The sequence below is a fragment of the Pelecanus crispus genome, chromosome 9 (assembly GCF_030463565.1).
Source record: "Pelecanus crispus isolate bPelCri1 chromosome 9, bPelCri1.pri, whole genome shotgun sequence".
Taxonomy (NCBI): Eukaryota; Metazoa; Chordata; class Aves; order Pelecaniformes; family Pelecanidae; genus Pelecanus; species Pelecanus crispus.
The window spans coordinates 42,601,761-42,673,357 of record NC_134651.1 but is presented as its reverse complement, the minus strand read 5'-3'; the positions used below and the strand labels follow the sequence as shown (position 1 = coordinate 42,673,357).

Genomic DNA, 71,597 nt, shown 5'->3' with positions numbered 1-71,597 from the left:
CGGGGCGGCAGGCAGCTCTCCCTCCGCGCCCCTGAGGGGGGAGGCGGGCGCCGGGCACCGCTCCTCCCACTGCACCGGGCACTGCGGGCAGGAGGCAAGGGCAGGACACGGCGCGGGGGGCGGCGCGGGGGGATGGGAGGCGGTGCGGGGAGCGCTGCTGCGCGCGCGGAGGGGCGCGGCGGGGGGGGGGGGGGGGGCTCCGCGCCTTGAGGGGCCGCGGGCGGGGCGGGGAGAGATGGGGGCTCGGCGGTGCTGAGGGGGCTCGGAGGCCGTGAGGGGCTCGGGGCGCTGACGGGGCTCGGAGGCCGTGAGGGGCTCGGCGGTGCTGAGGGGTCTGGGGTCTCGGCGGTGCTGAGGGGGCTCGGCGGTGCCGAGGGGGCTCGGAGGCCGTGAGGGGCTCGGCGGTGCTGAGGGGTCTCGGAGGCCGTGAGGGGCTCGGCGGTGCTGAGGGGGCTCGGAGGCCGTGAGGGGCTCGGCGGTGCTGAGGGGTCTCGGAGGCCGTGAGGGGCTCGGCGGTGCTGAGGGGGCTCGGCGGCCGTGAGGGGCTCGGCGGTGCTGAGGGGGCTCGGCGGCCGTGAGGGGCTCGGGGCTCTGAGAGGGTCTGGGGGCTCAGAGGCTGTGAGGGGCTCGGCGGTGCTGAGGGGGCTTGGAGGCCGTGAGGGGGCTCGGGGCGCTGAGGGGTCTGGGGGCTCAGAGGCCGTGAGGGGCTCGGGGCTCTGAGAGGGTCTGGGGGCTCAGAGGCCCTGAGGGGGCTCGGGGCGCTGAGGGGGCTCGGAGGCCGTGGGGAGCTCTGGGCGCTGAGGGGTCTGGGGGCTCGGCGGCCGTTAGGGGGCTCTGAGAGGGTCTGGGGGCTCGGCGGCCGTGAGGGGTCTCGGGGCGCTGAGGGGGCTCGGGGCGCTGAGGGGTCAGGGGTCTCGGCGGCCGTGAGGGGCTCGGGGCGCTGAGGGGGCTCGGGTCTCGGCGGCCGTGAGGGGCTCGGGGCGCTGAGGGGGCTCGGGTCTCGGCGGCCGTGAGGGGCCGTGCGCCGCGGTCCGCGCAGGTGTCCCCCTTCCGCCGGCTGCGCGGCGCGTACCTGGCCGCGGGCGCGCAGGTGCCTGCGGGCGGGTCAGGACGGCGCGGCCGCGGCCCCGGGAGGGGGGGGACGGGACGGGACTTGGCCGGTGTGCGCGGCTGGGCCCCCGGCCGGGCAGGGCGAGAGGGCCGGTGCCTGACAGGCGGCCATCGCCCGCCCGCGGCCAGGTGCCGGCGGCGGGGAGGGAGGCGTGGGGCCGGGCCGCGGCTCCTCGGCGGGCGGGCTGCGCGGCGGCCACGGCTCGCCATCAGAAGTTTGCTCCGGCTCGGTCGTGGCAGCGCAGCGCGCCGTCCGCTCCCCCGACCCGCTGTGGGAAGCAGCCGTGCGCCCGGCAGCTCCTGCGCGGGAGACCCGTGTCCCTCTGCGAACCCTTACATCCTGGCTTTGAGGAAAATACCGTCAGTGTTTTGGTTCAGGTTCCCCCCCGCCCCATTCTGGATTTGCTTTGCACCGGATTTTGTTAATCATTAACCCACCAATTTTTCTGCAAGCGAGAACTTAAAAGGGATAGCTGGGTAGTCGTCGCAATGCAGGCTGCTGAGTGGCGTAAAACTTGGGTTTTGAATCAAAAGAGAAATATGCATTATGTAGCTAACTGTCTTATTATTTATTTACATGGCTCTGAAAATGTTGCTGTGTGATTTACAGAAAATAAGAAGAAAATGTCCTGCTCCGGAGAGCGTGCATTCCAAATAGCTCGTGCACAGAATATGGCAGTACAAAAAATTTGTAAAATGGGGGGCCCTGGTAATGTCTGATTTTTTTTTTTTTTTTTCTTTAGCTGTGTACTCTAGTTTGTTAACATTTTTTAAAAGTTTTATCGTGCTTTGTCCTGAAAACTTAGAAATTCTAAATGTGGTTGACGTGAAGAAAGACTTAAGTGAGCATTGTTGTCAGGAACATAAGGTATTTCAAATCTCCAGTTCCAAAAAAATGTTTGCACAACTTTAACTTAAGTTAAATAGCCCAGCTATTTTGATTTAAATTAAAATAGCTGTGTGTTCTAGTGAGTGTTTGAAACCTGGCCTTCTAGGGTAAAGACAGAAAACGAGACTAATTTCCTTCATTCATGCAGAATAATTTAACATCCTTGGAAAGAATGGAGAAGGAAGGACCGTTTGCAAAACTTGGCCTTATTTTATTTTATTTTTAAAGATATGGTAACCATTTTTTGAGAGACCCAAAGGAAGCAACTGTGGAGGCCGGGAGGGCCTAATGTTTGCAGGAAGGAAGGAAGGAAGATAGAAAAGTGCTGTCTATACTTGGAGGGGAGACCTTAAAACTTTTGGAACAGGAGGGGAGGAAGGCCTGACAGTGTCTCTGTGGAGGATGTATTGCTGTATTCCTTTATCTGCGCAAGGTGGTTGCTTGTAGCCTCTGAAAAACAAAAATGTTTTCCAAGAATTTAAATAGTCCACCTCTTAGATGGGCCATCAAAAATTTGTAGAAGATTGGCAGGAAATAACTACAACCTATGTAGAAAGGAAGAAGAAATCCGAGTCGGCAGACTGCGGCGGCTGCTTCTGCTAAATTCCTGGTCATTTTTAGGAAGTTGGACTTGCTGCTGGAAGTTCTTGGCATGTGTCATTTTCTTCTCTCTGGAACTTTCCAGTCGTTTTCCTCTGCTTCATGTTGGTGTAGAATGGAGAGATGGGGAAAAGAGGGGGTAAGGATTGCTAGTAGCAACGTTTTAATATTTTCAGTTTTCTGTTTCTCAGAATCTTGTCATTGACAGTGCAAGTCTAGCGCGGCTTTGGCATTCCTGGTAGAATCTTTAGTCCTTGCTAATTTTCTTATTCCTGTTTTTGTAAAGGGGTTTTATTTGCATAGGCTGTTCATCCAAAAGCATCATTACTATTGAACTATTGACAATACTGTCCTCTCTCCACAAAGAAGATGCTGATGAAGTGCCAATTTTGCCCCAGGTGGTTCGCAGGCTAAATGCAAGGTAGAAATCTAGGACTTAATTTCTTGGGGAACTGGAGGAAGGTTCTATCTAGAAATACTTGTATGTTGGCAGCTGGGGGAAGCCCCAGGTGGTAACTGGTATGAGTGTTGGTGAAGGAGTGACCGAATCCAGCCTTGTGGTTTGTCCTAGAAGAAGGAATTTCAGACGTGATTGATTTCATACCAAAGGTTCAGAAGCAAATGAGAAGAAGGAGTAAGCAAATGGAAAGACATAACAGAAGATGGCAAAAGGCATGCTGTGCCTAAACATTAGAGAACTAGTTTAAACTCTGGTGGATATGCAGGGTTTGGCAACCCTTGTTTCTGACTTGTAAGCAGTTTTTTCCATGGATGTTCATTCAGTAACATGATGCTTAATGTTGCAGAGCTCTCTTCTTTTGAAGCCCCTCAGTTAATGTTCCTCAAAGGCCTGTGGGTGGACTGAGATTTTTTTTTTTTTTTTTTTTTAAACTGTGAAATCCTGTTTGGAAATAAAAAAAAAAGTCTAAGAAGCTGCTTCATGTTGTGAAAAACCTCACTGTAGAATCATAAAAGCTGCACTTTTTCCATGTTGCTTTGGAAGCGGCTGAACTTTGTAACTTGGCATGTAAATAGAGCTCTTTGAAGAGCAGGTCCATGGCTGGAAAGAGGGGAGAAGGAAATGCCCTGGCTGGCTAACAAGCTTTTGAGTGTGTAAAAAGCCACTGTGAGCATGCTTGTTGAAGTATCTCGTAAAACATAGAAGTTTGTGGAGTCTTGTCCATGGTTGTGGTGATGTACGTACACCTAGAAGTGGCCAACATGTCTAAGTGTAAATATGAAACAGTAAAAAAGTGTCAGTTTGTCTATTTCTATAGACTGGGCTGGGTGAGGGGGAGTACTTGGGGCAGTTGAGGAGAAGGTACCCGGGAACGTGTTGGTCATCTGAGGGAGATGCTGGGCGAGTGAGAATGCAGAGGCTCAATCTACACCTCACGAGGCTAACTTTCAGCTCTGGGTGAGGTAGGATTTATGCTAAGTCTAGCCGTGCCTACACAGGGCTTGAGCATCGCATTTTGATTTCCGTAACTTGCTTTGTGCCGAGGTTGGGGGAGGGAGGACATTTCTGTTGTAACAACATACTCATGAGGAGCACTTGGCTGATGTAGTGTCCTGGATTTGCTATAAACTGAGCAATATTGGCAAGTAAAGAGTGTTTTACTGCTGTATATGCTGCAGTGATGAAATCAGAAGGAAAATTCGTGTTTAAAGCAACATGAAAAACAGTTACAGATTTAAATAGCAGGAGAACGCAAGTCTCAAACATTGCTCTAGAAATCATAGTTTGAGTACATTTGTTGTACTTGCAGTGTGATTTGACAAATAGAAACTTTGCACTTCATATTTAAGGAAACAGAAGCCTAAGGTGCCCTACCTGAAAATATTTGCTTATATTTTTTTATTAAAAGCGATAATTAATAAAAGCTACAAGGCCAGAGACAGTATTTTTTTCAGTTGTACTTCTGCATTTCTTGGCACTTGTATAGTTTTTCCTTCTTATGTGCAAGTCTTCCACCGAGCAACGATGACAGAAAACATAGATAGCAGCACACACACTGCGTCAACTCGCAAAGGGATGGTGTTGCTATTTAACTTTTTTGAAAAACCTTAATTCATGTCCCTTTAAGAAAAAGCATGCGTAGGAATTCTTACAAATTATATGAGCGAGTTAGCATAAAGTTCTTGCACTTTGGAGTTTTGGACTTTATTTTGTAGCTAAGTTACCTTACGTTTCTGGACCTCTCACTCTAAATGTCATCGAATGGAAGAGGACTGAGAATTCTTGGACCCCACTCCATGTTGGTCTGTTGCCTAGTGTTCGTGCTTTTGCTTTGTAGTGCATATACCAACCTTTCTGTTCATTTTCTATGCGGTATAGGAATGTAGACAAGGCGCTGGTTATAGGAGAAGCGTAAGAAAAAATTCAGGGTATGTCATTTGTTCTGCTGTTACTGAAAGGTATGTAAAGCATGGTACTGGGCTGCTCTGTCCCTCCTTCTCTGCTGGCTAAAACCACGGGCTCTGGGACTAATCCAACGTGTGGATTTTCCATGCAGCTGAGCGGGGCCACTGTATTACCGGGCCACCTGCACATTTGCTGATTGGCTTCTCAAGTAGTAAAGGCCATGGATTATTAAAACCCATGCCCTTGTTGTTTTACTTCATTGATTTTTCTATAACTATGCAAAACTTTATAGCTCTTTTGTAGTAAAATATTTTCATAACATGCTTGTAAATTAAAGGTGTAAATGGATGTGGAAGAGGAATAATCTTGTGAAATCCAGTTGCTAACTCATTTTGGGGGATCTCTTGGATTGTGGAAACTTAAGCGATCCTGCCGCATGCGTTGATTTAAATCGAGTTCTCTTATGTTGTGGTTTGGCATGCTATTTAAGAGCCTCAAGATGCTACTTGTGATTGACATAACAAAATGTAAATTATATGCTGTTTTACTAGGCTCTAATTTATCTGTCTTAAGGTTTGTGTACCAATAGTACTAAGCTCTTCTTACAGTAATGTTTCTCTTTCATGTAATATCTACATAGGGGAATTTAATTACTCTTAATTGTATGCTTAAAAATCAAATAAAATTGGGGTGTGTCTGGCTATCACAGGAAATTAAGTTTTGCTGCTTCTTTTTCTGCATTTACTTTAAATTGACTTTATTGAAAAATTAAATGTTTGAATATCTGGTTGGGAAGAACACTCTTACTAGTGGGTAATCATGAGATGTCACAGAACTTGAAGAAATCTTAGCAAACATAATCGATTAAGATTTTAGACCTTAAACTTTGATGTAGTGAGTGCTGAAGAAGTGAAACAATGATTGAAGCAGAACTTGGCATTTGGCTTGACTGTAAATGAACTCAATGGTGAGAAACTGATGTTGCCTCTTAGAAGTTGCCCCCTAGTAGGAGCAGAGAAGGGCAAGTTGATTTTAGAGGCCTTTACTTCTCTATTCCCTCTGATTCTTGGGGGAGAGATGCTTTTGTTAAAACACGTTTCTTCTTTGACTTGTAGTACAGCAAACTTGAGTGTTAGCATAGTGTTTCAAGTATTGGGCCCTAAAGTGTCTTTGGTATTCTCTGAGACACAGGTATGATGTGGCACATGGAAATGTTTTTCCCAAGCTACTGGATTAATTCAGTTGATTATGACCCTAAACAGAATCTTCCCCTAATCGTATTTCTCAGCTGGCAGTACCTGCCTGTCTGGAAAAGCATAAACAGGCTACAGATGTGTGTGAAGCCCTGATGCACAAGCTCTTTGAAGCTGGGTTGGAAACAAGTGTTCCGTGTTTGTAGAAATGAGCTTTGGCAAAGTGATCGCCATGGAGGCTGGGGAGACCTGAGGTTTGGGAGCAGGATCCTCTCAGGCACAAAGCACTGCTGATTTTGCCACAAAATGGTTTATCCTAGTGCCAATGATAGTGGGAAATTGATATACCTTTTTTAGTCTGTATTTTAAAGGGGGTAGGTCCTGTGACAGTGGATTGTGATAAGTCATGGATAAGTCATTAATCTTGGAGGATGCATAAAATTTTTCGTTACTTGTTGTAGGGCATTGTGTGGCTTTGTTTTTTGTTATGGTGTAGCAGTCAAAGCATTGTTACCACGAGCTTATTTAACCCAACCCTTTCTATAAACATGATACCTCTCTTGAATGTCCTCATCCTTGCTCTTTTTTTAAAGAGCATACAAAACTCAGCAAGGAAACAAGCCAGCATGCTGCGCCCCACTGAATTTAGTTGCCATTGTTGAAATAGGTGATGGTGTTAAAATTGCTAGCTGGTATATACCTGGATAAAGAAGGTATTTAACTTAAATGGGCTTTTTACAACCTGCTTAGCGAGACATTGAATGGTTGTACTAATCATATCTCCTGGAGACTTGAGTGAAGGTGTACAGTTAAGATTGTACAAATCAGTCCATTTAAAAAAAGAGATTACAGCTTGTATTTAAAAGGGTGGGAAGAAAAAAAAGGCATTTGAGTTCTCTGTCCTATTGGAGTCAGCTATCAAGAGCGAAACCAGCACTGTGTTTCTGTTATAGTATGTAGCATGATCATAAAGGGTCCAACGGTGTAATCTTACGTAGATAAGATGAATGGGATTGGGTTGCGGATGTTTTTATTAACCATAGAAACAAGTAACACGTTATTGGTGGATCTGAAAGTGCTGACTAGTGTGTGTTAACATTTAATCAATTTTGGAGTTGAATTTAAATAACAGCTGTTTATGTGGTGTTAATTATCCGGTCCTGGGCATGGTGAGGGACTGGTGAGAAGTGCAGCCTGGCTGTGGTGCTTCTGCAGCTCTGAGCCCGTGGGGAGTGGTAGCAGTCAGCACAACCTGCGTGGCTGGTTTTTCCAGCTATGCTGTGAGGAAGCTGTGTGATGTTCTGATAGGTGTGTAACTGATGCTGAATCGGGTGAAGACATCAATTTTCCAGTATGAAGACAAAGAGGAAAATTAGTCATTTATTCCTATATTTTGATACTTCAGTGCTGAAGGGGCAGCTCTTCACGTATGGAAACTTGCTCTTTTTCTCCGGTTATGGGGTGCTGTAGTTTGCTCTCTGACCCTCCTAGTACTTTTCTACTTTCCTTATCTAGTTTGCTTGCTTTCCGTATGTCTAATACGACAATTTTTGAATGTTTGCTTTAATGGAAAAGACTCTGCAATAGAAGGGGGAGCTAGGTGTACAGCGTGTCTTCAGGGAGTGAAGTACCCGAGGATACATGCAGCCACTGGCAAGCTGAGGAATGATGGGACAAGTAGGGAACATGGAGCTCCAAGTAAGATAGTTGAAAGGAAGGGGTTGCAAGGAATCCATAAAGGATGATATGGAAGACTGTAACGTGCTTGTAGAGAAAATTGAGGATTGGAAGGTACCTGTAAAAATCGGGGAAGTGTTTAGCCCTGTAATATCATATATCGTCGTAGCTGTGCACCCCAGAGCCAAGCCTGGACTGACTTTAGCGTAGTAAGAGAAATTTCAGGTTGGGTTGTACTTTACTATGCAGGTGGATTCCAGATACCTGGCTGGCTAATTTTTTTTTCCTTTTTATATAGAGACATAAGTGTGCCTAGGTGGGGTCTTCTGTTAATGTAAAGTAGCAATACTTTAGGTGAATGTTAGTTATAGAATAGAATCATTTAAGCTTGGAAGAGACGTCTAAGATCATCAGTCCAACCGTCAACCCAACCCCACCATGCCCACTAAACCATGTCCCAAACTGCCACATCTACGTGGTTTTTGAACCCCTCTAGGGATGGTGACTCCACCACCTCTTTGGGCAGCCTGTTCCAATGCTTGACCACTCTTTCCATAAAGAAATTTTTCCAAATACCCAATCTAAACCTCCCCTGATGCAAATTGAGGATGTTTCCTCTCATCCTATCGCTGGTTACTTGGGAGAAGAGACCAACACCCCACTCCCTGCCCCCTCCTGTCAGGTAGTTGCAGAGAGCAATAAGGTCTCCCCTCAGCCTCCTCTTCTCCAGGCTGAACACCCCCAGTTCCCTCAGCCGCTCCCCATCAGCCCTGTGCTCCAGACCCTTCCCCAGCTTTGCTGCCCTTGTCTGGGCACGCTCCAGCACCTCAGTGTTGTTCTTGTATCGAGGTGCCCAAAACTGGACACAGCATTCCAGGTGCAGCCTCACCAGCGCCGAGTACAGAGGGACAATTGCCTCCCTGCTCCTGCTGGCCACACCATTCCTGATACAAGCCAGGATGCTGTTGGCCGTCTTGGCCACCCGGGCACACTGCTGGCTCTTGTTCATGTTACATGTTACGTAAGTCCTCACCCTGAAACAAAGAGAAAGAAAAATCTTTATGGCCTCAGTTCTTGGCTTCTGCAGTTTCTTTCCTGAACAATAAGTACAGTGAGAACTGGAGATTATTTTTTTTTTCCTTAAGTAAACTAGACTGAAATCCTACCCAAGAACCTGTTGGAGCTGACGGCTGGGCTCTAACTAAAGTGAAGGAGCTTGGGCTCATCTTATTTGCCTCACAAAGACTTTTGACATTGCTAGACTGAGAAATGAGATCTCAGATGTAATCTCAGATATCTGCTCAAATTATTTTGTAAATGCATATGGTACAGAGACTTAGAACATTTGGATTTCTACTTCTCTTCCACTTCCAATCCTTACCTCTTTCCCTTTACTCTGATAGCTGGTTTAGCTCTACAGAAGATGAAAGGAAAACATAAATGCCCAAGAGCTGATTTCTCCCCATCTCTGCTTTGAAGACAGCCTTTTCCATGTCATAGATTCTTAGTGATTGTCATCTTTTCAGAGAGCTGAAAGTGTTTAGTAAGCAACTATTCAATGTCCTAATGCTTTATGATCTCTTGATTTGATGTCTAGATAATTGGACTTAACAAATAGATTAGGGCTTCTGTGGTTACCCGGTCATGCTGTCCAAGTCTTTAATCATATAGAGACTTAATTTGTTTCTTTACAGTAATCAACTGTGCTATTTGCATGACCTTAAAGAGGGGTGGGTGTATCACTGGGCCTCTGTAGACTTGAAGTGTAGTGTTTCTTATGCATGGTAACCGGGGATGTTTTGTTGTGTGCATCACAGTCAAGCCCAGAATAATTGTGAGCATTCCTTCTAAAACTGGAAACTGGTTAAAAAGCGCAGTGAGTAAACTCTTCAATGCCAGGCACAGAGCAACACTGTGATCCAGCAAAGGAGGTCTGGTGATCAAGCTGAAAATACCCATTAGGGGAGCATTTGGCCCCTTTTCAGGTGCTGCCACTGATTTGCCACACAATTTCATTTCTTTGTGTCTGAAGTTCCCCTAAAAAGACCTGAAATGTTTCCCTCTCTTAACAAAAACTGTTATTTTAAAACTAGTAATAAATGTGCTTTGGTAGATACGGTGACAAGTGTTCTAGAAAAGTCAGGAAGAAAGGCAAATACTGGGAAGGTGGGGGGGAGACAAGGCTGATAACTTCTTTGCTTCTGGTGGGTGAGGGTGAAATTGGTGACTGCCAAAAATACGAGCTCAGAGAAGTAGCTTGTTCTGCTCTGAACCCACATCTGTATACACCTCCTCATCTCTACAGATGGCCAGGAGGCTGAAGAGAGAACACAGTTGTCTAAATTTGTGTAAGAGAAAAGAATCATGACTCCCACCTTGGAGGCGAACAAGAACCTCCTGTAACTGGGGTATTTTTGACAATTTAAAAAATTTGGTTGAATTTTCAGTCTTAGCAAATTAATGTGAAACCTGACACTGTAGTTGCTAAGTAAATAATTTTTTCTAATATTACTTTGTATTAAAAGATGGTTGGCTGGAACTGCACTCTATTCCTTCAAAACTAGCCTGCTAAGGAATAAATTTGATCTAGAATTCTTTTTTGCATGCTTATGCTTTAACAACTTATAAGATACTTTCCCACTTTAGATTTCATAGTGCTTCACATTTTAGAAAACACAACTGTCACCGTCTAAATAGCGATGGTACTATTTGAATCAAATCATGATAAAAGGCACAAAAATAGAAACAAAATATTTTCGTCTTTATGTTTCTTTTCTACTAACAATAGTGTGGGAATAAGATTGTCTTTTGTGGGTTGATTATTTCCATACGGTCTGCTTTATCTTTTGGGGGAATTCAGTAACTTTTCCTTTTGTCAGCCCATGAGATAAAGGATATTGTTTCAAGCAGGTAGCGGGGAGTCAGCATTATGTAAGTAGTGAACTCTTGACCAAAAATCTGGTTTTGTGCATGTGGCCTCATGTAAACCAAAAATAAGAGCAGTTTACAAAGTACATCTTTGACAGTTCTCTGATTAACCCCTGTTCTTTGCAGATGGGGGTTGAATACTGGGTGTTCCTGAATTGTGACTGTATATATTGCTCCTTTCTACCCTGAACACTGAAGAACCTGAAACTGGAGACTTCCTGACCCTCTTAAAAACAAACGAGCAATGTTGTTTAACTTCTTGCTGTGGGTCAGGAGCCTGAGCTTCATGCCAAGTTTCAGCATGAAACCAAAGTCAGACTGCAGAGTTAAGAAAAAGTTCTTGCAAAGAGCGCTTATATGGAACCTCTGATAAAGCTGCAACTGTTGCGGCACTCTGACTTACTAAAGCAGATTCTTAAAAGGGAAATGAGATACCGCCTGCCCTAGACATTCTTCAGTAAATTACAGTTCTTAGTTGAAAAACTTACCAAGTGCATAGGTGCAATATTTTGTGTTCCTTAATATGGATTCTCCGTTACTGTTAAAATAACCTCATGTTATAAATGGGTCTGCTTTTTCTGTGTAGTTGGGTAGTTACATACCTCTGTTTTGTTTCCCGTTGAGATGCTTCCAAGTGTGCTTTCAGTAATGCAACATAAGCATTGTGTCATTGTCATAACAGCATTCCACCCTCGGTGAGAAGTTGCAGCAGCACCCTACAAAGATGCAGTTGGTCTCTTCCTTACAGGATGAGGTCAGTCATCCTTCCAGCACCACGTCTACAAAACTTTCTCTGATGGCTGTGTCGAGTTCCATGAAATTTTGTAGGGGGACAAGTGTACTGAAAGAATATTAAGGGTAAAGAGGATTCAGAAGAGTTTGCAGAGAAACAGGCAAATACAGAGTTGAGCAAAGCTGATTAGGATCAATGAATTGCCCAGTGAGGTAGAGGGAGTCCTGCTGGAACTGTCAAGTGTTCCTTCAGTATTTGGAGTATCCATTTACTGATGCTTCTGCAGTTACTGCAGGGTTTGAATATCATTGTACTGGTGCTTCTGCAGTTGCTGTAGAAACTGTTGGCTCAGGCTGTCCTTGCAGTTCTCCTTCAGAGGAAGAACTGCTCCAGGAGAGCTTGTCTGGGCATGGGACTCAGTGGTATGTTTATTGTTTTCTTTCACACTGCGATCTGTAATCTTCATTTTAATATAAATCCCTTGGCTAGCTTCTTTTCTTTTGCTTGTAAATGTTTCATCTGTATGTGGTACTCGCAGTAAAGGAGTTCTCTTGTGCCAGAAGAACAAAGACTTGCTTTCTGTTTGCACTGGGCACGACTGATTTGCAGTAGTCGGCTGGTTTTACTGCCAGTTTTAGCAGGTGCACCTTGTCTCAATGAGTTCTCTTTACCCTCATCACACAGTACAGTAGCAAGTCTCATGCACAGTACATAGAAGATTGAGTTTTGGCTGAGAGCTGGGGAGTACAGGGATTTGCTGTACTTCCCCTCTCTTTCCTTTTCCTTGCTCTGCTTCCATTGTTTTTGCTCCTCTTGTGTGGCAGTTGGACTAGATGACCGTCATAGGTCCCTTCCAACTGAAAACACTCTAACAAAGTTTGGAACGTCTCCTGAAAAGACTTTTTGTGTGCATGTGTAGCATTTGTGTCGATAGATTAGATAGTAGTTCGATAATACACATACACAGAATATAGTCTTAAGCTTTCTTTGTATTTCAGAATGTTGGAACAGATCAGAAAACTTGACAGTCTTCCTACTGTAAAAGGACTCTGTAGCGTTCGTTCATAGAAGTGTGTAGAGAGAGAAGGTTGTTGGTGTGGAAAAGATTGAAAAATGTGTTTTGGCTGCTCATGTTGAGAAAGAAAAATATCTTCTAAGTTTATCATGAGGTTGCAAAAACCTTGCTGTTCTCTTCCTGATACGTAAAGAATGGGGAGGTTGGAGGGAAGGGGGAGAGCAGGCAAAACTCGTGCAGGGTTGGGCGATAGGGCCTTCTGTGCTGTGCTTCCATGTTGCAGTGCTTCCAGTCTGCAGTAGCGCAAAACTGGGTTTCCTCTTGCCAGTCTCTCTGTAGCAGTTGAGCGCTGCAACACAAGAACAGCTTGCAGATATTCCAGCACAGAGGCGATTAAACAAGGTAGCTGTTAAGACTAGTATGGGGGGAAGGAGAAGAGCCAGGCCTCTCTGTGTTTGCTGTACAGGAGACAAAATTGCTTGCGCAGAGATCCAAATATCCAGAATGCATGAAGCCCAAGGGAAGCAGTACATGTTTGTTACATGTGTGCATTTGTTTTTCTTTTGTTCATTTCTTAGGAGCCTAAAAGAAGATGGGGTTAGAAGGAGGAAAAAGCATCAGTAGGGATGAAAAGCAGCCTTTTGGCAGAGTTGGGTTTGTTGTAGGGATCATCATATTGAAGTACACACTCTGGAGTCTCCTTGTCAACGGATCTAGGATCAAAGTAGCCACCCTGAGTGAACTCACAGAAATGATAAACTGCTATTAGATGACTGGAGCTTAGTGTGGAGAAGATTGAAGAGATACTGTTTGAGGTGTGTGATTTGGGTACAGGCAGGGGAAGTGATGACATACGCACTCCTCCTCATCCAGGAGTTGCCAATTTCTTTTCTGATTTGCAAGAGAGATACTGTCACCCTCCATCCTTTTCATTTGTTTTGGGGTGGTTTAGATGGTTACCTAATATCTAGTGTGAAGGCTGTTTTTTGATTGGTTGATTGGTTTTGAATGTATGTTTGTTTTTTAAGAGAGAGAGAAGAATGAACTCCCTTATCCTCCATAGCCTGCTCCTGTGCCACCTAGAGCTCTAGAAATGCCAAGTGGCAGACACAATTGCCTTAGTGGGTTTTTTTCTTGAAAACCAAACGATATGCTAGAATTTGGTGTCCAGAGCTCGATGCTGAGGAACGGGCTGCTTTATAGAGTGGGGCCACAAAGCTTCCCCTTATCTTGCAGAATGGCTCGGGTCCCTTGCTAGTGTCCTGAAATGTTCTCATTCTTCTGGCTCCTGTTCTTCCTGAGAACAGACTATGTGTGTCCTGCTGCCTAACAAAAGAGGGACTCCATTGTCCTCTTTTAAAGACACATAAGGTTCCTGACTTCATGTCAGTTTGATGTTCAAAAGAGTGGAGTGCTCAAAAAATTTGATGCCTGAAAATAGGACATCTAATTCTGAATTAGATTCCTGAGTTTGATCACACCGTATTCAGATATTGAATTGCTAATTTGAATCTCATGAATTTACAGGTAATTGTTGTCAAGCATTTACTATGACAGTCTGCCAGGCTGGCCTGCGAAGGGTGGCTGTGGTCCTATGAGGGAGAGATTGAATAGCAAAAGCAGCCAGCAATGCAGCATCTGTTCAAATTAAATTAAAGAAGCCTAAGTAAAGGCTGGAAAGGTAGAAAGGTGGGGAGAGAGCATGTTTCATGCTTGGTGTGTATAGTAAACAAAAAAGTAACTTTTCCAAGTCCTACCACTGATTTACTATGGCATTGGGCAAGTCACTTAAGTCGTTGGGTGATGGGGTCTCTTCTAAATGCAAACAGCATAACATTCACACCTATTACAGCAAATGGAGAAGTAATGCTTACAAAGTGTTGTGAAATTCTTGTGTGTGTAGCTGAGGTTTGTTTTTTTTTTTTTTTGCTAATGAAGGCACATGGGAGCTTGATAGTGCAATCAAAATGGAAGAGACTGAGTAACGTTTTTTTAGTCTCTGCTGTTAAGTCCAGCCTGAAGATTGCTGTCTCCCACAGGTTAGCAATGGCATGCTGGGTAGTACTGTCTGTTTACCGGTAGATGGAGAAGTAGTTTCCCAGATTTCTTTGGTTTGTAACCTCTGAGCTGTTTCATGCAATTTATTGTTTATGGTGCTGCAAAAACCCTTAAGCTCCTGATCTGTTGCAGAGACAGTGCTAGTGAACTTGCAGTAATTGCCAGTTGCTTCCACAAAACAGCTTGGTGACACCTGCATACTTTGGAGAGTATCTAGTTGCAGTATTTAAGAATGAGATCAGAGAGTCTAGAAATGCGATATACTCTCCCCATGGTAAATGGAAAAAAAATTACCACAACCACTTTGAATTAATACATTTATGCAAGTACTGTTATTCAGCAAACTGTGCTTATTCTCCAATGGAGATAACTTTGATTCATCTATTAGCTTTTAATTTTCATGGCAATATTCCAAGAGGAAAAAAAACACTAATTAAGTTTTGTTCTTAGCACAGAGATAAATGGAATGTCTCTGTCACTTGTCTGAAACCATGCGTTGAAAGGCATGGCTTTTTTTTTTCCCCCCCTAACAGTTTTGCAGAGTAATAGGACAGAATATTATTTGGATTACAGAAGACACATGCTGGGTCAGTTTAAAGTCTGCCAAGTTCTAATTTGCAATTTTGAGAAAATTTAGAAGAGAAACATCTGAGTGCCTGCAGAAATCATCATTCTAAATTTAACTTGTGGATTTTGTCTCAGTAAAGCATGAAACTGTCTGGTAGTATTTGTCCACTGAATTTCAGGGACAGCCTTTTCCTGTGTTGAGAATTCTGCACTGGCGTTCTTTTCCTGGTCCTGCAGTGAATGAGTTCTAAATGCTTTAGAGCAAAATGCTAAGTGAAAAAGTGTTAGCTAGGTTTAATTACTTTTTTTTTTTTCTCAAAACAAGCAAAAAGCCTTTGGAAGAATGTTCTTTCACCTTGTTATTGTTTTCTTTAATGTATTTTTGCAGTTAATTAATGATGAACTAACTTTTAAAAATGGTTCTTATTGTCCTCTGAACACTCTGTTGCAGTAAATGTAGGCGTTTCCAAATATCACTGGGAAAGCCCAATACAGAGACTTTTGTTTCCACAATAGAGGAGCCATGCAAAGTGAATAGATCTCATAAAACAGTAGAAGCAAGTGCTCTTTCAGTGCACAAATCAACACATCTATGTAGGTTTGTTTTTTTTTTTTAAAGGATTTTTTTCATTAACAGAAGTTTCAGGTTTTGGAGTTGAATTTTTTTTGAACTGTGGAATAAGCTAGATTGACGGAATTATAATCTGACATTCTTTTACCACTAAAAGCATAGTTTTAGACTGTGAAAAGCAAGCAGGTTTTTTGTGTTGACAAGAGATGAGTTCAATGTTCATGTCCCTTTGGTTCTTGTTCTCCTTGCTGTGGTATCCTGTAATAATGATGGTGGTGTGACATGGACACAGATTTACATAGGTGGCTAAGCAGGCAATAAAAACGTTAAGACTCTAATCTAGCTTCCTCATAACTTCTCACTGAGGGATGAGAGGTTTTACATCCTATTGCCAAGCTTAGGAGAATACTGTCAATGGGTGCAGTAGCTCTTTTTTAATTCTGGTTTTGATCCTGCCCTCTGCATCTTGAACTGTGCAGTCTCCTACCCTGACACATTGTGGCTTTCCAAGTGCACCTTCTTTTGAAAAATAAAATAAAATAAATCCCATCAATGTTGCTTTTAGGAACAGCAGGTTTCCTGTTATCGGGGGAACTGAAGTGGCTAGACACAAAACGCAGTTAATGGCCCAAAATAAACTAACTTAGATTGTTTTTCTCTAGTCTTTCCCCTGATAGTAATTTCAAGTGTTACTTTTAGCAACTATAGCGTATGAAGCGAGCTTTGGGGAGAAAGTGCGATTTTTGTTGTTGTAAATCGATCTCCCTGCAAAGCCGAGAGCATTTTGAATGCTGCTATTGATCGCATGGCCTGTTTGCTTCCCTTGGAGAAAAATGGGTGTGCGCCCTCTTTAACGCTGGCATTGCAACAGCTTGCTATCACACACTTCTGTTTCCTAACCTGGATGTCATGTTATTAACCTCCACAAACTCACTAAAAAGTGGGTTCCTGTGGCTTGTGGCAAGCATGTGGCCTCCAAGATGCTGATGTTGGTCATAGGCTTATATTTTGCTGTTCAGAGGTCTGTTGCTTAATGTTGACAAGGAGAACAAGGTGTGATGTTGATTGCTGGATCTAAAGACAACAGTGGTGAATGGCAAAGACTGAGGAAGCCTTCTATTAACAAATGAAGAACTAAAAGTGTCTTTCATGCTGTTGTGAGTCAAGTGGCACACTAGAGATGACATTGTTATCTAGGAAGAGGGATTAAACTAATTCATAGTCCTACATGAAATTTAAAGAAAAGAGACCAAGCCAACAAAATTGTGTCCATGTTCTTAAAAATGGCATCCAGGTGGGATTGGCAGATTAATACTGATAGCTTCTTTTTTCTTCTCCTGGATTTTTTTTTTAAATTCAAAAGATTAAAAAAAAAGGAATGTAACTTCTCAAGTTCAAGATCAATTACTTACACAGCTGTGTTCTCCAAAGACATTGGAGAACATAGTGCTACAGACACCTAAACATAATTTTGCTAACTTTTTAAATTTTAATACCATGTTAAAAATAAGCAAACAAAAAAGGCTATGGAATTCATTACTCATCTCAGGAAGTTCCTAAGGATGAGACTGACAGATAAAACTTACACTGAGAAATTAATTTTGCAACCTAGCTTGTGGTCTTCAAACTGAGCATTGCCACCACTGATGGTCCCTGCTAAAGTTGTCTTTTTTTCCTTTTACATAGCTGTGCTGGGCTGTGCTAACTGGAGAGAAGAACAGATGAGTGTTGCAACTGAAGTTGGCAGATCTGACAGCACATGCATGCAGGGTAGATCTGCTGAGGCAAGAAGATGCTGGATTAAGCCAATTTAAAATATTTTTAGACTGTTATGGTTTTCCAGGGAAATAGGATTTTTTTTTTTATTAGTTTTGTAAATCTCCAAATATGTTGGTGCCTTTTTTCTTCCTGTTAGCCAAGCTAGACTTTCTACTACAAAATCTTGTTCAAGACACAAATACTGGACTTAAGTCACTAATGTCAGACGGACAGTTCTTTCTCTACCATCTGACATGTTGGTGTGATGTTGGTTTTTACTTTCATTATGGATATCGTTGCTAGCTTTCACACCTAAATGAACTAATTCAAATCTCTTGGCAGGGTTATTGTGCATTTGAAGTAAATAATTGTGTTCTGAGGCTGAAAATTGATGGCAGCCAGGGTACTCTTCCCTAGAGAGATATCTCCATTGCTTCCATTGTAGGGGTTCTTGCACTATATTCTGAATGAAATTTGGTAACTTCTGACTGGCAGATAGCATTTCTACCATTCTTCTTGGTCTGAATGCTTCTGTTACTAGCACTGATTCATTGGCTTTGTTTTTTTGGAACACGTGCTTTTTAGAAACAAATCTACTAAAAATCCCCCTTTCTCCTCTTTTTAGTGTGAATGACTTATAAAATCAATTTCAAGTCAGTCATGTGGAAGAAATTAATTTATTAAACCGCAGGTTCCGTTTTGTTGTAGCTGAGGGTGCTGTGCCTGCTGAGGCAGTGAGCCCTTGCAGGTGGGACTGAAGACCCGAGCAGTGCAGCAGCTAACAGGCAGGATTCTGCTCCTCTGGGCTGGTGAGACTGTCTGGGTCATATCTGCAGCATTGTGAAGGAAGAGTGTTTCTAAAGAGGAAGACTTTGTTTCCGAAACAGCCTAAGATCATAGTTACAGATTTTCTTTCAGATGCTTTTGTGGCATTACATGTTGTGACACTGAGCTTCAGAGTTCCCTGGAAATAATAATCTAAGACACGGGGGAACAAGAGGGAAACAAACTGAAAATAACAGGCTTGGATGGATGAGAGATGGCAAGAAAAACCCCTTAAAGAAGCTTTTAGTAACCTAGACCCTTTGACAAGATGTTCTTTGTCAAAATAGCCAATTAGGCAGAAAGTAAAAAAATTAACCTGAATTTGTTCAGTAGTCATGGTGGAGCTAAAACATGGTAGAAGTCTGATGGAGGATGTGTATTGGCTGAGAGCACAAGAGCTCTTTGCACAATACTTGCAGAGTCTAGAGGTCTTCTCTTCAAATACTTTTAAATCTTCTCTCTTTTAAAAAAAAAAAAAGTCACTGAAGCAGCAAGACTGACATACTAGAAAATGCATTTAAGTGGAAAGTCATGAATGTTTAAACTGGCTGAAAGGCAGATGTGTGCAGTAGCCAGTGTGGATTTGCAATATTGAAAACGCCAGCTTCTTTACATATTGACAGCAGGGAAGAAATTCTAGGGGAGAAACTGTTGCTTAAATTTCTCCATTACGGGTTGCTGAAATTTTAGTCAGAAGGATAGCATTTATTCTTAAAAACTTCTTAATACTTTGAAATTGCGACTTTATGTAACCATTAGAAAAATGTGAATCTCAAATATAGCATTTACATTGTATTACTTGTGAGAAAGAATTACTAAATTTGTTTTATTTACAACACAGAGGTTTAGGATGCATGTTGCTTTTCTCTTTCATCTTACTAATTACCAAGATATGTATTAGCTTGAGATGCAGAACAGGGAACAGCTAGTAGAGCAAACATGTTTTGCTGTTGCCTCGTGGAATTGATGAAAAGTGCAAACCACCAATACAAGCAGATCTAGTTTCACTGTAGGACAGTTTGTTCTCCAGTCTCTCTTTTTTGTAAATTTTATTTTATGTACTACCAACACAGGGAAGGGAATGCCATGATTTCAAGCCTTTTCCATGTGTATGCCTTTAGCCTCACAGTTCTGTAGAAGACGCGTTCCTCTTGGTGGCAGAGTGACATCTTGGTGGCCTTTTCCCCATCCTGGTTGTGTGTGTCAAATGTAAGCTTAGGTCAGCCTGCAGTCTACGGGATATGAATTGGAGCAGGAAAGAAACTGGGGCACTGCAGCTATTTCAGTTAAGCTGAAGGGTGCTAGGGAAGGAATGTGCCTGTTCTTTATCTCTTAAACATTGTGGCTGCTTCCCACTATGGTTCTGGAGCAAAGAAAGCCTCACAGGTAAGGAAGTGGACACAAACCATGTGGACAAGGAAAGTATCTAGGACTTTGAAGGTCTATAGAGCTTTAGTGTTGGGAAGCAAGTGCAGGACAAGGCTTGGGTGGTGAGAACAGCATGGCACTAAACTGCACTGTGTGGTTGAGGAGGTAGAACTGTGATTCTCTTCTGGAGAATGTGATGTAATTTCAGGCATAGATCCAGAATTTTGCTTAAACCAGCTCTGTCTCTGGAAAAATGACATTGCAGATGGTGAGTGTCGTTTCAGTGTAATGTAATCCTTTTTATTAATTTAGTTAATTCTTCAACTGTAATTGAATGTAGTCCGTGTTATGAGTTTCAGATGATTTTGAATGTGGATGTCGAATCATGACTCCTTCACAAATGGGTGTGCAATGCAAAGTAGCATCAGGTTTCCATCGTCCAGTTTAGCCAGAAGAGCAGGAGTGCCTACATTAGGCTGATGGAAGTCAGAAATCACTTTAACATTTCACAGACACTGAGAATCCAGTGGTGGCTTCTGCCTTGTCTCACATGAATACTTCACTATTAATTATTTATGTACTGTCTAATCTGTGATTTTTTTTTAATTTTTTTTTTTTAAGATGCCTGCCAAGAAGTGCTCCCTTTAAGACGTTTTGTTTTCTGTAGTGCTCAGTTTTACAGGCAGTTGTTTTGGATGTTTCTGACTGTTTGAGCAGGATACATTAACCTGTTAATGTTCATGTGTCGATTTGTTATTTAAGAGTCAACAGCCAGTTTTTAATTTTTTTGCACTTGGTCTGTACTCAATCGTGCATCTTGACACTCATACCAAAAGATGAAGGCATTTTCAAAATTATTTCATTAGAGACCCTTTGTAGCACTAGCTGTGACTGGTGTGCTGGGTATTGTGCAGGTGCCAGGGAACATGAGGCCATGTAAAAATCTTGAGATACACACATGTAAAAAATACCTTGAGGACTGCAACTGGTGTGCTGCTCTGAAGACCACTTTGTGAGTTTGGTGGTACATCTTCCTGTCTGCAGTAGTGAATAGTAGCTTAAATCCTAAAGAAGAAGGATTTATATTCTTTCCAAAACTATTTTTCTTTGTTATACATTATAATTTGATATCTGTAGTTATTTCTACTATTGTATATTTCTTTCTGAGATTGGATGGTGTGGTTCTATATAAAATACAGCATTTTCTTCTTCAAATGATTGTATGCATGCTCACACTGTGCCTCTGATCCTTTTTTAACCTTCCTGTTAGGCTAGTGATGATTTCCCCTTAGACCATCTTTTCTTCACCCTCTTTCCAGGAGCTAAAAATAGGAGCTATGCTCTGCACATTCCTGTTTCCTTTTACCTTAATACATGGATCTAGATTAACTGATTCTTTGGCTTTAATTCTTCATCTTCTTTAATTCCTTTACCAGTGTGACTTATTTTGGCTGTTTTCTCATTCCTTGCCCTACAATCTGGAGGGGAATCCATGTGTTCACCCATTTTCAGTTGCAAGTGCTTTGTTGCATCTTTGAACCAAGGGTCCCCAAGTTCTCTGTCCGTGCCTGTCGTCCTTGGCACAGCCAAATTCTCTCTAGGAGCGCTTTCAGTAGCTTCCTCCACGCTGACAAGCGAGCAGCTGCTTTCCTTGTGCTGTGAGCCTTGTCAGACCTCTAGACCCTGGAAGATGCCTTTGATTCCTCCATTGTGGTGGTCACAGGTGCCATGATTCCAGGACTATTTATCAAGTATGTGCCTACCCTCTCTTTGGCCCTTGTTAAAGCTGGGTGTTGGGGCTGCCTGACAGAGGCTACTCCTGTGAGACTTCTGAGCACGGCAGCCTTTTCACGCAAACGTTGTGAGAACTGAACAGGCAGGAGTAATACTAGACTCAATTCTGTTGTATGAAGTGTAAGAATTTGCCAGAGGAAGTACCTTTCCAGCTTTTAACTGTAGTGTTGTTTTGTAATTATTCATTTGGCTGGAAAGTTCCAGCCTTCTAAAGGCTAACCCAGATGCAACCTTGCCAGGAATTGCATTACTTGGAAAATAATAAAACTCCTATGAATATACAGTCTCCAGGTGAAACTGAACGCTGAGCATATTGTTGGAAGCAGTCTGAGTCTTATTAAATATGTATCCCAGCATTACAATTGCACTTCCTTACAGAATGCTTATATGGTTGTGAGTGGCAAGCATTTCTCTTCATATGGTGGTGAAGAATGAAGAAACCAGTTCTGTACAGCGTACAGGGAGTTTGGATTTAAAATAGCAAATATCTGCACAAGTAGAAGGTCAGTCATACTTTGCAGATTTCTCTGCTCCGTGCTCCTCGCTGAATCTTCATGAATTGTATTTCTTATCTGTTCTCCTCAGTTTGTTGATACTTTTAACATGAGGGAAAACTATTTTGATATTTCTCTGTCAGTTATTTTGACATTAATCAACATTGCAGATCTTGTTTTGTTTGGCGTCTGGGTACATCATAAAAAGAGTTGCTGAAAGAGTTCAATTATAATATCAGCATCTCTGCCAAATGTATTGAGCTGTTCTGAAAAGCGGCTTGTCTTTTCTGACCCAGATACACAGTTTCCAACTGTGGGAGATGCTGCCAGAAAGGCTCTTGGCAGGAGGCCAGCAATAAAATTATACTGCAGAAAAACACAACGTATTTTCAGCAGCACTTTATACCGTGTGACGAAAAATTACCTGTCTCCTGAATGCAAAGCAGAAGTTAAAATAAACTTGCAATTTGAAGTTGCAGGCCTCTTATTCTGACTTTTAAAAGCAACAAAAAAGGATACAAATTGCAGCTCTCTTCTATTACTGTCTGATACACCTCAGGCTGTGTTAGATACTCGCTGGTTTGTTATTGGCAACCTTAGTTGTCCTTGCTGCTCTGTTAACATAAACTTTGAGTGATCTTAGGGTGGTATATGCTGTAAACTGCAGCTCTCACACGCAGATACTGGTATAAGGGTAGATTAGGAGAGTGGAGGGTGTTTTTAATGCTTCAGCTGAATATTGTTGGCATGCGCCTTCTTGATGTAACATGTAAAACCAATTTTCATGGTATTCTACTTGGCCTGGCCAGGTGCCTAAAGAGCAGCTCTCTGAAGGGAGAGTTTGGAGGGCTGGAGCCCAGTGACCCCGCTTTCCTCTTCTCTGTTGCACCAGTAACGCTCCCGTACAAGGTACCACTCCGTGGTGCGAGGGGATACCAGGATGCCAAACATAGTTCCTGTCTCCTTTCTAGAAGCTTATAGCTCCCCGATTCTGACATTACGTTTCAGTCCCCATGGAGTGCAAGTACCTGTTTCTCCTGCTTTTTTCCTTTTCTGTTCACAAGCACGCAAAGGTAGCTAAGCATATTCATTACTTCTGGCTGTTTAAATGTCTGTCTCTTGGGAACACAACTGCCAGATGCAGGAATATACCCTACTACAAAGGCCTCATCTGAAATTCTTTTCCTTGTTTGTCTTGTGCCAAAGCATAAACTTCCTCTGTGAAGGATGGGATGTTTAATGGAAACATTGTTAGACTGTCACGATGTTTTAATAACGTTTCTAATGTGTCAAATCCCCAGTGACTTTGAACCACACTGCAGACTCTACTCAGCTCCTCTGTGACCTGGTTTGGAGACAGTATTTGGTCTTGTTTTACACTTTAGGGCCACATGATGCAGAGGTAAAGTGACTTTGTCAAGGTCGCGAAGGTCTTGGTAGTGCTAGTAGCTTTTCCTAGAAATTTTCTTGCAAGTGTGGGTGGCAGCCCCTGGGTAAGAGAACCGTGCATTTTAATGTTGTGCTTTTTAGTCTGGGCATCAGCTGTTGCTTCCCTGAGGATGCAGGGAGAAATACCTTGCTATACCCTCGTAGTAAAATGAGGCTGTGGGATTTATGGAATTGCTGCTCACTTCACATAATGCTTTCTGATGTGTTTGGTGCTGAGCTATGTTCTGCTGCCTTAGTCCATATGGTTGGAGCAGATTTGATTTTAGTTTTCCTTAATTTAATTCTGCATGCTGTCAAATGTACTTTGTTCTGTATATTGTGTCTGCACTTTTATAGTAAACTCCCTCCTGTTTAGTGCTTTTATTGAAAATTTTCTCTCAAAGTCTGAACTCTATTAGGTTTTCACTCCTGTGTGCATTTCTGTGAAATATTCTTAGGATGTTAATGACTTGAGAGACATTGTGTATCAGCTTCAACTCAACCTTCAGGACTTATTTTTTCCAGCTTTCTGAGTTTTATAATAAAGAACCCTTCATAATTCAGCTGTATATGCTCTGACCTCAGCCATTCACTGCCGAGAAACAGGGCAGGTAGAATCAAACTCGTAAATACCTTTGTCCGACAACTTTTACTTGTCACTGAAACTTGAACCTGTCTTGAAAACAAGATGGTTACTACCCGCTTAAGGCAGAGTATTGAGAGGTGTTGGTGGGTTTGCTTCATCTGTCCAGTAGAAGATTAACCCTCATCATAGCTGTGAAACATTTATTTTCGGTCTGTTTCAGATTTTGAAAGACCACTGACAAGCACTCAGCACACCCAGAATTGCACTCTGAGGTATGCCTGTTTCCAGAGCTGGTGAGGTAGTTTGCAGGCTTGCCCTCTAGACAACAGTCTGCTCAGCAATTCAGTGAAGCACCAGAATTTGCTCAGCCAGCTATCTTTGTCCATCTGCTTTCAGTACCCTGTACAAGCTGATAAGCAACAGCTTGCAGTAGTCTTCGGAGGGAGGCCAGGCTGGAGTGTTGCTTGGAGTCTAGAGACATTGTACTGGGCATATGCTGAAGTCAGCAACACATTCCAGTGCCCTTCTCTCTGCCTGGAATTGCCAAGTTACAGTTACCAGAGAAGACAGCAAACTGAAAATGTGAAATGTAGGAGTCGCAGGGAAGAAGAGTATGTGAAGATAGCTGGAATTTAGTTTAAAGAGAGAACTAATTTGAAATAGATGATCTGGAAACATGTCTCATAAAAGTCTCTCTAGCTTGCCATCTGCTGACTCAAAAAACGTATTATTATTATTATAGAAAAGCAAAACAAAAAGACCTCCTGAAGAGTCTGGCTGCTTCTGGAGATGGTGAAAGGCTATTAAGTGTGGAAGAGCTTAGGACTAGCTCATAGAATAAATAGTGCCAAAGCAGTAATCTTTGCTTATTTTTCCTCTCAGCTGCCCCTGCTTGGCTTTGAGGATCTCTTAAGAGAAGAATGGTCCTATGAAAGAACATCGCCTGCCTTGATTGCTTCTGGGAAGCAATTTGGAAGAGTGTTAGTACACTGTGGTAGGGTATATAGCCTTAGTGACAAGAGTGAGGTCCTTCAGGGTTTTCAGTAGCTTGCTTTTCCCAAGTATTTTTAGTATGACTGCGTTTAACTCTCTTGGGGTTTCTTCCTTGGCAGCCTTTAGCTGCGGGAGCAGACAGGCCCCTGCACAGTATTCTTGTGTGGCTGCTTTTTGTTTTGCCCAGTTCTACATCCTAAATTCAGTGGTGTGAGATACAAACAAACAACTATTAGGCACTTGCTGCCAAAGCTATTGGTCCTGTAAATGTGCTTCATTTCTTCTTAAGTAGGAAAATAGTGAAGCAGGATTTGTTGTTGCCTTTCCCCTGGCACGTTCAAATCTCTATGGGATGCAACATTTTAATTACTCCCTGTCACACCCCTGAGGTTTAAGCATCTACAAGGCTTTCAAGCCATCTCATCTATCCTGCTGCTGTTGCCAAACGTGCTTTTAATCTCTAACAATGTCAGGATTCTCTGACAGGCAATATGCAACATATTGCTAGAGAAGGAGGATCGACATATAGGAGAAAAGGAAAACATTTGAGTGTGTGTGTCAGTCTGCAGAAATTTACTGACTGGGTTTCCCATTGCTTCAAAACGTTGCTGAAAAGCTGATGCAACAATATGTGCAGTGAAAGGAAAACAGGAATTTTCTGCAAGGACTACCGTGTCTTGCTATGCAATGAGCTTATGCTTTCCTCTCTCACATTACCTGCTCTGTTACTCTGCTCATCTCTTGTCTTGCAGAGCGTTTATTTGCAGTTCCTTATGCTGCCAGTGCTGGTGTTTGTTTCCTAGTTTAGTACAAGGGGGCTGCTCTTGCAGGATCTTCTAAATGTTGTGTGCTGTGAAAAGCAGTGCAAGGGCAGAAAAGGCGGTGTGGATGATTTCAGCTGAATGTTCTCATAAGTCTTACATCTTCAGTTTCTTATAACGTGCTTGCCTGTTTTTAAATAACAACTTACAATTAGTGCCACCTGAAGTCTTAGTTCTCGTACAGCATGACACATTCAGGATCAAGGGCTGCGCTGGGGATTTCAACAGATAATTACTTTTTGATAATTAAATATAGTGTCTTTGATTCCTAATGCGCATGTGACATAAAAATAGAGACTTCTTGAGCTGGTTTCATGTAGAGTGTATTTGAGATGCTGGATTTCCCGTCTTCCTCGTATCAGAAACTTAGATTGCCAGGTGGCTGACAAACCACACTGAGATAAGCTCTAACTGGCATGGGAAAGTCGTTACATATGTGTGGGCACATTACACAAAGTTGCTTTCCACAGTGACATCTGCTTGTTGTTCAGGAATAAATGGTTCGGTGACTGCCTCCCCATCTTGAACGCGGCTTGCTTTAATCGGTGGTTTGACTTAATGTGCTGCATTGAACACTTACTGGAGTTAACGTGCCATTTCTTCTGGTTTCAAGTTGTTTCTCTCTTTTTGCAGGTGAATTACAGAAAGTGACTCCCAGAGCATCTTGGCTGTATGAACTCTTAAGCTGTCAAGGGACTGAGAGGCTTATGAAGAGGTTCTGTCAGGCAAAACAGTGCTTAGCAAAGACACCGAGGAGGAGGGAAAAGGAGAAAGGGAGGGAGAGAGCTGAAACACTAACAAACCATGGTAGGTATTTGTCATCTTTCATAGGGTTGCATTAAAAATATTCTCTGCTGACAGTCTTGCATGGGGCCTGATAAAACCAGAGTAAGGGGATTTTCTGACCTTGCGCTGAATTCGAGATGGTGCTGCATGCCTTGAGCAGAGCAAATGAGGTTTGATGTATTGTCAGCCTCTTAAAACCAGAGGGTTGTCTTGTGAGCCTGCATTACATGAATTATTAAATATGAATGAAGGGGATGCTCATAAGGTATTCTAATAAAACTGGCATTAGCAAGCTGTAGCAAACAGCATGGGTGACCTTGAACTTGCAGATTGCATAACCAAATGCTGATATTCCCCTTCCACCTCTTCCTCACAAAAGCAAGTGTTGATTTTTCATATTTGTGTGTGTGTGATTGAATGTGGTTCTATGCACACTTTGTTAATAGTGTAGATGAAACATGTATAGCCAAATATACTTGGTGTACATTGTTTATGTGAGGAGTTATTTCTAATCTGCCCTGGTATTGGTTGCAAATTGGGAACACCTGAGATGCGAATTGCTAAAGCTGTGCAAGTGTGAAGTATTGTGATGGTAAGAGTCTGAAGATGTGTTCACAACAAGGCAATAAACCTACCCAGTTCCCGAAAAATACCTGTGGAGAGCAGTTTAAGCGTATTTGTATATTTTTTGTATATTTTTAAGTCCTCTAAGGTTATTACTGAGAGAATGGAAATGAAAATAAATGCAATAAATTTTAAATACAGTTCTCTAGCATTTGTGTAGCTGATTGCTGCTGATAGGCCTAAGATGAGACTTTTACATGTTACAGAGCACAAAGGGAGGAAGAACACTTGACAAAGCAGAGTCGTCAATATATTGTATTTTAAATAGTGTCCCATTTTTCTATTATTTTTGGCCTAAATTGTAACGAAGAATTGATCTTGTCGGTCCCTCTTCATTAGAAAAGAAAACAAATGTCTTCTTATTTAGGATTCATTTGTTCCTGTTTGACTGTTTTTTCCCAATTGATATTTCATGAGATAAGAGCTGGTGGGGGTGAATTAATAAATCCAGCTTGTCAGTTTTCACTGCTGAACTGCAGCTTCTTTCTGTATCCATGTTGCGGATAAGCCACAAGAGGGACCTCCTGGAAGTATTTTGCAACCTATGGAAGTACTGGGGATAATACCAGACCCCGACTGATGGGTTTCTTTGACTATGTGAATTGTCCATCTGGGTAGGAGCACAAAAGTTAGGAAAGGAATGATGTCACATCTGCCTTTGATGGAAGGGACCTGGTGAATGCAATGAGCTGGGAAATCACGACCAGTTCCTTAACAAGGATTCAACCCAGAGGCCTTTTAGGTCCTTCAAAGGGCCTTGTCCCTAAGAGTGCGTACTGTTACAAACCCATGAAGTAGGGGTGAAAATGAAACCTACTTAAGGTATTTAATGTGTAGGAGGAACAGAGATTTTTGGTTGATGATTCCAAGTTCTGGGAGGCTTTCAGCAGCAATTGATGTGTCTGCAGAGAGCAAGACTTAGAGCTGCTCTTGCCAGAGGTCTGTGCTGTGATCGCAGCTGGTCTGGGTCACTGTTTAGCTCAAGTCTCATCTGGGTAGCGTGTGACAAACCATAGCTTCCTAGCACAACTTACCCAACCACTTAATTTTACCTCCCTCAACAGTATCACTCAAGACTTTGAGTTTCACTGCCAACTCTTTTAATTACCACGCTAATCTTTTCCTATTCTTTCAATTTTTAAGAACTTATTTCGGTCTTTTCTTGCCAGCTTATCTCTATCCTCATCTTCATTCATGCCTTTGTTAATCCCTGTGCGGTTTGCTAAGCCTCTCGTGGCAATAAGTATTGCCTGCGACTTCATCTGTAGCAGTAACAAAACCATAAGGGAATGGCTATTTAATCGTCTTGTTCTAAGGTGTGTTGCCATTGCCTCTAGCATAAATTGAGGAGAGAGGGCTGCGCTCAGTTCTTCCAGAATGTACAAAGTTGTATTTAGAGAGTATAAATGCCTTTTACAAAGCAGGAATTTTCTCCATGTTCTCCTTGTCTGCCCTCCTTTCCACATGCTTTACTCAGTCTGCTTTCATCCTGGAATACTTAGGTTCTAAATTTCCCTACTTTGAAATGAGGTTACCTTTTGGGATAAGGACCCTGGCTTGTCTCTTTGCTCTGAGCTATCCAGCTGCTGAAGGTTGACGCAAGTCAACAGAGATTGCTGAAATTCAGGAACTCCTTAATTCTTGCAAGTATTCCAGGGTAGGGAAGCCCCTCTTTCTTTCAGTACTGTTGCTCTCAGCTTGTATCTTCATGAGATGTAGGTTCTTCAGGCAAGGTCAGCACCTAAGTGATTTCTCACTGGCTTTGAAAGCTTAATCTAAATAAACAAGCTAGTCAAAGGATGAGGGAGGTCAGAGACACTTAATAGTGAAACGAGTTGCCCAAGATCCTAGATTGTCTGTTGCAAAGCTGGGAATGAAACTTGGGTTCTTTTAGTCCCCTGCTTCAGCACTCTAACCTTATACTTAGCCAGCCAGACCATGCCCTCTTCTCAAAGAGAAGGCTGGGGGGAGGGTGGGGAGAACTGAGAAAACCAATGAAAATGAGAAGGAAGATGAGGGGGGAAAGTCATGAAAGGGCAAGATGTAGAAACTCCATTTCTAGCTATTGCAAACAGAGCAATGCGTACTACAGGTCTTGACCCTGTTTTGTATCCACCCTAGTGTATACGGGAGTATGGAGACTTGTCTAGCCCTAGACCAAAGCTTTCCCTTTTCCTGATTTCTGACTAGCGCACACAGTGTCACAGCTTCCACTTACGATGGACATACCGGGCAAAAGATGAAATTCAGCTTGCTTAATTTTTATATGTCTGTAGCAGCTAATCTGATTTAGTAGTCTAGGCTTCATATAGTCAGGTGTGGGTGCATGGGGAAGTGTACCTCTAAAGCACAGTTTATCTTATCCTAAAGTAGACATAAACATAAACTCTGCTCCAGATGTGCCTGGAGGATAGAAACATGAGCTGTGCTCCACATATGCCTATTCTTCCAAGTAGCCAATAAAAGGATTCTAGAAGAGTTTAATTTAGGCATCAAATATTAGGTGCCATAAAACCCACCCAATGTTTTACCAGCTTAATGCTGGTTTTGCACTGGTATTTGGTTTCTTTCTTTTTTCTTTTTAAAATTTGAATAAAGGTAAGAAATCACTCCTGCATGATTATAAGCAGTGGTCATCATAAAACACTTTCCTACATCTGTCGGGGAGGATTCCCATTCAGGCAATGTCCTTCTATTGATAATCCAATAACTTTGTTCTTTTTTCCCCCCCTGTTTCCCACTTCATAACAGAGATCTATCCGATCTTTTGCTAATGATGACCGCCATGTTATGGTGAAACATTCAACCATTTATCCATCTCCAGAGGAACTTGAAGCTGTCCAGAACATGGTATCAACAGTAGAATGTGCCCTTAAACATGTCTCTGACTGGATGGATGAAAAGAACAAGTCTACGAAATGTGAGGGTGATGTGGAAGCAAAGGAGGAAGCTGCAGAAAGCAATGCCAAGTGAGTGAGTTGAGCCTCATAATGTGTTAGTGTACTGCTCTGAATGGGCTCCTTTCCCTCTAAATAAGAGTCCTAGTGTTGCTTGATCCTGTTGCACATGAATGTTCATAGGAGGAAGGGGTTATATTTGGACTTTCTGAGGTGGGAGAACGTAGGGCGAGTGCAGGGAATAGTGCAGGGAACAGTAATAAGCCCAATGTGGGCAGCAGTTGCTCTCTCTTTCATTATTTATTTTACTGTGATGTTGTGAAGTTGCATTTAGCAGACAAACTTTTCAGCAATTGTAATTAGATTTATGTCCCTGTAACACAGGCATGCAAATCCGCAGCCATGTAGCTTAGGGGCTCCTTCAGTTTAAGACACACAAAAAAAGATTTTTATAAACTTCTGTTGTTTATCCAGCAAACTAACTTTTCTAAGGATAGATTACCTTCTATTATGGTTGTGGTTTAACAGCACTAGGCAGCTAAGCCCCACACAGCTGCTCACTCACTCCCATCACAGTGGGATGGGGGAGAGAATCAGAAGGGTAAAAGTGAGAGAACTCGTGGGTTGAGATAAAGGCAGTTTAATAGGTAAAGCAAAAGCTGTGCACGGAAGCAAGGGAAAGCAAGGAATTCCTTCACCGCTCCCCATGGGCAGGCAGCACTCAGCCATCCCCAGGGAAGCAGGGCTCCATCCCGCGTAACGGTGCCTTGGGCAGCCAAACGCCATCGCTCCCAACGTCCCCCCCGGCCTCCTCCTTCCCCCAGCTCTGTGTGCTGGGCCTGACGCCGTACGGTGTGGGACATCCCTTGGTCAGGGGGGGTCAGCTGTCCCGGCCGTGTCCCCCCCAGCTCCCGGTGCCCCCCAGCCTGCTCGCTGCTGGGGTAGGGCGAGAGGCAGAAACGGCCTTGGCTTGGTGTCAGCGCTGCTCAGCAGGAACGAAACATCCCTGGGTTATCAACACTCTTTCCAGCACAGATCCGAAACACGGCCCCATACGAGCTACTATGGAGAAAATTAACCCTATCCCAGCCAAAACCAGTACAATTTTGTAGTTCTCTGAGTGAAACATCTGTCTGCTGTATGTCCCAGTCTAGTCCCTGACATGGTGCCAGGTTTTGTTGTTCTAGCATAACTCTACTAGTAGAGGAAGAAGCAGGCACAACTGGCTTTTTTGTTGTTGGTTTTTTTCATCATTGAATCGTTGAGGTTGGAAAAGACCTTTAAGATCATCCAGTCCAACCATTTTGTTTCTTAGTATAAGCTTTTTTAACTTGAGCACTTCTGGCTTTTCAGTGCTTTCTTGGATAAACTGTTTCACGTGCTCTCCAATTCAGGTAAGTATCTATCCAGGCTACAGATGAGGAGGTGAAGCACCAGGAGACCAACAGCCAATTTGTCATGACTTGAAAAACCTGACTTCTCTGCTCTTCCTGTGATATAATACTTCTCCACTGAATTTCTTGGGACTTAACCTGGTTACATCTGTAGCATAACCTGCACTAGAGAGGTAGTCAAAGGACTCTTCCCATTTCCTTTCCGATGATGCATGGAATATTAAGAAAGTCTGCTGCTACATGGGTTTTGCCCAGGAAGTTCTGATATTAAAAATGATAAAGTGTAGTCTTTTTCATATATATTTGTTATATTTTTTGACACCTTTTATGGCAATGAAAGGTTTATTGTGAGGCCTTTTTAAATTTTTGGTGTCCTAATATGTATGTTAAATTGTTTACTTTTTGGGATGGTGAAAGTATAGCCTACTCTAGCAGTAATAGATGGAAATACAGAGGCTGTGTATGGTATACTTCTGGAATAAGATACAGTTCAGTGCAGGTAATGGAGAAAGATCTAACTGAATCGGGAAGACTGTATCAGTTTTTAAACTGAAAATACAGTTTACTGGCTTACTATGAACGAGACAGTGATTACCATTGTATTTATCAGTTGTTGCTAAATGCATGATGACATATGTCTGAAAATTCAAAAGTGAAATACTGCTTCCTATTTTATCATAACAACATGGTGGTTAGTTACTTCCAAGTCTCTCATAAATTTTTAGAGTAGCATTCAGAAAACAAGGTATGAAGCCCTGCCATACCTCACTGTCTGGATGTACTTCAATGTAGAAACCAGCAATGTGCTGTATTAACCGAGGAAGTTCGTATGGCTGGGAGGAGCAGAAAGCATTCATGACTTGATTTGGTTTCCCAACAATGTTGCAGATTCTACAGAAAATTCCTCGAGTATTAGTAGTGTTTTTTCTGCTGGTTTCTTTCTTAATATTTAAGCTTGCATTTTATTATCTCTGAGATAAGGTTGTGGGCTTGGGAGCTATTGAAAGAAACCACTCGCTCTGCGTGAAGTTTAAATGCAGCAGCACCTACTCGGAATACGCTGATCCACATAGGAAATGTTCAGCAGCATGAAGACCGTTGTGTGATAGCCTTGGAAAAGTAAATACACAAGTGGTCCCTCATTTTGATGCCTGTGGCTTTCTGTGTTCCCTAATAAATATGTAACACTCAAGTCTGATCACTGGCATTTTTGTGTAAGGCTGAGCTGTGATATGTCACTTTTTTTGGTGTGAAACGTATTCAAATAGAAATAGCAAAACACTTGAAACCATGAATATTTTTACATAAATTATCATATAAATTGGTTTAAGACAGCATGATTGTATTGACACCAGAGAATAATTGTAGTGGATTGATAGGCTGCTTCTCCACAGATGGACAATTAAGTTTTGTCATCTTCTCAAGGAAGGTATTTAAGCTTGGTGTTTCGCTGAAGAACAGTCGTTCTTGATATGCAGTGTGCTGTATGTTTTCTTGGTGACGTCCTAGCATTACTGATGACGTTTTTAGGTGTCTTCTGATGTGGGTAAAATAGGCACAGAATGGATTCTTTAAAAAAAAAAAATATTTTTTTTTTTTTCCCCAAAATCCAAGCCTGCAGTAAATGCATGTGGATAATTGTAAATGCAGTTGGATAGCCTTGCTTTCACACGTGTGTGTGCAGGGTTTTTCATGCTTGTGCTCTGTTATAAATTTAGAGTGCAGTGTTTGTAAACATCAGTGTATTATTTACACATGTAAAATAGTTTGTGTACTTAAACATTTGTTTGGGACAAATTATTTTACTAATCACTTTACAAGCTAAAAGGGGCTTACATTGTAGAAAAATATATAACTTTTAAAATATCTTTATGCTAGTTACAAATCATATCTAAAGGAGTTCTGTGTTTTCTCACGTGTTTGCATCCAGATACTGTTAAAGTAGCATAGTTCCAGGGTGGGAGTTGAGATGTTTACTTTTGTAACAGTTTTTGTTAAGTTTGCTTTTGGCTATTCCCAGGACAGTAACTAGTTTGAGATTGCCACTTTGTTTTCTGTGTCATTCTTTCTTTTCTTCTGTCTATTGTTTAAGCACCTGTTCCTGCCTTTCCATTTAAAATACATAGGTAAAGACAGTGCAATTACCAGATGAAGATGCCTCTGAATGAAGCTTAGGATCTGTGTGATGACCTTCGATTGCAGTGTGATTGGTTTTTGGGGTTGTTTTTTTGCTTGTTTGGGTTTGGGGTTTTTTGTTGTTTTATATCCAGCCCATCCCTCTGGATGGTAAGAATGCTGTGAGCAGGGATGCTGCCGTTCTGGCTGAGGTGGTTTACCACCTTTACTGATTACGTGCTTTCTGTGGGTTTTATAATGGTGATGTCCAGTAGTGAGATGTATCGTGTGGCAATAGCTGGTGTTGGACTGTCAAAGATGCATTTCTTGCATTTTTCTTGATGTTTTCAAGCAATCGTAGACTACTAGACTGTTTCTTGTGGCAGTCTTTCTCTCAGTCCTCAAAACTAAAGTGTTCTTATGTTGCTTTGAAAGTTATGTCTACTGTGGCTCTTAAATGTTCCCCTGAACTTCAGCAGGAGAGTAAAAACTAGTAGTCGGACCTCTGTTCCTGTAGGTTTCAGTGCTAAGACTTGTTGAAGGAATTGTGCCTGGAAGACTTTCTGAAATGAGAAGCTTTCCTGAAATGTCAGTTTGTGGTATGGGCTAAAACTTTAGAAGTTGGTTGTATAATTTGAAACATAAAGGTTTGAATGTATGGATCAACTAAAAGAAACGTTGAAAAGGTGTGTGGCCGTGTTTAAAGTCGGAGTGTCACTAAAAGACAACTCGGATCACTTCTGAAAACAAGATTTCTGTCAGAGCGCTCCTCTCGATTAATTATTCTACTCTTCTTGTAGATCTGCAGATAGCAAATTTGAGCTTTTTTGAGCTTTGTGAAGCTTTGTGACTTGAGCTAGGCAGTGTCTGCGTTGTGTGAATTGCAAATCAGTGCTTTGATTAATTAATTTTTCCATAGGAGCTACTTGTATAAAAGGAGTTTACGCTTTTCATTTTCTGATCAGTGATACGCCACTTCAGCAGAGTCATTGGTCCCATCCATTTATCTCCTCACTGTGATAGGATAATTCAAGTATTTTGAATGTGTGAAAATACCGTTTTAATTACTCCCAATTGTTTCGTTTCCAGGGATCAAGGTGGTCGGACGTTGTGTGGTGTTATGAGAATTGGCTTGGTTGCAAAGGGCTTGCTGATAAAAGATGATATGGATCTGGAGCTGGTTCTCATGTGCAAAGAAAAACCCACAAAGACCTTGTTATGTATAGTTAAAGACAATCTCCCAGCTCAAATTCAGGTGAGTTAATTTAGGGTAGTCCTCTAACAGTGGCTGATAGCACTGCACGGCATACTTGGGTAAAGGCTGGAATTTGTTCCAGGAAAAAAGACAAGTGATATAAAGGAATATACTTTGAATGTAGGACGACATCTAGGGCGTGTGACATGTTTAATGTGGTGACATGAAGCAGCTCTTCACAAAATGTAACATCTTATTCCTGTTGTAGCCTAATCCCTATTTGTGATGTCAGTTTTCCTATGACAGCAGCTAACCTTTCTGTTTGGTAACTAACCCAGCTGATTTTTGCTCTCTGGTCCAACCACTAACGTGAGCTAAATTGCAGTCCCAGAAACCTTCCCTGCTCGAGCACGCGAATCGGTCTGTATTGTTGTCCCCTGTCCGAACCTTAAGTTCTCCATTGCAGCTGCTTTGCTTCGCTCGGGCTGTTCCAAGATAAATGCCTCTGTACTTCTGAAGTGAGAACAAGTTGTTTTAGGTGGTCACTCATTTTAGCTCGTGTTAATCATGAGCTCGTAATTCTTTTTATTTATGCCTATTTAATTCTGATGTCAGCAGCCAGTAGGCAACACTTACGGCTAATATGGGTCTCTTTAAAGCAACTAGGGATAACGCCTTTTTGACAGAGTCTGAATAATCAGTCCGGCTTCCGGACTGACATACACTGTTGCCAAGAAACTGTGCCCTAAAGTATTCCACTGCAAGTGCCTCTCTCCAGGCTGCATCCAAACTTGATCTGCTTTTCTCCTGATCTGCTTTGCTGACGTGTGTTTATTTCCACATAGACAGTGTGTGTTCTACCATTCTTGACAGCTGTTTGTTCTCACTGCTCATTTGTTCACATAAAGGGCTTCCTTTAATGAGATAATGTGCCTGCAGATGTGGCCCTATCCATAGCTGAAAATGCTGAGGAACTATTGAGGAACTGTTGAGTAGTAAAGAGCAAATTTTACTTGTTTGAAAATGATAGGGATGTGTTGAGTAGTAAACAGTAAATTTTACTTGTTTGTAGTGAGGCGTGAGATGAGAAGGGTTGAAAGTGATAAGAAAAGTTAGCATATGCTTCAAAAACAGTGAGAACGGCAGAACAGACGTAATTCAAAGATGTGAAGACTGCAGTAAATTCAAGGGACAAGTAGGTAAGATCCTATGGGGAAGCATTGTGAGGGAAAGGATTATGGAAAACAGGAGGTAGAGGAACCCGACTCATGAAACAAGCCACAACTATCACGGGCATAAAAGGCAATGAGAGGTTCTGCAGACGCATCAGACACAGGAGAGAGGTGTAGGCCCGTTAGTGGACAAAAAGAGCAAATGAGGTACAGAGATGTTAACAGCTTCTGCTTTGCTGCTTTGAAGGCTATTAGGGAGGGGATGCTTAAATGTTTTCATCCCAACAATAAAGGAGCTGGAGGAGTGCAGAGCGCAACAAGGGAAGAAGTTAGAATATACGTTAGATCGTTCTAACTGAGTGGTCTCGCTGAAATGAACTCACAAACACAAGGAATGGTTTCAGGACTTGGAACCATCTGTGGTTAGGTTTGCACTTCTGGAGGCCGAGAGAGGTCCCAAAGGACTGCTGAAAGACCTGCAGATACAGATCACTTGAGGTAACTCCGACACAGTGCACTAATGGAACAAATGATAAGGCAGTTTGTAGTGTTACCTACAAAAGAAATCTAAGCAGGAAATAAAAAGTTTGGTGAAAACAATTTAAAAAAACCTTGATTTATTGGTGTGCTGTCAAGAGAGGAAGGTCGGGTTTTCCAGGCATTGTCAGGGATCAATCCTGGGGCTGGGATTAACGAATGAAGTAGGTGACAGCAGGGTCTTGTGTCCAGTTGGAAGTGCTGTGTGGAAGGGGAGTGAGAGAGGTGGATGGACAAGTTGGAGGAAATCATACAAGTGAGAATGAACACCTAGAAAACAACGTAATTAAAATTATTTGGTTTGGAAAAAGTTGAGACTGAATGCAGGTGTAAGTTTTAAGACATTCATGGTTATTTATAAAGGGACGGTGATTGATTATCTCACATGGCTACCAAAGGTGGGATGAGAAGTAATTGGAACTGTAGCAAGGGGCAATTTTGTTGCAAAACAGGTCATCTAAATTATACGTGTGGCTAAGATTCAGAATGGACTATTTGGAGAGGTGCTGAAATCTCTGTTGCGAGGGCATCTGGGGTTGGTAAGAGATGGCCAAGGTGCGTTTGGTCACATTTCATGGCAGGTACGTGGACCGGGCGAGCTGGTGCAGCTCCTGCGCTGGAATCTGTCGCCCATTTGCACTGACGGTTATGGCTGCGTTGGTCATACTGCAGCGGAGAGCTCTTACATTTAGAGGCAGCATTACCAGCGAAGTGTGTACTTATTAAGAACAGAAGTTGCTGGTGGTATTTTGCACACTAGCAGCTATGAAAGTCAGCTTCTGTCTTAATTTAAAACAAAAGAAGTGGTAATACAGTGGGCCTACTTAGTATTCTCATTAAATTTGCTGCAGACCTTTTTTCTTGAGCATGTCACTGGGGTTTTTCTGTTTGTTTTAATGAGGGAGGCAAGGCCTTATTTGTTACTGTAATGTCTTGTAGGCTTCTCGCTAGTTAAGAGGCATATGCACACACAGAGATGCTGCAGTTTTTAAGTTGACGAGGAGATTCTTGAAATCTTTCTTGGTGACTTTCAGAAACTTACAGAAGAGAAGTATCTCGTGGAGGAGCATGTAAATGAGGCAGCTATTATTATTCGTAACACAAAGGAGCCCAAGCTAACTTTGAAGGTGATACTTACATCCCCTCTCATTCGAGATGAAGCAGAGAAGAAGGAAGGAGGTACACAGAGCGTTTTCACTTGTTTTTAAGACTGTTCTCTCTAAATGCCCAGACTGTGCAGCACAGGGTTAATTGGGAAGCAGGTTTTTAATTGTGCATCATGTACTAACTAGACTGGCTGTTGCCACAATAGGTTACATTATTTGTGCCTTAAAAAGACAACAGTCACTTAATTTTCACGTAAATACGCATAGTTTTCAGTTGCAAGCAATATTGCTACAGTGTTAACTTTGACATACAATTAGATCTTAGTTCTCCTTTCTTTCAGACTTGCTAGTTAATTCTTGAGCACCCCAGCGCTGCACAGTCTTGTTTTCAAATTAAGTCAGTCAAGTGGGATTGGTTTGTAGTATCTTGAACACTCATAAAATTGTTTCTCTTTTTATGTTTAAAAAAAAACCTCTCCTGCAAAGCTCGCAAGTATGTCATCCTGGCCCTCAGTTCGTATTAATTGATGATACCTGTGTGTATATTTCTAGCTTTAAGAATTTCCTAACTGAGATATGGTTGAAGTTCCAGTGCTGTAATACAGCACTTTTGCTTCCGAATTGAACATTGTACCTCATGTTCTTAGAGCAAAATAGATATAGAAAACTGTAACGTAGTTTCTTTCTGTTCCTTCTCCCTAACTGCGTGACGTCCGATGTAGTTATATGCCCCTTGTTAATGGAATGTTGACTGGTGGTAGCAATGAGGTTGGAAACAAACCAAGAGAAATAAGAGAAGAGCAAATGTAGCCATACTTTGTTTTACTTTAAAAATCTTGTCAGTAATTTCTGCTTCCGCTTCCCAAACCTATCCCTAGAAACTTTGCCACTGGATGATGTCAGACCTTTGACCAACTGGCCACTCTCTGTCATGACAACTGAGGCAGCTGGGCCCGTGTGGGCTAGGGAACTCCCTGTCGCTCTTTTCCCATTTCTAGACTTGCCACAAGTCCTTTGCTTCCTCCCTTCTCCCACCCCAAATCCCGACACAACGAGAAATGTTGGTCAGTTTCTCTTCATTTTTGGTTGAGGCAATGGCAGGAAGGATCCCTTGTCAAATGAAATGTTAACGCTTTGGCAGCAGTTGGATGCAGAAAAATCTTACAAAACAGATGAATGGCAAAGATTTCCTAATTGCGATGTCTGTTTATTCTCAAATGAGTAACCATGCTCTTTTGCAAGACCACGAAAAATAAATTGTGTATTACTTCAGTTGTTCTTCAGCTCCCTGTAAGATGCTGAGATCAGCCCTGTCGTTGTCGCAGCTGATACACATTTGTGAGAAAGAGCACAAAGTGCAGAACAAATGTTAATGGTAAAGGATTTGTGAGACTCTGACAGGGGATACGGTTTTGCACAAAGGCTTCCATCCAAGTATTTTATTGCAACAAGCGATGCCATTGTGGCAGTAAACTCCAGCGACTCCTGAGTTCATCTCAGGCTGAATGAGGATTTGAATTTTTATGCTTTCCAATATTTAAAATGTAGGTGTCCTATGTTGCTTTCAGTATCTTAAAATATTTTCAAAATTCTGTACTTTTTTTTTCCTAATTTAAAATGGTTTTACTACCTCCCTCGGAGTGGTGTTATGCTATCATTGCTGAACACCTGATGAGGACAGTTAATAGGGTAATGGATCTTGTTTTAAAGCCTGGGTTCTTTGACATTGATTCATCACAAGTGAACAGAGACATTTATCATATTCCTTTCCAAAGGTATGTGAAACATTACGCAGATGTCGCTAAGTAAATAGAAAGGAGGGAGGGATACTTTTTTCCATGATATTTCCAACAATATTTAGGTCCCTTTCACTTCGATTCAGAGCAAAAAAGCTTCATAGCCAACATCAAGGGAAAATACTCGGAGAAACTGTCCGGTGAAAATGCCTTGATCCCCAAAGAAAGGGCGGCCATATTTTTTCAATACTCCTGAATAATGCCAACCAACTGTACATACACTTTCTACGCAGTTTTCAAAAACTGTTTTGAGTTTATTCCATCCACCCTTTCGAAGGAAGGAGCTCAAAATGCTTGTCGCCTTGCCTTTCATCTTACATGTAAGATAGGCCGGGGGGTTGCGGGCGCTGCCGCCGCGTGCCCTGGAGCCGCGGCGCCTGCGCGAAACTGACCAAGGTTTCAGCCTGCGGCGTGATCGGCACTAACCTGCCCTCTAACCACCGCGCCCGGGGCAGGGCCCCACCTCCGCATCGGCGCGCCCCTGTCTTCCGTAGGAATGCTGTGTGTGCCTTCATGCCCTGATGTCAGAATGTATCGAAAAACAGTCCTGGATTTCTCTTCAGTCCCCGCCTCTTTGGAAGAGTGCTCGTGTTTAAGATGTGGTGTTTGTCCTATTTGTTTTTGCTGCTCGTTAGCAAAAAGAAATAGCAGACCGGTGTGTGTGTGTGCATTTTGGTGTTTCTCACAAATGGCTACCCATAAAGCTCTGCTTTCTCATGTCGAGTTGAGAAGCCAAGCATCTAAAAATCCTGCATTTTGCATCAGTTTAAAATTTAAACTTCTTAAGAAACTGAATTTTTAGTCATAGCAACAAATATAAATTGGGCTTTCCAGACCGGCACCTTGTAGCTTGCAAATCCGTTGTTGTTACCGAGCCTACAGTAACAACAACCGTATGTGATACCAAACGAGGTCATTTACCGAAGCGGGGCTGGAATCAACCTTGCTCCTGGAGTGGCTGCCGCTGCCTTTGCCAGGCAGGTGCAGCCAGCGGATGCTCCAAAGGTACCAGGTGCCTTTGAAGGGGCAGCGAGGCACAGATTTCCCTTGCCTCTATGGAGAAGACAAGGCCCCTCGTATGGCTGGCCGCAAATGAGCGAAGCTGGCAGCTACCCTGTGAAGAGAATACGTACGGCGAGTGGGGAGAGAATTACCGAAGGATTGGTTCTGTGTTGCATAGCGTGAGCTAATGTCAGGGCTTTATTATTAACTGTTTATTAAACTCCTTGTATCATTGCCCTTGTTAAAACCACAAGGAAGAAAAGGAAAGCTTTGCAATTACATTTGAAAATTTCGATTGGGTCTCACTTTCCTGACTGGCAGAGCATGAAGAAACATGCCATTCTCCTGAGGGTGTCGAAAGGGAGCCTGCTGCAAGCCGCTCGCCCTCTTCATTGCCTGTTCTCTTCATCTTTCTGTTTAATAGAATCTTGCACCCAAAAGTTGGCTGACTGCAACATCTGTGAAAGGCGCTCGGGACACTAGCACTGAATTTGCAATTGGCAAAGTTCTCCAAGAGATTTCTAATTTAGACCTTTGGAAATAGCTTTAATCCTGTAGGAAAAAGTATGATTTTAACTTGTAGAAACAAAGTAAATCTGACGAGGTTTTTCATTCACCCAAGTGACAGATGACACCTGTTCTGTTTATGTTTTGCAGATTAAAGGAAAGATTAATTTACTTTGTCAATGGCTGCAACACACTGTAGCAAAGCCTTGTACCGTACTAAGTAAAAGTCCCTAGGCATTGAAAGATGTGGTTCATTGCAACAAATTGATGATTTTGCAATCAGTCACCTTTGCCATTTCTAACGTTTTAAAATAAGATTCTGATCATTCATTGACAGTAGCTGTTTTATACAATACGTGAGCTTTAAGCAGATGTTTATGTTGTCCACAATAAAGCTTTGTTATGGAACTACATAGACGCATATTTAGTAATTGTGTGCCGCAAAGCATTATGCCTGAAAATAATGGAACTGCAAAGGAAATTTAGAAGCCAATCTTGTATTCCAAAGTGAGCACAGAAATCCAGTGCTTTGAGACTTTGCAGCATTTGGAAAACAGGCAAGTGGAGTGCTTAATGCCAATATTGTAATGCTGTTGATGAGTGCAGTGAGAAACAATGCAAATATCTGCTGCGAAGTTCATTGGGGTTAGAAAATAAGCTTATAGCACTTAAGTCTTCTGCTGACGGCAGAGCCAGCAGGTGCGAACTGCAACGATGAACTGTCAGACAAGACGCCTGGTTCTGTTCAGTTTTACACTGGGTTTGGTTCTTTTTTTTTTGGCTTTGGACTCTTTTATCCATCATAACATAATGTGCTTTTACCAGAGGAGCCTTCCCACTGAATGGCACAGGAGGGGAAGCAACTTTAATGTGAAAGATGCAATTGTACGTGCAACCGATACTATCCAAAGTAACCTATGAAAATGTACTTGGAGACATTACTAATAGACTGTACTACAAACTGCTGGTTCTTTTTTCTCTTAACTTGTCCTCCTATTTTAAATGTCTTCCTGGATTTTGCTTATCTAGCATAGTCTTCAGTTTGGAATGGATATTGTATTTCATTCAGACCCGCATAGGTGTCTCAAGACCTGGAGAACTGACCTTTATGAATAACAAAAATACTGTATTTCCAAATTAATTATTTCGAAATAAAGAGTAATTGTGTATCCGTAGGAAAATAACATAGTCAAGGTTTTAGTTGAGCCATGGATTCATTTAGTTCTTCCAGTATGATGTTCTCCTGTCAGCTAAAAACTAAAATTTTTTTAATGTGATTTCACAGATATGCAAAATCTGTCACTTGTGCAGAGTTTCCAGAGAATCTGGATGTTAATAACTCCTTAGGATTTAAAAAAAAAAAAAAAAAAAAAAAAAGAGAAAAAAGAAAATCAGGGAAGAAAGGACTGATGTGTAATGTCCCTCAACACAGAATCGGATGTGACTGCTAAAAGCAGTTTGTTGCATGCTGGATAAAAAAAGAGAAAGGGGGGAAAAAAAACCACACCAAAAGAGTGTAAACCTGCACAGAAGGTATTGGTGTCTTGTCTCTCAAATCTTTCTTTGAACTTCCTCTGTGGATTTCAGTTGCTGTTGGGAAGAGAAGAGTTTTACAAGAGGGGACTGCCTCCCTATTACATTAATAATCTGGAAGTTACCAAACTTACTCGCTGCTTTCATATGCTCTGGTTATATGAAAGACTAATCAAACTGTAAAATTTCTTACTAGCATTTCTTAGATATTTATTTCATTGAATTATATTGGCTAGTACTGTTCATGCAATAATATTTCAGATATATTCAATGTTTTACTTTGGAATTCTCAACAATTGCATGGACATAACTTCACTTTCTACCTATTACTTTTTTTTTTTTCTCAAATACCTTCCCAAGAATATCTTCCTCTTGTCAAAAGAAGCTTGTCTCTGAAAATCTGTGCCATTTTTGTGCACTTGGAATAAAAGTCACAAAGAAGGGAAAGAGGGGGGGAAAAAAAGCCCAATACAACCCAATCAAAAAAAGGAAAAAAAAAAAAAAAAAAGGCAAAGTGCTATATAGCTATTTTCTGCCCTGAAATGTGTTCTACATTTTTAATAAGATCCCAGATTGTCTGTAGCAGTGGCCATCTTTATTATTACTATTATTTTACAAGGAGTGAATGCCTTTGCTTCTGTTGCACATGTGCACATTTACTACCTTTAATGGCTTGTTTAAATTAAATAACACAGTGCACTTAAATTCTGGGAGTCTTATTATCTCATTGAGATGCTGCCGCTCTTTTTGTACTGTGACAGAAACCCCTTGGTCAAATTGTATCTGTCTCTTTTTATCCCATTTTCACCAGTAGATAATGTTGCGATGAAAGATCCTCCGGACTTATTGGACAGGCAGAAATGCCTGGAGGCCTTGGCGTCTCTGCGGCACGCCAAATGGTTTCAGGTTGGCTATTTGTTCTTACCTTGTTGTTATTGTAGCCTTACGAGGTTTAATTTCAGACAGTTTTAATTTTAATGCCTCTTTAATTTCTGACTAGTCCCTAATAGAGCAAAGGTCTAGAATTCCGAATGCAGTGCTGTACTGTACAAGGGCAAACGTGACAGGTAGACAGCCAGCTGGTCTAGAGTTGTCATGAGGCTACAAAAGCAATCTTGACATTTTGCTTCCTTTTTTTATATGTCTCTCTAAGTTGAAGTATTTTACTTTCATAGAACTGTTTTTATTTTGCATGAAGCTGATTAAGTATTAAGTAATAATAATTTAAAAATCTATCCCAGGACTCTGTGCATTTAAAAAGAAAAGCAAAATTGAAGGCCAGGTTTTTGCAGGTGTATTGGAATCATTCTGTTTGTTTTAGGCCAGGGCAAATGGACTAAAATCATGTGTAATTGTCCTTCGTATTCTGCGGGATTTGTGCAACAGAGTCCCCACATGGGCACCACTGAAAGGATGGGTAAGTACAGACAGAGTCGAAGGCCACAAGGCCAGGTCTCCGATCTCCTGAGAGTCGTAGCGGTGTCTGGATTGGAGAGGACAGCGCGTTGTATGAAACTCCTCCTGAAACCCCCCTTCCTTTGACTCCCCACTGGCTGTCACCCATGTAGAAAAGCGCTTAGGGGAAGGAGAGAGAGCGCGAGCGTTTGTTCCGTCTGTAAGACGCACAGATACCGTGGAAAGAGGCATAATGTTGTGGGGCCTTGCGCATCCTCGTGGATTTGCAGTAGAATCCCACTCGTTGCCTCAGAGTTTAGCTTTTCAGAAATATCCCGCTACCATTGACAGTGCTGCTTCTACCAGAGGATACCATTTTACCTTAGCAGGCTTGGGGAGGGCCGAATCCGTTGCGTATCCAGAGAGTAACGCTTTGTAGGTCAGTGGAGGCAGTGCTTTCTCTCACGTAGAACTGAGAACCCTTGGAGAGGAGGAGAACATTCATGACTCGGCTTGAGGAGGCTCCTCCTTTTAGACTCCCTGGGCAGTTAATGGAGTGCGGGTGCTTTCCTCAAAAGGTGACTCAGAGAAGGGAACAAATAGGTGTGCCATGAGCTGTCCTCTGGGATGGATGTCGCTGTCAGTTAGACCTGTAGTGGATTAAAAATGAAGTAAGCTGCTGCGAATGTTCTCCCCGCCCCCCCCACCCCCCATATTTAACTGCAGTGACAGTTACCCTTGTGTCCATACTAATCGTAATTTAATGTCTTCTAGCCACTCGAGCTTATATGTGAAAAATCTATAGGTACTTGTAATAGACCTTTGGGCGCTGGGGAAGCATTGCGACGAGTGATGGAATGTTTGGCATCTGGAATTCTGCTTCCCGGTAAGGGGCCAAATTAACTTCAGGAGCACAAAAGGTTGATCAGACAGCTTTAACATTTTGCTGTTGCCGTATGATTAGATGAAAAATGCCTGCCTTGAACTCCTAACCTGCAGTGGAGCTAAACGAATGGTTTCTTGTTTAAAATTAAAAGAAAATTAAAAAAAAAAAAAAAAAAAAGGAAGTTGCATGGTTGTAACTGTTTGAATGAATACTTCCAATGCAGTAGAAGTTAAATGGGGAATGTTAGGTTTGTTTATAAATTAACCCCTAGCTCATTAAGGGGTTATAAAAAAAAAATAAGTAGACCTAACGACCTTTGCTTTCTATAGATTCATCAAAATCTATGTATCTATCCAAATTGTTTGGTTTTTTAAACCCACTGGTTTTAGTTCACACTATTACACATGTGCAGCCTTAACCCTGATAAGTTCTGTGGCCATTGCTGCAAGGGAGTAAAACCTTGGGGTTGGCTTGCTTTGTACGGTGTTCGAATCCCTTCCTCACTGGCCAAGGCGCGCTTCCCACTGTGCTGAAGGCTGAGACTAGCTGTTGCAATATCCGTCAGTCCCCGTTTTCACGTTGCTTCTCGTTTACTGTCAATAATCTGCTTTGCCTCTTTCCCCCCTAGGAGGCCCTGGTCTGCACGACCCCTGTGAACGGGAGCCAACAGATGCTTTGTCCTATATGACAGTGCAGCAAAAAGAAGCTATTACACACAGTGCTCAGGTAGAAAACTCGTACTTCTGTGGAGCTAGATACTATGACAGTGAAGATTTCAGCTCATTAATACAATTTATTCTCTGCTGCGATAGCTTATTTTAATGGCAGTCCTGACCGTTCTCCCGGTGTGCTACCCTGGAAAGATGAAGTGATAGTTCACGAGTGCAAGAGTTAAATGTGTGTGAAACCTAATCCTTACCAAACGCGGTCTAACGGCTGTGCACCACTTGCATCCCACCTCGAGTGCTTGTGGCACAGAGCCCTTGAGTAGGCTCCCTGTTAGTGTGCCCTGCGCTGTATATTACAAAAATCAATGAGTTTTAAATTTGTAGACATTAGCATTTTCTGTAGCTATCATAGAAGATAGCTGTAGAAGCTGTCTTCTCCTAGAAGAAGTGGGTTTGTGTCTACAAACTTATTTAGAAACTTAGACAACCGACGTAAAGTAGCACTGTGATGTAACTTACGTTTCTACTGTCACCTTATAGCATGCCCTCAGATTATCAGCCTTTGGTCAGATCTATAAGGTTTTGGAAATGGATCCTCTCCCATCAAATAAGTCATTTCAGAAATATTCCTGGTCAGTAACTGACAAAGAAGGTAGGTATTGTTTGCGCCAAAAATCACTAATTGGGCAGTAAAGTAGGGGTTAATTTAGAATGGGTGAAATTCCTGAATTATATGCTGTGAATGCAAGGTAAAGGCTTTTCTTTGTGTTAAATGTGTGGTTTGTTTTTTGTTGGGTTTTAGTAGTTTGGATTTTTTTTAAAATACTTCATTGTTAGGAGAAAATCTGGAAGATGCGTTCTCTAGAAGTACCAACAGAGGAGCAGCAGTACCACTAGAATATAGCCAATTATTTTCTCTAAGCACAAAGTCCTTTGGGGTTTCAAGAGTAAAAGTAGTGTTTGACTCTTACGCTGGGGAAGGAGAGACTGTAGACTGGTCAAAAAGCACATAGTGAGTGTCCATAATATGAATTACTCAATAATTCTTCCTAGAGAACAATATACATCTAATAAAAATAAAATTCCGTGGGTGGGGGGTTTTTTTGGTAAAAACACCACTATTGGAGCGCTTGCCTTAGACTAACTGTAAAAAACAACGCTGCAGAATTACACTACTTATATCACACACGGTAATGGACACAGACATCTTGCATGGCGTGGTACAGTGAGCAATAAGCTAATGTTGGCTTACGTGTAGCAGTAAGCAAGCTTTGACTGATGGCTGAGTTCTTTTCATTATAAACATGCAAGGAACAGTATGGGACTAATCAGACTCCTGCTGTGGAATTTTGTTTTTTCTAATAGCATATCCATATTACAAGGAAATTTATACCCTAGGTACAGGCTCATCTGCTCTTAAGAGACCATTTGAAGATAGTGTCGGGGATGATAAAGATCCAAATAAAAAGATGAAGCGTAATCTGAGGAAAAGTAAGTGCAACACTTCTCCATTCTGTTTTCAAAGATCTGTTGTACAGTGGGAGCTGGTTCAAAAGCTTCTCTCTGTTAGTGTGGAATAACGTGTGAAGAAGTTTTTTGGAACAAAAAATGTTGTCTCTATCACCCCACATTTGGAATGTCAAACACATCTCTTACTGTGCATTGGAATTTCCCTGACATGTTTTACTAACTGAATGATTTGCATTTTTAAATGGGATTGCCCATCAAGTTAAAGTTGCCCAAGCAGCTGAGGTATTTTCTTGATAATGTCCCTGTACCGTGGGGTTCCCCCCCTCACCCCAAAATACTGCAGTGACTTTGCTGTGTGAAGATTTTCTTTTTTGCATTCTTCCCCTTCTTGAGCTAGTTGTTGGTCTCTCGAGACCTCCCACAAGAAAAATAAAATGCTTAATCTACAAAACATTGACATTGCATATGTGCACAGACTGGAAGTCTCTCGGCATTGCTGGGAACCAGTCAGTTCTGGGGGCTGTGTTCATTGTGCTGCTTTGGTGCCAGTTCTGGATCTGGTTCCTCACTACCTATAAAACTTGTTACTCCTTTTATAGCAGCCAGGACGAATATAGCTAGCTGCAAGAGAATTGTGTTAACAATATAAAAAAAAGGGTAATCATAGTTGCTACCCAAAAGTAGAATGGCTTATTAAAGACTTAACAGCTTTATGGCTATCCTCCATCTCTGAGAGGCCGAGGGGTTGTTTTGCTCCTTTATATAGACAGAAGGCACTGAAATGCAAACTGTTTCATTTTTCTGTTCATCTTGTTTTGTTCGTTTTCCCTTTCCCCCCTCTTCCTCCCCCATCCCCCTTTCTACTATCTTGTACCAGTACTAGATAGCAAAGCAATAGATCTCATGAATGCTCTGATGAGGCTGAACCAAATCAGGCCAGGACTTCAGTATAAGCTGCTGTCACAGTCTGGTCCAGTCCATGCCCCGGTCTTCACAATGTCCGTAGATGTTGATGGTACGACGTATGAAGCATCAGGACCTTCTAAGAAAACCGCCAAGCTCCACGTGGCAGTGAAGGTAAGGCAGCCTGAAGTAATCTGCTAACCCCAGATCGTGGAACACAGAGTACGAAATATGGTTAGAACTAGTAATGTGCAACCTCAGAATTGAGAAAAAAAAAAAAAATTGGATGAAGCTGAGCTGCTACCTATGTAGTCTAAACACAGCTGGGCATGGTTCAAAGAGCATCACCGGGTTTATGCTAGCGGAGGGGAGGGAGAGCTCCCCAGGGCTCTGCAGGTCAGCTCATGTGACAGTGGATGGAATCTGGTGTTCAGTTCTGGACTGGAGGGGTTCCGTTTTGTTCTGTTCTACTCCTTCCTCCTGTTGGTTTGAAAAAGGCACGTTGGTGGCTCTCTCTTTCTCCCCTTCCTTCACTGTGTCCATTCCTGGGTTGTGAGCTCCTGGAAAAACATGGAGTTGTTTCCTGTCTTCAGTGTCTGAAGAGTACCTTTGCATGCTGGGATCAACAATGTACATAAACAATGGGTCTCCAGTCCATTTTTCAGTAAGAGACTAGGATTGTTCAGGTCCTAGTCAACCTACCGTTGCTGCTTCTAGGTGCTCTACATGACAGCGCTGTGGTTTAACCCAGCAGGCAACTGAATGCCACACAGCCGCTCGCTCTTCCCTGCTTCAGTGGGATGGGGGAGAGAACTGGGGAAAAGAAAAAGTAGAATTCGTAGGCTGAGGTAAAGAAAATTTAATAGGACAGAAAACAAAGGGGGTAAAAAACCAAAGTAATAACATACAAAGCAAGTGATGCACAATGGAATTGCTCACCACCCACTGACGCATACCCAGCCCGTTCCCGAGCAGTGATCGCTGCCCCCCAGCCACCCCCCCCCCCCCCCCATTTTCTATACTGCCCATGACATCATATGGTATGGAATAGCCCTTGGGGCAGTTGGGGTCAGCTGGCCTGGCTGTGCCCCATCTCAGCTCCTTGTGCACCTGGCAGAGCATGGGAGGCTGAAAAGTCCTTGGCTAGCATAAGCAGTGCGGAGCAACAACTAAAACACCAGTGTGTTATCAGCGTTATTCTCAAACTAAATCCAAACCACAGCGCTATGCCAGCTACTAGGGAGAAAATCAACTCTATCCCAGCCGAAACCAGGACAGAGCTTAGGTCTGTAAAGCAGTGACAGACTGGAGCACCCAACAGGAACATCCTTGTGCTGCACGAGGACAGTTCAGAGTGCTAAAGCAGACCGAGCCTGCTGGGCTTCTGGGAAGACGAAAGTTTCCTACAGACAATTCATGTGAAAGAGAACCTCTTTTAATAGAACTGCACTTGTGATAGGAACAAGCCCATCTGTCATTCTATGCTTCGCTTTGTTTTGAACAAGAATTTCCTTTTTAGAAGCTTCATCTGGCAACTTTCTGCTTTCCTTTGATTTCAGTTTTGAAAATCCCATTGTCCCATGTGCTTTCAAGTTCAAAGTGTCCAGAAGTATCTGAGGGAATGTGGTGTTCCTCCAGGAAAAGTAGCTCTCTCCATGTGTGTCCTTCCAGACCTTCTGCCTCATTCTTTTATTTTGCCTCCCTCCCTGCAGTTGTTTTTTAAAAAAAAAAAAAAAAAAATACAAAATGTGCCCTGAAAAGCTGTGACTTCTCTGCCCTTGAACCCCTCTGCATCAGCCAGATCTGTGCTGCTGCCTACCCAGCTCTGTTTTCTCTAAATTTTCACATACACAAATCCTGGGCTACACTTCAAAACATCCATGATTCAAGCCAAGAGGAAATGGGTGGTGTGGTAGAGACTAGCTTTCCCCCCCCACCCCTCCTAGCAGATCCAGGCCCTGCTTTCCCAGACTTATAAGAGGGAATAATGTGATCATTTCAGTTTCTAGATCTGACCTTTTTAAAATTTAGAAGCCCTGAAAATGCAGCCAAGCATACCACAATTCTATGGGAGCCGAACCTGGAGTTACTGATGCAGTTCTCAATTTGGTGTTGGAACATAGTGATTTTTGCAAACTTTGTTCTTGGGACTAAATTTTTAGCAGAGCTTTAGGTTCTTTTCAGATTCTTTTGGGCCTTTGTCCAGTACTGCTGTACAGCTGGGCTAGGAAGCTGGTTGAAGGAGAGGCTGGCCTTGTTAGTTTTTGAAGGAACTGATGAATAGTACCTTAATCAGTAAACTTTCATTCGTTATACAGCTGCTGGTTGTAAGCAGCACGGAGAAAGCTTGGAGGTTGTGACACAGTTCACGAAGAGGCAGGGCGGGAAATGGTGTGCAAAACAATCTCCTTATCATACTGTTAAGCAGCACCATGCAGTGGATGCAATTCTGAATTTTAATCTATTGTTTTACAAGGAATTCTTGAGATGATGAATGATGCTTATGAGTAATTGCTACCTTTGAGACTAAAATTCCGTTCGTGTTGATTCCGCTTTTGAAAACTTGGAACTATTTTCCCCACTGCTGTTGTGTTTTTCTCCATTTCAACACAGGAGAAAACATATTTCTAAGCAATCTGCCTTTTTTAAGTGTCTGGGGGACGTTCTTTTGTTTCGTGATCAGCTTTGTATTTCTTTCTGTACTGCTACCTATGTTACAGTTAACTTCATTTGGTTTTGTTGTAGGTTTTACAAGCAATGGGGTATCCAACTGGTTTTGATGCAGATGTGGAGTGTATGAGTTCTGATGAAAAATCAGATACTGAAGGTAAAAATGAAACAATGTCTTCAATCTCAAGCAATAATACTGGAAATTCCACAGCTGACACCTCCGCTACCCTAGAGGTGAGTACTGCATGAAAAAGTACCAGTGATAGAGAGGCACAGGGTTTGGATTTTTGTTTTTCAGGGTTTTTTTCTCTTCTCCCAGAAGAGGACGGTGTTTTAGTTAGGGTGGTGGATGAGGAATGAAGAGAGAGTTTCCAGTCTCAGATCTGCCATAGGCTTTGTGTCGCTGTGGACAAATAACCGATCTTTGTGCCGCCTCTCCTCAAGTTTAAGGTGGGGTAGCCATCTTGTAGCCTTAAGACCATAAACTCTTCGAGACAGGTGGTGTCTCTTTGAGTTAGCTTATGCATGGCCTTACAACGGGGACAGCTCCATCCCATGTGGTGCCTCTGGGCACCAGTAATGCAAATTGCGCAATTTCTCTTTTGTAATAGTGGGTTTGTCAAAAAGGTAGACTTCCATAGACAGTATTTTAAACTGATACACATGAAGACCAGTGAAATACAAAAATTCACTAGGAGATGTTAAGAAATGTAAAACCTCATACCTCTATGCATATCGAATGGACTAGAAAACGCCACACTGAAAACGCTCCAGTTCCAATACAATGTACTTTTAACTTTGGCACTTGTAGCTGAAGTCAGGTGCTATAAGGAGCATGCTGTGCTTGTTTTCTCACTGAAGTTGCGGGAAATAAAGTATTCCTCAAAGGACAAAATTCCAGTAACTTTGGCTGAATGTCCCCGGGAATCAAGCTGTGATGGGTCTGTAGTATGTTAATTGGATATTTTCTTAAAGTATTTCTGGTATTTGTTTCTTTTCACCACTGAGAAACCAGGACATTTTAAACTCGTGCTTAGATGTCATCCCTTTCACCCTTCTCTTCCCAATTTGCTCGGCCGGTGTCCATAATTGCCACCAGGGATTTTAGAGAAGCATCCTGTGTACAGACTGAGGAACAGCTTTAATTTGTATATTTGTTTGTCCGCCTGATAGCTCTGCGCAAGCTCTCTGGGGGCTCCACTGATAAACCATTGTAGATCCCTGCTTGCTTTTTCGTTACAATGCTTTTTTCCAGGACTACAGGAGGGAATTGTGCTGTAAATGTAAGTAATTATTCTGTTCGTCGAATACTTGTCAAGATGTTAAAACATCAATTTCTGCAGTTGGAAGCCACTTAATTTCCAGATAGTGCGTAATCACGGACAACTCAATTCACATACGTATTTAGTCCACTGAGACATTTCCAGGGAAAGGAAAATGTGGGTATTTTATACTCAAAAAACGGACCTGTTAATTTTCCTTTAAAACTGATTATATTTTATCATTCTTTATTATATTATTTATTTTATTTTAGGATGACCAAGATATTTCCCAAGCGGCATGGCTTTGGGTTTCCATATTTACACTTTTGAGACGCTTTACTTCCAAAGGGCAGGTCCCGGTACTAGGACTCCTGATCTTTATCCAGAATAAGAAGTTGCTTTGGAAAACATTGTTTTGATCCCTTAATCATCTTTTTCTTCATTAGTGAGTAGTCATTTGTATCTGTAGCTGAGTGCACTCTAACGCAGGCCGATATGCTGGTGCGCCGAGATCTCAGTTTTACCCTCCTTGCTTTCCAAGCGGTTACAGATATTTCTGCTGAAACATGTGACCCGGGATATGAGACTTCTCCAGTCGGAGCTCAGTAGTGCCAGGACATAATTAGATCGAGCAGCAGAGATGCGTGCGAGGTTGGGAAGGCTAATCTCTCCTTTCAGTGATAGAGCCTTTGATTTCAAGGAACTTGACACCGCGGCTTCAGCTTTGGATGCCCTCAGGGTTGAAATTCCAAGTGCAGCTGGTGTAATGTTCGGTTTGTGTAGACACCAGACCAGGCCACGAGGACAGTAGCTCTCGCCAACAGAAATAAAGAGGGTGTGACTTCTTTTACAGTACTGTTTGTCCCCCTGCCGTTCTTTAGACAAGAGACTTTCCAGCCACTGTTCTAGAACTGTGTGTTATACTGAAGCCAAGGCAGTGTTATCTTTGATACGGGCCTGTTCCTGGGAAGCCTGCCGAGGCTGCGTGTTGGGAAGAACAAGCTACTGCAGAGGCCCGACGCAGTGATAATGCTGGCATTCTCTAAGTGGCTGGCCACGTGGCACTGTAAGCCACGACGCTGTAGATGTTTATCTGCCTTTTGAAGAGCTAAAGGCTCTAACGCAACACCATAAATGTCTCTCTAGGTAAGAACTCAGGGTCCTATACTCACAGCAAGTGGCAAAAACCCAGTGATGGAGCTCAATGAAAAAAGAAGAGGTCTGAAGTATGAGCTCATCTCCGAGACAGGTGGAAGCCACGACAAGCGCTTTGTGATGGAGGTGAGTGAAGCAGAGTTACGGAGCTTGTAGGTGGGTTTATTAATGGTGCTTCAGCCTTTGGAGTTGCTTGCTGCTACAGTTCAGATTATTTGTCTTTTGCTTTTTGCAATGCATATCTGTGGTGGCGACGTTTTCAGGTTTTTGTATCTCCTTATTGCTGCTGTGATGATTAGACTGGGGAAAGGAATGTCTCCTATGCTTTAGGAAAATACAATGAGAATTAAAACTGGATTCTGACAGCCTCAAGCTACATCATGTCTTGACATGAGGAGGAGGAGGGAGGTAGAAGATCCACAGCTTGACAAAAATACCCAATTCGCAAATTTTGCGAATGTATTTGGTAACCCCATGTCAGTGACCCGATTTGAACCTCCTATTGCCAGGTCACCAGGGGTATTTGGAATGGCTGTAGCAGAGGGTAAACTCATTTGATGTCTTCATCTACTCGTGTTATCTCTGAAGTAGCGCTGGGCTCTAAAGCGGTATGAGGTAGCATCCTAGTGAAGCAGTGTAAGTACAGTGTAGGCAAAGATGTTGGTATATGAGGCATTGATAAAGATGAGGGGAGCCTCAAGTGACTCCTAAAACCCCTGTTACCTAGCGGTATCATTCATGTGTTGAGAAGCTCAAGCATACTGGCTAAATTCAGTATCAAACAGACATACTGGGCCTCTTTGAATTGCGCTCATAGTTTCCAGATTCCTAGTATCTTGGGATCACTTAGGTATTCTTTATCAGCTTCATAATCTAGAAGCAATAAAAATTTGTCACATAAACCACTGAGGATTTTTTTTTTTTTTTTTCACTCCTGAAGTTCTTTATGGATGGCACATCATGACGAGTGGGTGCAGCGTGGTATTCCCAAGGATAAATACTAGGCCTAAACTCCTGTTTCAATTTTCAGGTAGAAGTAGATGGGCAGAAGTTCAGAGGTGCAGGCCCAAATAAGAAAGTAGCAAAAGCAAGTGCTGCATTAGCAGCACTTGAAAAACTGTTTTCTGGGCCTAATGCAGCAAACAACAAGAAAAAGAAGATTCTTCCTCAGGTAAGAATTGTTATTTGCTTTTTGGATCTCTCTGTTATCATAGCTCTGGGTTGGTTTTTGGTATAGGAACTTCTACAGGAAACAAGTGATTTCAGTCTCTTGTTTTACACACACGTGTAAGGCTTCTATTTTTATTCTTCTATAATAATTATTGTAGTATAACTATATAATCTGATAGTTGGGATGATATTGTGGGAAATACAGTAGAAGAGGTGGCAGAAAGAAGAGAGGTGTTGATTAGCTGGAGGAGATCCAGTAAGGTCAGTTCAACCAGCGACGATGTGGAAGTCTCCTGTGTTTCAGGCCAGAGCCATAGTGTGCTCCTTCCTCATGTAGGATGCATCGACTTAGGGGAAAAGTCATTTGTAGCCAGGGAGAGGCCTTAACCCTAGATTCTGGAGTAAGCTGAGATTTTTGCACCTTTTCAACTCTTCAGATGAGCCATTTTGTTTGGCGAGGAAGACTTGTCTAATAAAAAGCTCGGTCTTGTCCATCAGGTTTAACAGCCACAGTGATGTCTCAGATCTATTAAGATTAAGGTTGAACACAGCAGAACCTAATCAGCAGTGTTCTTCCTCCAGAGGACTACAGTCTGAACCAAGACCTGAGGATTACAATTTTGTGTCTCTTTTGTGCAGATATGTTAGAATTAGGATTTTCTTGTCAGTTCACACTGGAGCAGAATGTATCATAAAGTACACTTACAAAAGAGAACAGTCAACTCTTATTTTTGTTTTCATTCTGTAACTATTAAGTTCTCACCATTTCCCGAAGACCTTTGGTTAGGAGTGTTTGTTTCCATTACTGTGTTGAAAGTCTAGTAAATGACAAAAACACTACCCCACAGGGTAATGTTCCACATGCAGTTAAGATGTGAAAATGACCTCTGATTCAGGCACTTCCTAAATTCTGCATTTTCTTTTTTTGTTGTTGTTCATACGTTCTTTTTTCAGTAGGTCAGTGATGGCAATAACTGCCAAACTTGTCTTTGAAATACCAGGATGTGCACGATTTTACTGTTTTGGGGGGCAGTCGGGGCATCTAGTACAGCAGAGCTGTGCTCTGATGCAGCGAGCAACACCAGCTTCTGTAACTCCTCGCCGTTCTTTCACTTGTAGGCGGTGCCAATGGGAAAAGGAAGGTGGCATTCTAGTAAAGTTAGGTTAAAGCAGTCCAGTGTTGTCATGAGGTGGGTGGTTGTCTTCGGGGTAAAATCCTGGCCCTGCTGAAGTTATGTGGGTTCAGAACGGTAGGAGAGAAGCAAAGACAGTGTTGTAGATCGAGGAGAGGAAGCTTGTAAGGAGGTGGGAAAGACAGCAGAGAAAGGGTCAGAAGCCACTGGCGGTTGTTCATGCCCACGCGACCAAAACTGAGGTAAAGAACGCACACACTGCCAGGTCCGAGTTAAGTGGGTGCTCCCGGACTCGGTGTGCGCTGCTGTGCACCGCCGTCAGTGACCTGGCAAGGGACTCGCTTGGTTTCTGTCAGATCCCTTAGGACAGTACTTCTCCAGTCTGTATTCCGCCTTAACAAGACTGGCGCATCATGCATGTTTAAAGTGACTTTTAAAAGGCAGTGATTTAATGCAGATGGCCTTGTATTTCCAGCAACGCTTTCACTTTCTGAATTGCTGTTTTTTATTACTCTGGGCAGACTAAAGGGGTTGTCAACACAGCCGTTTCTGCAGCAGTCCAGGCTGTTCGAGGCAGAGGACGAGGTGCTTTAACGCGAGGGGCATTTGTTGGGGCAGCTGCTGCTACTGGATACATAACGCCAGGTAAGGCATGACACTGATAGCTGTTAGTTTAATTTTTGTCTGCTGGGGTGTTCTTTTCCACATGTATCAGTCACCTGTGCAAGTGATTCTTCAGCTTTAATCATCCGAGATGAAGCAGAAGGGAGAATTCATGGGTCTTTAAATCAGCTGAAAAATTGGCAGTACCTGTCCTTTATGAGCGTACAACTTGAAGCTCAGCATGCACAGAGCACACAGTTATGGGCACAATGGCTTTTCTGGCTTTATTATTTTATTATGTGTCATCTTCATAGTTCACTGCCATGGCACAATTCCCAAAACTCTCTTCCTAGCTAAGAACCTCCTGGATCATGTGCCCTTCAGCATTAGGAGTGGCTTTCCCAAGAAACCCTTGCGGAGACTAAGTTGGCCGGCTCAGGAGTCGCTGTGCTCCCAGAAACCTTCTACATGCACTGTGCGTGTGAGCACAGCATCCATTAGTAGCTTCTGTGGTGGCCAAAAACCCCAAAATAATTTCCGTTCAGACTCTGGCTGATGTTAATTCATCATCCCTGGCGCATTGTTCTGATTTAGCAGAAACGTCATCTGAAATCCAAGGGCCTTCTGGTTCACATTTATCCTTGGCGCTTACTGTACAGAGCAGGTGAGTTACTGGTCAGGATATCTCACTGCCGATTCCTTAGGGCAGGCTTGCAACCATCGGAAGCAAAACTGTTCCAGCTTGAGGAGCAGAAGTGCTCAGCTGCTACTGGCTGGTACAAAATAGTGTAGGGGGTTTTGTTGCGGTGTTTTGTCGTGGTGTTTTGTTTTTAATATGACAGGCACATAGAGTGTAAAGTCTTAAAAATGTTCACTTTCTCATTCCCCTTACTCTTCAAAGTGCATTTTTCTTTGTGACTCTACAATGTGTCTGGGGCTTGCAGGTGACATGCGAAGGGAATCTAGACGACGTTTTTACTTGGAATAAGAACCACAAATTTGTAAGAATGAGATGCCGGAGACTCCTTAGTCAAAGCAAATCCAATAGCTTCCAAAAAATACAACTTGTATTCCTCACGCTCAGGTTTTCAGATTACAGCATGAGCTTTAATTATACCCTTCAGCAGTTCACGCATAGCATAGCCCTGTTGTTTGGTAGACTTGCTTCCTGGCACAGTCGACAGCATGTTGTCTTCATTGTTCCTGTATGTTGATGTAATTAGAAATATTAAAAACCAGTAATTCATTTTTAATGGCTGTTAACATTGTTTTTGGAACTGTCTTTCTGCCTGAGGTGTCATTTACGAGACACTTTAACCTGCCAGGGGCACACTTCTTGCCAGCATGGAATTACTCCAGAAAGAGGTTTACTTTCCCAGTCACTGTAGTTGTTAAGCTTTTATTTGCCTTGGCCTTCACAGATTATTTCTCTTCATCCCCTGTTCTTCTCAGAAATCTCTTGCTTTTTGTGGTGGACACAAGTGATCCCACCAGGGAAAAAAAGCCTGTCAAGCCTTCATGAACTGCTGAGATGTAGTAACCAAGATTGGTGTTACCACTGTTGCTTTTGTATCTCACTCCAGAGTCACGCTTAACTCTTTGGAAAAAAAGACACCGTTTTCCGTTTGCCTGGAGATGTCCAGATGTCCTTTGTGAAACTTTCTTTTGTCTGTTAGAAATGGCAGAGAAAGCAGAATTCACAGGAGCTTTACTGACGGTGATGTGGATGCCACAGGCATCCAGCATTCCCCTCTGTATAACGGAAGTTGAGGAGAAGGACCGTTTGCTGCGTTAGACCGGATTTGATTTTAGGAAGAACATAAGCAGCTCTGGGGTGTCCGACTGGATCATGCCAGCTCTGTGCTCTGACAGTACAGACTTGAGGGCTTCAGCTGAAAGAGAATGCTAAGGAAATGAAATACGGAATTTAACTCTTCGGTGCTGAGGCTTAAGAAAGTCACTGGGTAGCTCACCATGTAGAAGGATGTTAGTGTTTTCAGCAAGGTTTGTAGGTATTAGTGTTTGTTTTTTCTGTGGTCCTGCTTCACGTACCAGAAAGGGTCCCTCCCTGCGTGTCGCTGTGCAAACACCGATTGTCTTCGGATGCTGTAGGAAACGAAACCCATCCCGTATCTGTTTACATTGCAGGCTACGGAGCACCGTATGGGTACAGTACAGCCGCGCCAGCTTACGGTACGTATAGCCCAATAATTAACAAATTAGCAATGATACAGAAACTGTTGTGGCAGTCCAAATGTGGCAGTCCAAGGAGAAATTCAAAGAGATTAAAGCTCTTAAACCATGACGACAACAACACTTTTATGCCATAACCTTGTGGTTCTTTTTTGGTTGGAGTAGCTTTTTTGCCTATGCTTTGCCTGATTTGTGGAAGGACTGCTTGTTCTAATTGCCTGTTCCCTTTCATACTGAAACTGAATTGAAGTAGTTTTCTTACTTTTTACAGCCAATCTGTGCTCCATTCAAAGACTACCGAAGGGCCTATTTCAGCATCTCTGACCAATATTTATCTAAATGGCATTACAGTAACACTGGCAAAACGTTTGTCCCCAAGTGTAAGTGGCTTGGGGACAAAGCTGCCTTAATGCCGCCAACTCCGTGAAGTCTGCGTGCATATACGCCCGCCCCCACGCGCCCCTCGCAGGCTAAAACTGCTGCTTGGGACAAGCAGAACGGGTTTTGTGTAGCTTACACCATTAGCGAGCAGATTGCGAGGAAGCTAGGACACCGTAATTCGCCACAATGCTTTTTGCTACGAAACACAGTAATATTAGGCTGGCAAAGCACTGGTTTCACGAACGCTGTAAAATAAACTAATAATCAGAGAGCTATGACGGAAGGGTTTTTCTTAACACAGCTTCTCCCTGCCCACCGGCTTTTTTGACGCTAGACTAACAATGCACACCTCTAACCGGCCCTTTTGGTTACTTTGAATGAGGTTTATGTGGCAATGGGAGCAAAGCGGTTTGGAGTCAGTGATATGTCCTGGCACACACCAAGCGAGCCCACCAGAACCGGTCCCGCTGTCCTCCCCTCTCGCAGGGACTCAAACGCTATTCTTGACGAGTTGAGGACGATTCAAGGCCTGCGGTTTTTCATATGGGAAACTAAGCCTGCAACTTGCTATTAATTTTCTAGCTTTTGTAGCATTTGCAATACTTGTTCCTCTCAAATTTGTATAGCTTGGGCAATACCAACTCCCCTGACAGCATTATAAAAGTTAAAAATATTTTGAAATGCTGATTTCATTACTTTTAGAGGTATGAGCTATAAACAGCGGAAGCTGCTGCTTTATTGAAAACATTCACTTTGCTTGACTAAGACCAGCTGGTCCTATTCCGTACTCCTGCACGGAAAGGGGAAGGAGAATGGGCCCATGGGCTGCATGACACTGCAGAATTAATTCTCCCTTCAAAATGAAAGCGAACCTCCCTAGCTGCAGAACTCCTGCCCTACTGACCGGCCGAGTGCTGTGACAGAGCGGCCGCTGACGGCAGCGCCGTCCCCTTGAGTGCGTGCTGTGAGTGGTCTTTTGTGTGGCATTATGCAAGGAACAGCGACGTGTTTTCTTAAGGAAAAAGGAAAGGAAGTTTAGTTTAGGGCTTGCTTCACTGTAATGGATTTTTAAAAAAAAAAATCCCTTTGGTTCTTTCCAAGCAATAGTCACGGACTGTAGCTAAGATGAGTGGTATCTGCACGTGTGTATTTTTACAAGCAGGGACACATAGCGACCCAAGAGGAATCCTTTCCCTGATGAAGAAATGAATACAGTCATTACCAACTTTCCTTGCAGCTTTTCTTCCTTTTTTCATCCATTCCGTTTTGTGTTTTTTCTCATGATGCCTATTTTGGGAGCTGGATTTTAATCTCACTTAGCTGTGTATGTGTGACCTATCACTGACTTCAAAGCATTGTGGAATTAGATGCCCCCATTTTTCACATAAAGAGTTTCTGTTTTTAATGTCTTATGATTGTGATGCGAAGTACTGGGATAACGCTTTTTGGCTGTAAGGTAAACATGTCTCTTTGCCTTTGTAAGCTGTTGCATGTTGGGAAACTTCACTTTGATCATCTGGTGCTCTGGAATACCTGCTGTTGCTGCTTTGTGATTTCTAAATGGATACATAGGTTAAATACTAGAATTTAAATAGGAAAGATTAAAAAAACCAAACAAACATTTAATTGTGCAGAAGTTTGCGAGGCCACAAGAACTCTATAATAATCATGAAATCAGGCAGATATTAATCTTTCCAGATTTGCCACTTCAATACAGGAGAGGAAATGCAGAATAACGAGGCAGATGCAGAATTTACTGTAGGTGCTTGATTTTTGGCTGACCTACCTGGATGCTTATCAAAACTGCTGAACGGTCTCCTTCTGAGTTTTTATGCGCAGCAGTGCCCGTCTAGAGTATCTGCAACTGTAACTGGCCTGTGAAATTAACTCGGAACGCAGAACGAGATGGTAGAGACTAATTATCGTAAAGATTATGAAGTAGAGCTTCGAGTCCAAATACACACTCTGCTCTTGAGAATATTGCCTACTTTAATTCTACCAAACACCAGGACAAAAATAAAAGCAAACTTTAAGCTAACCATCTGTCTGAAATAGCGCAAAGTGTTGAAGTGTTACTGTTTATGGGACTCTGCACCCTAAAATCACATTGACTGACTGATCTGGAAAAGGTTAATGAGAACACTGCTGTAAGCTCTTATCTGACTTTCTTGGATCACTGAACTTATTTGGAGTCCTCTCCCTTTCTTCTCTCTGTAGGTTTACCCAAGAGAATGGTTCTGTTACCAGTTATGAAATTCCCAACTTATCCTGTTCCCCACTACTCATTCTTTTAGCAAATGGCAGAAGCTAATTCCTATTGATTGAACACCACAGTACAGTACAGAATGTTAGAAGAAAAAAAGCCTTTTTATCCTGTTTTCTTTGAACACATACTTGAGCAAAGTCATTTGTAAAGAAACATCTTTTTCCTACTTTTTGATTTTAACAAAATGCAAATTTAGTTCTCTAAAACTTGAAAAAAATGTTCTGTGAAATGTTACCTCATTTTCAAATAACTTATACCAGCCTTCTGTTATAGGGAAGAACTAGAAGCTTAAATCTTACGTTTTAAATGAAGTATCCGATTATGTAAAATTAAATTTGTGAAGGATGTATAGAATATAAAACACTGATCACAAATAAACTGTTTTGTTGTAACACAAGAGTACTGCCTGTTTCCTAATGCAGTCACACAGATTCAGTTAATGACCTGTACTTGTTGTAGGGTTATTAAATGCAGGGCGTAGTTCTTTAAAAAATAAAAACTAAAAATTAAAAAAAAAAAAACCCACCTCACACAGTAGAAACTTTACAGTTAACATTTAACTTTGTAAATATTATGGTGTGTAATAAACTTAGTAAAATATGGGTTAAAATATTGTTTTATCTTATTTTTTATAGTTAAGCATCAGTACCTGAGTTTCCTTATAATCTTTAAGATAAGCATACTGTAACTGTGACTTTTAGGCACAGACTTAATTATCCAAGAAGGCTTCTCACTTGTACACAAAATCCTGAAAAACAAATGAAACAAAGGGAATTAACCTTAGGCTGTCTCTCTGTATTAGGTTGCATTCTGTGAAATAAGCATTAAACAAAGGGAGTTCCCACAGAAGGACTTGTTATTAACAGGGATACACAGTTAACTCCGTATTGCCCAGAGAAAGGACGACAACAATGTTACAATCGGCTTCTTTAGAGCTCAAAAGCTGCTTGTTTTCCTTTCTTTTCTGTTTCTACAAAAGAGAAAAAAAAAAAAAAAGAAAAAAAATTGCACTTGTTCTTGTGGCCTTCTTCACTTTTAAGATTGTCTGCCCACCCTCGATTTTCCATCCACCATTTCTACAGAAAGCATTTTAGTTGTCGATCTTATATTAAAACAAAGGGTTCTCCTTTTCCCCCTTGCGTTGATGAGAATCTAAAGCAGCAACAAGGTCCCCATGAAAACTTGCTATTTAATTGTCCCAGTTCTTGTTGAGTGCTGCTGTGAAAAGTGACACACTTCAGCCATAGGCCAGTACTTTTTGCTAAGAGTTGGTGCTCAAACCGAAAGACCCTTCTTTCCGCGACGGAGTGCGTGCACCTGTCTGAAATTCCAGGACAGGCCCCGGCTCCACGCCGTCTCCATGATTTGTAGACTTCGGCATAAAAACTGCTGCGGGCTCTAAGGCGGGATTCGAGTAGTCTTTATTAAGGTATCACCCCACAAAATAAGCAGCGTTGCTGGTTGCACTTCTCTACTCAGACCTCACCTGTTGCTTTTCAGTCGGTTTGCTTTAGTTCGTGCTCTTTTCAAGATTGCCTTTGTACACTCTGGTCGCCAACAGACCGCTGCTGAGGCAGGGGGAGCTTTATATACGACGAGGGTGTAAGAACGGTGCTTAAAGCAATGTAAAGTTCCTCCTCCCCTACGCTCCCCGTTATAGGGAAAGAAATATTAGAAAAGCTTAATAAGGGGCGGCTTATAACAAGCTGCTTCTCTTGGAATTAACCGCAGCTGTTATTCTTAAGCGAAGTATTTGTGCTTAGGAATGTGTTTGCATCTTAAATGGTTTTTCTTCTGCCGTAGCTCTCGCTTTCGTTTGGTGTTGGTGGTACTTTAATAAAAAACCCGTAGATCTATTGACAAGTAGCGGTGAGCCTGCTGTTGTCATCCACGCGTCAGTGTTGAAGGGCAGGGTCTGGGGGATGTAGTCAAATTGAGCGGTGCTCGTAAATCACTGCTATATTTTGCTGGCCTATGGATGAAAGGAAGCCATCACGGAGCAGAAAAAGCATGGCTGATAAGAGCCCATTTTTGTTAATCAAATATTCATTAAAGGAATCTTTCCTCTGCACACACTTCCCCCCCCCACCTTCTCTTTTGGAGTTCCCCTGATTGGCAACTGTTTATAGTTTCTTTTTTTTTTTTCTGAATCCCCAGCTTTGTAAAATTTCCAACAAAATATTCTCTGAACCAATTCTATACGATGAACATTCATAAGCCAAGTAACTTATTTCAAAAACAAGGAGGGCGCTATGCTCTTTTCCAACATGATGGCAGTCATTTCAGATGATTTATAGAAGTCATTTTCTTATTTTTTTTGTCATTTGTTGGGAGTTACTAACCACATTGTAAACTTGCCCCCTTGCTGCATATTTTACATTTCTCTGCTTTACTGAAAATCCGAATGAGCTGTCAGTTCTTTGTTTAGAAAGTGGTAACCTCAGAAGTGTTAGATGTTTCAATACCTTCAAAGAATTCAAAGTGCCCATTTTACAATGAAAATTCCACTTGCAGCTGAAAGAGCAGAGAAATTTAAATGGAGCTTTAGCTTCAGCCAGTCTCTCGGAAATTAACGTGAAGTTTTTGCTTCTCTGCTCTTTTCCCACTGTAGGTGGTTTTTTCATTGACAGTCCCTATTGCCAGCCTCTCAGCATCGCACCTTTTATTATTCACTTGGGCCCTCAAGATTTCTTCTCTGACTTCTAGAACCATCAGGTTGTGTGGCTTGAAATGGCATTTTGTACATGTCTTAAAAGCAAGAACAAACGTGGCTCGTTTTGAGGTTTCTCAACTTCAGACATGGAATCTGAGCTTTTTTCCTTTTTTTTTTTAAAGTGTTTTTCTCACTTCTTGAACTTTGTTCCATTTAATGAAAAGCAATACTTACTCCAAGCCACAGTCCTTTCTTTGGGTACATAGCAATAGATGTGTATATACTTCTGGTTATTTCTTTACACTGGAAGGGAAAGACTGGTGTGTCGGGGGCGGGGGGGGGGGGAACCAAGCACCAAACCAAGAAGCAGAACCTAGCAGCGTGCCTGCTTTAAGCAGGGCACCCTGCGTTTATTTTCACTGTTTAAGTACTTCCAAATTTTAATACTATGACTGTATTTGCATGTTTCCTATAAAAATTGCTACAAAGACTCGCAATGGTCACTCCTGAAGCAGTCAGTAGTCCTTTGCACCATTGTACATGTCAGCAGACATGAAATGTAGCAAAAAGGCAGAAGAAAAAAAATAGAATATATATTTTTTTTTCCAAAATGTAACCAAATGATATATATTCTCTCTCTCTCTGTCTCTTCCCCACATCATTAATATGAGGCACAAAAAGGGTAGGCCTGAACTTGCCTTTCAAACGGATTGCTTTTGTGTCTCTTAAAATCATCACCACCTGACAGGAAAACATAGTATTTGGTAAACATCCAGTTCAGAAAACTTTGCTGCTCTAAATTTCCTGAGTTTTTTTTCCTCTTAACTATTTGTATGTTGGTATTTTGAGATTGTAAATCAGCAATAACTGGAAGGTGAATGTTTTTTTTAAATGGTATTGGAACATCTATATGTTGCACCTTAAGACTTTTAAGCAGTTCTCAGCGGGTTAATACCACTTTATTCTCATTTTCTCCGGACCTTCATAGCCATATGCACTTGTATAAAATAAGCAGAAATGTAGTGACTGTAAGCTGAGATCGTGATATAAAAGGTAAGAGATTTTATTTTCAGCTTAAAGAATATTTTTATTGCTTTTTTTTTCTAAAAAAATCTCATATACCTGTGACAATCTTGTATATGGCACGTTTTTATTATGTCTTGTTTAACTAAATGTTTAAACAGGTAATACATAGGTCTGAATTCCAACTTTGTATTTTTCAAGGCCACTTCAAATACTCCAGTTTCAGTTGAAAAAGAAAGAATTACTTAACACTGTTAAGAAATTGTTTGGTTTTATCAACAGACTGTTCTTCAAATATTTTTCTCTTGTGTAGCATAAAAAGCTGTATTGATACTGCTGTGTGTCAGGCACTGCATTCCTTGCATACCTGCGGAAAACGTGTGGGTAGGTACCAAAGCCACGCCGTGGCCTGCACTGAAAGCCGTACCGTGGCTGTAGGTACGTGGAATAAAAATGAGAAGTAGGATGTGTGATACTATCTAACTGATACAGAGAGAAATGATTTCCCTACACTGTTAAAGCTAAACTTCACATGAAGAATGGAAGACTTTGATATTGAAATCTGCAGAGATCAAATTACATGAGGCCAAATGAATTCACGGAGCAGCCAGGTTTGCTTTCCTCTTGTGGGTGCAGTGGGAGGAGAGGAAGGCAGGCAGGCAGCGATTTAACTCTGCAGGAATAATTCGCTTAGCTGTGGTTTTCTACAGCTAGAAATTAGGATACAGCCATCCCTAAATCTTTTCAGTTCTGTAGTAAATGTTTTAACAAATATTTTACTTGGATTAAAATAGTTTTGGATTATGACCTACATGGTGCACATGATATGTGTGGTTTTAAAATACTAGGGTTTTTTTTAATTTGCCTTTATATAACCTTGCGTTATGCAAAGTTGCATAGTACAGTAGTGCACAACTGCAGTGCTTGAAGTTGCTGGAAACAACTTTTTATATAAAAATGGTGGTTAAAAAAAATGGGGGGAGGGGGTTGATGATGTTGTATTTTAGGGTCTCAATTCAGAGATGAAAGCATAAAAACCCCTGACTGATCACAGCTGATACAGATGTGAAACAGGAAAACACTTGGTGTGGAATATGTAGTAGTATATCAGGCCAAAGCTTGTTGTTTTGCATCAAAATGTAACAGCAAAATTAAACTGTATTTCATTTCAATATTGAAAACATCAAATTCAGTAAGTAACTGCATGTGTAGGTTATCCGTAACTCAGGATACGTCTGGACAGAATTCATAGGCTGCTACAGAAGAACAGCTGTTGAATATTGTTAGCTTTGCTACCGTTGGCACAAACCTGGTCTTGCAAGTGGCCGTGTATGGGCACCGGGGGAAATGAAGGGCTGGTGCCAGTGAGCTGCCTGTGGAAGCAGTAACCCTCTGATTGCGTTTGCAGGTGCAATTGATGAGCCATCAGAATGTCCCTCCCATTTGGTGGTGCAGGTTTTCATCTGCTGTTATCTTCAAGGTGCAAACCTGGGGCTTGGGCTGAAGCTCACTTAAAGTTCAGTTCATTCTTTCAGCCTGTCAGGCTAAGCGGTCCTGAGAGCGGAGCAGCAGGCTGCTCCGTTTCCTTCGGAAGAGTTACTTTATATGCATCAAGGCAATGTTAAGGTGCACTACAATGAACTTCTCTTGAGAATTCCTTTCGTAGGCTTAACTGATGTCAGTCTGACAAGCACTGTCCAGTTCAAGGACTGATTAATAAAATGTCTTGCTGACTCTAATTTGACCTGTTTCGTTGTGGCCTGTACTGGGCAGCTTAAGCCATTTGTACTGGTTTCCATCAGAATGCTTTGACTGTGAATTTCCGTATTTTTCTGTCATTACCCCTTTAACTCTTACAACCCTAAGCATTCCACTCTGCTGCTTTTTTTGAATCCTCACTTTGTTGGATCGTCTTTTTCACTGAAAAGATACTAAATTTCTCCAATACGTTTTTTTGTTTTTAATGCAAGTACTGATGTCCGAAATTTGTCCCCTTGCCTTTGCTGCACCCCGTCTCAGTAAGATGGACACCATTTCCTGACACGCAAAATACAGAGTGTACTTCAGACTCCTAAATCCTGGTTTTTGCAGCCACTTGGAATCAGTGGTAAGATCCTAAGGTGCAAGATTGCCCAGGTACCGGTCTCATTGACAGTGGAACTTGAGGAAAACATTGCTGTGCACTGAAGTGTCACAGATGCAGGCTCCTGAAGTGCCTCATGTATTGGCATTTGAGAGAGCCGTTAAATTCTAACAGTAGGTTTTAACCCAACTGAAATAGCAGGGCTATTATCTGATGAGTAATTTGGGTAACATCTGTTTGATCAATGTTGCAACAAGCACTGTTTTCCTAAGGCAGAACTAGAAACTCCTTTCTTTTGCAAAGTACTCGCAGGTTTCCTTTTAAAAGCCTTCTCACAGGAGCATGGTCTAAAGTGCCTTTTCTGTGAGATGAGAGGTCTGTTTTACAGCTACTGAGCTCTGTATTTCTGGATATACCCAACAGCCAAATATGTAAACCTGGTTCCATATGCTCTGTGCAGCTGCTAGTATCGTTGCCTATGTTGTAGTACCTTTTCAGTGAAGCAGAAATGTTACTTTATAGTCTGAATTTCTCGTTCATGGAAAAGAATTCCGAAAAAGTTCCTTTCCATTAGTACATATATAAATAGGATAGCAGGGTAAGTCTGTGCCTGTACACTACCCACCTTAACTCTAGTTTTAGCTAACCAGATGATAAGTGTGTATTTTGGGAGATGGTGTCTGGCACTTAAAGGATAAAAAGAAGCCAGAGCTTTACAATTAAGAATTGACCCGTTTAATGTGTTACCTGTATTGGAGATGGAGGGCATTACCATTGACTCTAGAAGAACAACTGTGAGCTTCAGTGGCCTGCTCAGTTAACGTTGAGGAAAGTGAGGCTATTTACAGAACAGGGATAAAATACAGACTGTTGCAATGTTACAAGAGCATTTGTTTGCCTTTAGCCGCTCTTGCCTACAAACCCATAAACAGGCAGGTACTTGCTCTCCCTTTCTACCAGTTTGGGTTTCATGGGACCACATGAGGGAGAAATGTGAGTATGACCAGCCCCTTGCGCTGTCCGACTGGTGTGGGAAGTGCCTGCGCAGCACAGCGGTTCTCTCTGGCCCATGTCTCCTTCGGAGCATTTAATCCCAGGTGACTTCTTACACAGTTGTAGCATTGGTGTAAGAGCAGCATTGATACGACTTTGCTGTGAGGTCGTACTTTCTAGAAGCAGTGTTTCCTTTGTTTGGAAATAGGTGAAAGCTATGACACAAATCAGCTAGTAGCTCTTCTCCATAGCTCTGCACGGAGCTGCACCTCCCTTTCACCAGCTGTGATGGCCAGGTAACTGGAGTTTTCAACAGCAGTCCTTACAGATGGAAACCCTTAAGTACTGTGTACTGCAAACCATACCTCAGCATTTTTCCTCCTGATGGGTGAGTGGCAGCTGGAATGCTTGCCATTTTCCCAGATACACAACTGTGAATTTTGAAGAAATAACGTATTTAATGAAGTAGGACTTCAATCCTACTTTGCCAGCCATACAAGGTTTCTCCAGGCGTCTTCTGTCTAGAGGTTTTAAGGCAACCAGATTGGTCTGGAGGGCTTGGCTAGCTGAAAGCATGGTACGTGATGCTTCCTGCCATCACGTCCTCTCTCCGCCAGTGCCTGCTGTCTTCCTTAAGCGCACGTTCAGGAGCTGGAACATGGTGACCTTATTCCCAGGCACTGCGCCACATGGATGGAGGGAGGCCAGCCTATACGCATGAAGGGAATGTGTAACACGCAGCCTCTGTTGCCCGAGCAATTTCTGTTGGACACAGTGCACAATCCAACCCTCACAAAGGCAATTTAGTGCCTGGGTAGGTGGTTCCTAATCTGTCTAATTTGCTGTCATGTAGCCAATGTGAGTTAATTAGATGATTCAGCAATTGTCAAGGCTCCCACTTAATGTGCTGTAAACCCTGCTGCCGTGACTTTCGCTGCAGTTAAATACCTTTGCTTCTGTGAATTCTGTCCTTCCCTGCCTTTTCTGATCACCTTCTAGCATCCCGGTAAATAATGGATTCTCTCAAATTACGGAATTGTTACATAGAAGTTTCTAGATTCTTAAAAACTTTTAATCAGCCTATGAAGAGCTTCAGAGAAACCAGTTATCCTACAAATATTTCAACTTACTCATGTGCCAAGGGACTATTGCTACTCATTTACAAAGATCTGTGAAAACTACTCTGGTACCTCTGATCTCTGGAGAGTAGGAGTCTTTCTCTGAGAACACTTGCATTCTAGTAGGAAAAAAGATTTAAAGTGTGTCTTAATAAAAGACTATGCCCTCTAGCCACTGAAAGAACTTAATTGGAGGAAAAGTGCACAAATCTAAAATTATTTGAGGCTTTTTGCTTTTGTTGTACGATTGAGGAAAATTTCCCTGACCACAGGTTCCTCACATTATTAGGAAGTAGAAAACAAAGGAAGGGTGGCATGAAGATTTTTCAAGTGGTCTAGGGGAAAAAATCTCCTGTTTGTTGGCTGTTCAACTAAGGGACATCAATCTCTTGGCACTTCTAAAACTCCAAGATAGCAATAAATGTGAGCGGCTTTAACGTACCACCCCTGATCCAGTCCCAGCAATGCCCGTGGAGAGTGAGCCTGGCAGTCCCCATCTTTTCAGTCACTAATCCCCTGAAAGAAAGAGTGTCCCTTGCTTCGTCTGTAATTCTGCAGCTGTACTTCTGAGAGCCGACAGATCATCACAGTCTAGAGGTGGGATTCCTGCACATCTCTCCAGAACTGTATAAAAGAGCAAGCAGACAATATAGCATTTCAGTCTTTACTCAGACAAAATTGCAAGTTTCCCTCTACCTCTTTTGCTCGGTAGGCTAAGATACAATTATTCGGTACTAGAACTTCTTGCCTTTAGCTACATTCTCTGTAGACAGTTGCCTGTTACTTAATCAAGGGAAAAATATGTCCCAGCTTCAGCCGAGTTCCAAGTCACAGAAGCAGCTTACAAAAACAGCTACTATTTCCGGTGGCTCTGGGCAACAGCCCAAGAACTCTGCTGCAGTGGATTCTTTTGGATACGTGATGAGATACGTAAATACGAAGTTCAGATTGTTGTTCTCAGTCGTGAAGCTAAGACCTCTCCCCTCTGGCATCAAAAGAATGAAAATGAGCTCTCTGCTGGACTCACTGAGGAATTCTGTTAAGAACAGTTGTACTGTCTTAAAAAACAGTAACTTGGCTTGAGTGTTCGGGGGACAGACCCTCTCAGGCTTCCTGATGAATAATTCTATTGAAAAATGAGATACTTTATTGACTTGTTTAAAGCAAAGCAAAGGGATACTGTAGTTGCATCCACTGTCTGTAGCATATGAGACAGCTTGTCTTAACAGCTCACTGGTTTCATTCTTCTGTTTTAGCACATCTCGTTTGCTGTGAATCTGACCCTTCCTGTAAAGTGGAAATTCTGTTATGGTCATTTTAGAGCAATTCACTGGAGAAACTTGGCACTGAAGTCCTATGCCTATGGATTGCGGCAGCAGTTTTCACCTGTACTTTCTTTTGAACATTAACCACTTACTTAAGCTAGTGATTAAGCATTTGACATTAAGAGAATTGTCATCACAAAGCTGTTTTATTACTTAACCCCAGAAGTTATGTCTCCTTAGCTTTACTTCTGTCATCTAAATCCATACCTATTTATGTCCAGGTTTTCTAGTGCTCCCAAACCATCTTCCTTTTTCCCACTCTGCTCACAGAAATGGGGCTGATGTTTAAGAAGATAATACAAAAGCAGGAGTAAGAGATGTATGCCTGTTCCTCTTGTCTGGGGTCTTCTAGGAGAAAGGGTGCTTTTTCTGCTAGGCCTGTCTGATACTGTGTAGGCAATGCAATGCCTTACTAAAAGTAGCTGTGTGAGGTTTTTTAAGAGAAAAGTTCATCATAGTATAGATTTAAATTCACTAAAAAGTGGGGTTTTTCTCCATTTCCTGTGGCTGCATGAGACATTCACACCACATGTTTACCTTGACATTTTAAAAGAAGCTGAATGTCCAAAAGTGGTACGTGGAGATGTGCAGTTCTAAAGCAAATTTCTTATTTTGGATGTTGTTTTATCTTGTATTTGGTGCCTTAACTCTGTACAATCTAAGGTCATATATGCTGTGCCACGGGTAGTTTAATAGTTAAGTGTACTTCAAAAGAACCCATCAAGCCTAGTCTACAGAAACTGTTGCAAAGACTGAAGCCTTCTTAGCAGGAGAGTTCTCTTCCATGTTTAATTAATAATCCATTGATAAACAAGAGTTGCAAGAATTTGAAGAGCATATGAAAATTTTAACCACAGATTGAAACTGAATTTTTCTGTTTCCAACTTCAAAGGTTTGTGGCAATAAGATAATTAAAGGTACAGTCTCTTCTACGCTGTGTAAGTAAACAACATCAAAATGTTTTCCAGCTAGCCAGAAGTGCATGTTTGTGAAAACCTCTGGACTGTTATCTCTACTAGAACAAATTACACTAATTCTAAAAGGCATTAATTGAATGTAATTGGCTATCCTTTATTCATTGGTACAGGGGAGTTGGAATGAGTAAGAGTTGCAATTAATTTTTAGTGCCAAAACAGCACGTGGACTTAAGCCTCATTCCTTCATCTTACCTGGATCTAGAAGCTCCAGGTGCCTTATGCTGCTTTGCAGTTTGCGAGGTGTAGCGCAGCTTCTGCTTGAACACACGCTTGTCGATGCATCTGGTCCTGACAGAATGGCCTGAGGCAAGAGAGAGAGAGAAAAGAAAAAAAATGAAGCTGGAATGCCCTTCTCCAGTCTTAAAGATTGAGCATCATAGCTAGGAAGTTGGAGGGCAAGTGATGCTGCCTTTTCCAAGTCCATTAATAGAGTCTGTGGTAAAACCAGGAGGTTTATGTCTACTGTGGTAAACCAGCAGCCTTCGTATACTAAGAGCAGGGGAGGATGGTATTGTTTTTCCAATAGTTTGTAAGAAATTGGAGAAGAGGTTTAAGCTATCCGTATAGCAGGCTAAAAGCTGCTAATGATGTTGCTACAGGAGATGAATTTTTTTTTTTCCTGTTCAGTAAACAAGTCCTGGATGGAAGGTTTTCCAGAGGAGGAAGAGGAACAGGAGAAATCCAATGAACAAATTCTATTTCCTGATGCAGCCCTATCCAAAACAGGGAGACTGCTCCAGGCAGTGTATGTAGCATGCAACTGAATTTTAGGAGGGAAAGGAGTAACAGTAATTTCCCCTAAAGGAATACTAGTAACTTATTTCTACAATGCC

The 71,597-nt window shown here is 42.1% G+C and overlaps 1 protein-coding gene across 1 annotated transcript; it reads left to right on the top strand.

Annotated features, from left to right (window-relative positions):
• The first annotated feature begins 26,548 nt into the window (after positions 1 to 26,548).
• Positions 26,549 to 60,979, top strand: STRBP (spermatid perinuclear RNA binding protein). Its single transcript, XM_009485726.2, has 17 exons — positions 26,549 to 26,580; positions 29,935 to 30,152; positions 34,679 to 34,844; positions 37,528 to 37,672; positions 43,252 to 43,343; positions 43,759 to 43,854; positions 44,607 to 44,718; positions 45,347 to 45,444; positions 45,927 to 46,038; positions 46,785 to 46,877; positions 47,734 to 47,933; positions 50,505 to 50,663; positions 52,838 to 52,972; positions 53,877 to 54,017; positions 55,671 to 55,794; positions 57,901 to 57,945; positions 60,544 to 60,979. Exons 1-17 carry the CDS (start codon positions 26,578 to 26,580, stop codon positions 60,618 to 60,620), a joined length of 2,016 nt encoding a protein of 671 aa, XP_009484001.1. The 5' UTR covers positions 26,549 to 26,577; the 3' UTR covers positions 60,621 to 60,979.
• Positions 60,980 to 71,597: the final 10,618 nt, after the last annotated feature.

Coding starts and splice junctions, on each gene's coding strand:
- STRBP (XM_009485726.2), top strand. Junction 46,039..46,784: donor GTCAGTAACTGACAAAGAAG/GTAGGTATTGTT, acceptor TTTATACCCTAG/GTACAGGCTCATCTGCTCTT. Junction 57,946..60,543: donor TACAGCCGCGCCAGCTTACG/GTACGTATAGCC, acceptor TTCTCTCTGTAG/GTTTACCCAAGAGAATGGTT.